At 42.0% G+C, this 72,089-nt stretch overlaps 3 protein-coding genes across 3 annotated transcripts; all 3 read right to left on the reverse strand.

Annotated features, from left to right (window-relative positions):
- Nucleotides 1-4,464: 4,464 nt before the first annotated feature.
- Nucleotides 4,465-11,388, reverse strand: LOC306748109 (C-type Lectin CRL-like). The gene is made up of 6 exons (XM_079231235.1): nucleotides 11,350-11,388; nucleotides 11,104-11,219; nucleotides 10,881-11,020; nucleotides 9,007-9,135; nucleotides 6,202-6,319; nucleotides 4,465-4,749 (listed from the first exon to the last, which is right to left on the reverse strand). Exons 2-6 carry the CDS (start codon nucleotides 11,171-11,173, stop codon nucleotides 4,682-4,684), a joined length of 525 nt encoding a protein of 174 aa, XP_079087361.1. The 5' UTR covers nucleotides 11,174-11,219; nucleotides 11,350-11,388; the 3' UTR covers nucleotides 4,465-4,681.
- A 16,329-nt stretch (nucleotides 11,389-27,717) lies between these two features.
- Nucleotides 27,718-34,637, reverse strand: LOC306747660 (C-type Lectin CRL-like). The gene is made up of 6 exons (XM_079230729.1): nucleotides 34,599-34,637; nucleotides 34,353-34,468; nucleotides 34,130-34,269; nucleotides 32,256-32,384; nucleotides 29,434-29,551; nucleotides 27,718-27,981 (listed from the first exon to the last, which is right to left on the reverse strand). Exons 2-6 carry the CDS (start codon nucleotides 34,420-34,422, stop codon nucleotides 27,914-27,916), a joined length of 525 nt encoding a protein of 174 aa, XP_079086855.1. The 5' UTR covers nucleotides 34,423-34,468; nucleotides 34,599-34,637; the 3' UTR covers nucleotides 27,718-27,913.
- Nucleotides 34,638-51,669: 17,032 nt separating this feature from the next.
- Nucleotides 51,670-58,589, reverse strand: LOC306747911 (C-type Lectin CRL-like). The gene is made up of 6 exons (XM_079231013.1): nucleotides 58,551-58,589; nucleotides 58,305-58,420; nucleotides 58,082-58,221; nucleotides 56,208-56,336; nucleotides 53,386-53,503; nucleotides 51,670-51,933 (listed from the first exon to the last, which is right to left on the reverse strand). Exons 2-6 carry the CDS (start codon nucleotides 58,372-58,374, stop codon nucleotides 51,866-51,868), a joined length of 525 nt encoding a protein of 174 aa, XP_079087139.1. The 5' UTR covers nucleotides 58,375-58,420; nucleotides 58,551-58,589; the 3' UTR covers nucleotides 51,670-51,865.
- Between the last annotated feature and the right edge of the window lie 13,500 nt (nucleotides 58,590-72,089).

The following is a 72,089-nucleotide window of genomic DNA, read 5'->3' on the forward strand; positions in this document are numbered from 1 at the left end:
TTGAAAACATGTAAATAGATATATCCCCTTTAAGCCGGTCAAAAGCTGAATCTGCGTCCATTGAGAAGACCGTCAATGGATACAATTTAAAGGCCGATGGATGTTTGTACATATTTGCCTTGTGTCTTCCACTAGAAAGGAACGAGCTTTGGCTTTGAAGATAAGTGGTAATGTGCACATAGAGGTCAGCCTCTTATCCTGCCTTCTGCACACCAACATTCAACCAGAAATGATCAAATAAAAACAAAACTAAGTCTTTTTTTTAATTGCTATTTGATGTCATCTTGGATTTCTACAACCAAGGATTACCATTTCAAAAAGCTGCGGTGAGCTCAACAGCTGCCCAAATATAGACAGCTGATCAAATATTGAGGGAATTTGATTTGAGATGTGAGTTGATTTGTATGTTTCACTTTTAAATACCTGCTTATGGAATAGACATTTGTTTACACAAGCACAAATGACTACCTACTGAATAAATATTGAAAATACTCACACAGTTGTGTCAAAGGAGCCGTGTGACTGACCTATGTGGTGTTGGAGCGCCACCTTGTGGGTGCTGAGTAGATGCACAGTTGAGGACGTAATCTTTGCATCTGTCTGCACTTCATCCTCTGGAGATTAAAATGTGCTACGACAGAAACGCCTGTAATGGAAATTTGATATTCTTAGTTGTCGTTTTTTTTCAACAGACTTTTAATGCAAGTCATCTTCTTCCTGCAGCTGTCAAATGCAAATGTTATACCATTCCCGTAGCTGTTCTCAAGTAATCAATCACTTCTGTGGACAGGTCATAAATTAAGGAAGAAGATATTTTAAAACCACAGGTGGTCTAGTCTTTTGTTCGAGCATCCACCTGAAACAGCGTGCTCCTTTGGAAACCCTTACCTTTGATCTCTGTGTATAAATGTGAGATGTCACTCTTCAGTGCAACAGACTCACAGGGATTCTCTGTAACGGTGCTTCTTCTCTGTGCAGGGAATACATGATTTCATCCACAAGTATTTAGAAAAAGAGCTTGTATTTCTTGTTTTTGGTTCCTGTGTTTTAAAGGCCTGTCTATGGACAGAGATCACAAACCAGCATGGGCAGTAAATACTTGGTATGTGGCGTTGGTTCATACTTCATACTCGTGCCCATAAAAATAATAGGAAATAAGTAAATACAATCTAAAGATTTGATTTGATATGTTATACATTTTGTAACTTCTTGGATAGAAAACAACTATAAAATAGTTCCTGTAACTCTCCTGATTCAATACAGTTTGGGCTGCTGAACTCAATTCAAATGAGAAAGAAAGAGCACAATTCTACAAGTATTTGACAAGTGCACAGGATGAAACTACCCACCACCAGGTGGCAGCAGTGCACACATCAACAATTGTTTTCCTGTTTGGTGACAGAGAGATTGGATCTCCTTCGTTCATGTTAAAGTGTCAGCAGCACGTCATCTAGTCACAGAACACTTGATATCAATATAATGCTTCGTCAGACTGCTGAACACATCAAATAAAGTGAAATGTGTTCCATTGAACTTATTCCATGAACTTTCCTCAGTGAAACACTTGACATCACATTATCCAAGAGAGGCCTGCAGACTCTTAAAGTTACCCTGGGGGTCTTTGTGACCTCCTGGAGGATCAACTGTCTTGCTTTTGGCGTGATTTTTGTTGTAAATCCACTCCTACAGAGAGTTACAAGGCTGTTGGATTTCTTCCATTTATTACCAAGCCACCATCTGCCTAACAGTGGATAGTGTAGTGTTTTAAAAGTTGAGAATCAGAATCAGAAACCGTTTATTGCCAGGAATGTTTGCACAAACGAAGAATTTAGTTAGGCGGAAGGTGCATACATTAGACATTAGACGAGACAAACAACAATCAGCGACAGCAACAGTGCAATGATGTCTAAATCAGATAAGGATAAAGTGCTAAGACAACAGATAACATTTATGTAAGTGTATGTTAAAGTGACGTGTGTGTTTAAGTTAAAGTTAAAGTTAAGTGTATGTGGCATGAGTGTTTAAATATGAATTGTGCAGTGGAGTGACAGGTAGGAGGAGAGAAAGGAATACAAATTAAAGTAAATGGTCCGAAAGAATGGTCCGAGAATAGTCCTGTGATAGTCAGTCAGTGGGGAACCCGGGCTCTATTGATGAGCCCGACTGCCGACGGGAAGAAACTGTTAGTGTGGCGTGAGGTCTTAGTCCTGATGGACCTCAACCTCCTGCCAGAGGGGAGGGACACAAACAGGTTGTGTCCAGGGTGAGAGGGGTCAGCTGCGATCTTTCTTGCCCGCTTCAGTGTCCTGGAAGTGGACAGGACCTGGAGGGATGGCAAATTGCAGCCAATCACCCTCTCCGCAGAGCGGATGATGCGCTGCAGCCTGGCCTTGTCCTTGGCAGTGGCTGCAGCGTGCCAGACGGTGATGGAGGAGCAGAGGATGGACTCAACGATGGCAGTGTAGAACTGCACCATCATTTTCTTTGGCAGGTTGAATTTCCTCAGCTGCCTCAGGAAGAACATCCTCTGCTGGGCCTTTTGAGGTCCTGGGAAATGATGGAGCCCAGGAAGCGGAAGGACTCCACAGCGTTGACGGGGGAGTCACATAGGATGAGAGGGGCAGGTGGGGCAGCATTCTTTCTGAAGTCCATAACCATCTCCACTGTCTTCAGAGCGTTGAGCTCCAGGTTGTTCTGGCTGCACCAGGTCACCAGGTGGTCAGTCTTCCACCTGTAGGCGGACTCGTCCCCACCAGAGATGAGTCCGATGAGGGTGGTGTCATCCATGAACTTCAGGAGCTTGACGGACTGGTGACTGGAGGTGCAGCTGTTGGTGTACAGGGAGAAGAGCAGCGGGGAAAGAACGCAGCCTTGGGGGGAACCGGTGCTGATGGACCGAGAGCCTGAGACGTGTTTCCCCAGCTTCACGTGCTGCTTCCTGTCAGCCAGGAAGTCTGTGATCCAGCTGCAGGTGGAGTCTGACACCTGCAGCTGGGAGAGCTTGTCCTGCAGCAGAGACAGGTGATGGTGTTGAAGGCAGAGCTGAAGTCCACGAACAGGATCCTGGCGTAGGTTCCTGGGGAGTCCAGATGCTGGAGGATGTGGTGGAGGGCCATGTTAACAGCATCGTCTACAGACCTGTTGACCCTGTAGAGTTGGTCAAATTTAGACTTGCACATGTAAGAAATAAATTGTTTATGTGTACATTACAATGCACAACAGATATGGTAATTAATAAAGAATATTATTATGGATAAGTAATTGTATGCATATGAACGAGAAGAAGAAGAAGAAGAAGAAGAAGAAGAAGAAGAAGAAGAAGAAGAAGAAGAAGAAGAAGAAGAAGAGCTCCGCCCCTGAAGCTGCGGGCCCAATGAACAAAGAGATTGTGACAGAGGTGATATGATAGGTGATACTAACCAATGGAAGGGCCTAAAGCTCTGTGGCTGAGGTAGAAACTAATGTACGCGAGAGGAAGCGGCCCCCTCTCTCCTGTGACGCCAGCTAAACGGACGTGTGGTCGGTAGAGTTCGCTGAGGAAGGAGGGAGCCCGATCGGGACTGCATAAACTGTCTGCTATCATCTCCAATTAAATTATTTTTTATTTTAACTCATTTTGGACTCTGGACCTTATTCCCCACACCAGCTCCCAGGACCTTTTGACCACATTTCTTCAATAGGTGAGGACTACACTTTACACAAAGGGTTTGGGAGCCTTTTCAGTACTGGTGACCATCAACAGCTTTTCGTGTGATCTCCACAAAATGCTCCGAGGCATGAGACACTTCCACAAGTGGAGAAGACCAGACTTTGATATGGAAGACCAGGGTTATATTCTGTCAGAGGAAGAGGACCTTTTCAACTCACACCTGCTTGTCATCCATGTCATGAAACACCTGAATCCAATTATCTCTTCAAATGAACTGATAGGTCCACATTCTGTTCCCAACCAAGACGTGTTAAATAAATAAATAATTCAATGAATACAAATTACTTTAAAAATATATATTTGTTTCCTCTCCATCTAGTTTTAAGACGTGATGTTGTTCTGATGACATTTTAGGTCTCATTCATGCAGAACATTCAGAAATGATTCAGAAACCCTAGGTTGAAATTGGTGTGTTTTCTACATAATGAATCGTTTCCCTCACAGACTGACAGTGTGCAGAGTGCCAAAGAGATTACATAATCAAGTCTTTACAATCTTAAAATGATGGGGAGAATTTAGCTTTTTCATGTCTATGAGTTGTGACCACTTCAATCCCAACATTTCCTTTTGAGATGGTTTCATATGAATATTTTTAGAGATAAAACTGTACAGTATGAAATATCTCAAACCATCATTTCAAGTCAGATTATCCCATCGGTTTCCAAAAATAGAACTTGAACAATTAAAATAACCTGAAACTACCAAAATGAGGTTATTAACATGAAGCAATCTAAAAAGATGCACAGACACAGGGCTCCTGTATACATCACAAAATCTCATATTTATTGCAGTAAATGTGAAAGCTTGCAGTGGTTACAGTTGATGAAGACGAGTCCAACAGCAGCTCTTCATGTTCACTCTGAACTACTAGAGTCTCACTCTGAACTACTAGAGTCTCACTCTGAACTACTAGAGTCTCACTCTGAACTACTAGAGTCTCACTCTGAACTACTAGAGTCTCACTCTGAACTACTAGAGTTTCGCTTGACACACAAAGGGCCTCCTCCTATAACAGTGCTCATCGTTCCAGAGTCCCCAGCCTGTAAAACAGAAAACAGGACAGTCATGTGATTAATGAGATTTCAGGGTTTGTGGTACTGAAGTGTCTTATTGTCATGTTGTCTTTACACAGTGTGAACTTGCTATGAATGTGTGTACTTACTGCATTATACTATAATAATGTATGCTCCTGATATGCCTCGTCCTTCACTTAAACCCTCTCTTCATGTTGAGGAAACCCAGGACTCTGAATATATTCATGTATTGTGTGAAACAGTTGTGTTAACGTCTGTATGAAGTCAACAACTGACTGTCAAATCAAATGAAGTTCAATTAAATAATATCTCAACAATATTGATAGTTAGTTTTCAAATTGAATTAGATGAATCATAAAATAAAAGTTATCTCGTTTCAAGTAAAATATGGGATGTATTTATGAATGAAAGAAAGAGTGAAAGAACAGAATGATTTTGAAAAACGTGACTCTTAAAATAAAGTACATAAAGTACTGAATTCCGCTGAATTGCCTGAATTCACTGAAAACTTGTTATATTGATCTCATAATCTAAAAAGGGACTTCATCTGTGGTTATTAAACCACTTGTTTCAGCTCTAGTCCTCTCTGTTTACATCATTATTGGACAGTAAATGAATGTTAGCATTCTGATCATATTGAGCTCTCAGGTTTATTTCCTGTACTTCATCTCAGATGTGAGTGGGTACGTTTGATCAAAGGTTCTGTGCTTTGTCTCGTAGTGGAGCTTCACATTGCTGCTTTTAATAATCATCTCGGTCTCTGAACATATGAGACATTCTGGTTTTGAACTGTCCATTGGAAGAATGAAGACAGAAGAGTCCATTCTTGGTTCAAGACTCTGGTCTCTGACCACTTTCCTCTTTTACGAGAACGACATGTGAAATAACTTCTCTGACTCACGTATTATTCTCAGACTCTCCTGTGTGTGTGAATCTCACTTGAGTAGGAAGTTGATCAGAATACATATTTGGTTATCTGAGTAGCGTCACGTGAGATGATTTACATGCATGTAGTTGGTGGTGTGTTTCTTGGACCGCTGAACGAGTGCCCTGAAGGCTGGAAAAGCTGCACCGGTTGAAAAAGAAGCGCTCCATCAAAATGTAATAATCAATGATCTCTGGGTTCAGGGTTCAGATACAACGCGTCTTTTATACTCTTAGCCAGCAACAAATATACTAATATTTACACATCTGACCAAAAGCTCACAAGGGTTGCCTTTATTATAACACCCGAATTATTTAAATAGCCCTTGTGGTTGCAGAGATACACCCTTTTTAGTTTGGGTATGCTATTTCGAGCTAAATCCTAAAAAATGCCTTGGGGCTTAACGGGGCTTATGGTGGATGGTTAATAATCATCCACCAGGGGTCATGAAAGTGTCTTTTCTTGAGGTTCAGAAGTCTACGTTCATCTCTATGAAGTTATAACCTCTCCTCCTGAGTCTTTAGTTTACTTACCCCCGTAGTTCATCTCAATGCAACCCTCTGGTTTAAGCCAATGACTGTCGGGTTGACCCCGAGCCCAATTGGAGTAGTCAAATTTAGACCCATCATCCCAAGCATAGCTGTTGCCATTCTGAAAAGAAACAAACAAAGAATGATGACCTGAGCATGACGACTGCACTAACATTCATGCGGTCTGTGTTTTTCACAGACCGCACAAGACCGCACAAGACCGCACAAGACCAGCACAAGCCTGCTGCTAATACAGTATTACATTATGTTTTCTTTGTATTTCATGCCATGTGATTTGTACTTTTCTACTCCACTAGATCTCAGACATAACTAGAAATTGCGTTTCCTGCTGAAAATGCATTGGAATGCTAAAAGCTGAAGCTTAAAGCTAAAATATTTGAAAAGATAGCTGAATATAGCTGAATATAAACATATTAAATTATATAATAGTAGCTGAAGGTTTTGTCAACATTTGAACGTTTAAAAGGTGTCTCTAGCTGAACGTATGAAGAACCTGTAAGCTTTTGAAGTTGAAGAGGATTTGAAGAATTGATCCCATTCATTTTAATTTTCATAAAAAGCTTAATAATTAAAACATTGGAAAAGTCAGAAATATGAAAAGGTCATTGCCATCGTGTCCTTAAGGAGCTGAACGTTTTAATAGCTGAACGGTTTCTGTAGCTGAATATATGAAGGAGGAGAAGAGATTAAAAATATGTACAGAAGAAATAGAATAAGATATATAAGTTGAACGAGAGAGGTAGAGAAAGAGAGCGGGAAAGAGTGAAACTGAAGAGAGAGAAAGAAAGAAAGAAAAAAAATTAGAGGGAGAGAGAGAGGTAGAGAGAGGGGTATAGAGAGAGAGAGAGAGTGAGAGAGATGTGTAGAGAGAGGTAGAGAGAGAGAGGTAGAGAGTTCATGTGTGTGTGGGTGTGTCTTCCCTCTCTCTGTCTCTCTGTCTCTCTGTGTCTATCAAACTGCACTAATGAAAACACCTGTGTGTGACGTGAAGGTTGCCATAGTGATGACTTCAAAGGGACTACGGTTCTGTAGAGATTAACAAGGAGTTAATGCTGGTGAACACCTATCAAACTATCTAAAAACTGAGTCTCTAAAAGCTCCTTTTGCTTCGATAGCAGATATTGAGAGTAAGGACGACTTGATGAACAGATTCTGTGACTGGTGGGTCTTTAATGTAAAACATGTGTCTCTAAGAGCGATTTCAAAATCAGGTACGATTGTCTGTGGGAGACATTTTTTAAATGATATTTAACATGGGAGGGAATGGAAGAGGAGGTTGACTTCCTCTCACATATAGTCAGATTTAAACACGTCGGAATCTGTTGGATTCAAATCGACCCAATGTTACGAAGTAAGGCAAGATTTTTGACGTTGGCAAAAAGCAAATACCTTTTTTACGAAATCTGGAAATCTCTCAGGACTCAAGCTGTGACATCACCACTCTGAGCTGCGCAATACACACCCATGTTAAAGCCAGAAAAGGTCGGAAAAAAGCATAAAACGAAAACGCTGACAGATCAAAAAGTATAAAAGATATAAAAAATCTGAAATGATAGAATAATAGCTGAAGGTTTTGTCGACATTTTAAGTTTAAATTTAAATGTTGTCTTTAGCTGAACGTATGCAGAATGTGTAAGCTTTGAAAGTTGAAGATGATTTCAGGATATTCTCCATCCGATCCCATTCATTTTCATTTTCATAAAAAGCTTAATAATTCTAAAATTGGAATAGTTAAGAATATGAAGATATTTAGCCGGAGTGTCCTTAAGTAGCTGAATATTTTAATAGTTGAACGGTTTCTGTAGCTGAATATATGAAGACGTTTAAGAGGTTCAAAATATGTACAGAAGAAGCGGAAGTTGAATAAGTTTAATAAAGAAGAGAATAACAATAGTTGGAATGCTTCAATGCTGAAGCATTCCAACTAAATATTGTTCTTTTTACTACATCTCAGAGGTATTCTGGGTGGCAGGTTTTGGTTATCACTGTTGTAAGCTAGTATATTAGTTATTATAAAATGGATGAAACATCATAATAATACAACAGTGCAGTGAGAGATATCTATAACACTGCAGACAACTATTTATATAGTTATTATGCATCAAATTGAATTATTGCATTGTTTGAGTCAAATCTGAATCTGCAACATAACATCAACATGTGTCAGCAGGTTAATGCAGTACTACAACATGGTACTCTGAGGTAGAAGTACACACTAAGTAGTATTCAGCTCAGTAGGATGTTTCTATGTGCTTCTGAGGCCTTTTGGTGAATGTATTTGATGGACGATTAGTGAGAGTAGATAGATAGATAGAACACTTGTATTAATCCACAGTGGGGGAACTCTTTTGTCACCAAAGTTAAACAGTCAAACAGACACACAGACAACAACAGACAAGGTGCACAGTGCACAGCAGACAAGAGACACATTACAAAGAACAAACACCAGAAAATGCCATATGGAACAAGATACATGACCGACATCAGAAAGATGCAAAATATAAATCTAAAAACCACAACTAAAGAGAAACAATAATTTTTAACTTGGCCCTTGATCCCTTTTCCAAAGTGACCTCTAGTGAGTCGGGGGAAGGCCAATCACTGAGTCTTTCTGATCATCTTATTGATCCTGTTTGTATCATCCGCAGTAATGCCCCCCCCCCCAGCAGAGCACAGCATAGAAGAGGACAATCTTAGTAACATCATTCAATAACACGTGTTTACCTCTGTGATTTCATTGTAAACACATTAGAGGCACAAACTGAACAGAAACATTTCACTTCTTACCCAATACAGTCCGATCCAGTAATGATCTTTTCCAGTTGTAGCCCTGTACATGGCACATTCCAGTTGTTCCAGTTCTTTAAAGCTGTGGATTGATACCAGCGCTCCATTTGTGAAGGTCCGACAGTGTTTCTGTAATCAAAAGAGATAATGAGGATTATTCTTCATCCTAATTCCCTGATTTGAACTTTCTTCTCCTGACCTGAAGTCATGAAGGCTGTTCAGTTCCCTTCTGCTCTGAGGAGAATACACCCTGAACCCTAGAACACTACGTTACAAACAGTAACACCATCACTAACGTCGGATATACTTTACCCGATATAATATACTTCTCATCAAAATATATTATAATACAACAATACAAGGGAAGTTAAAGTACTCTTCTTGTATTTAACCCTATGTAGCTTCTCATAAAACAATAAACAGGTATCATAGGGGATCCTAAAAAAAGACTCAAAATCGGGTGAAAAATTAGGGAATCATCAATAAAACATTATTCAAAATATAAATAAGGGAGAAATGAACTTGTTCTTTGGTCCACATGTTCCTGGGACATGTGTGTCTTGTCCTGTGAAGGAAAAGTCTCCCTTCAATGTTAAAACCCATTAAAAAAATGTCTCCCTCTATCACTAACATAATAGAAAGACATGTCTACGTTCAAGAAGACACGTCTACCTTCAATAAGACACGCCTACGTTCAAGAAGACACGTCTACCTTCAATAAGACACGTCCACCTTCAATAAGACACGCCTACCTTCAATAAGACACGTCCACCTTCAATAAGACACGCCTACCTTCAATAAGACACGTCTACCTTCAATAAGACACGTCCACCTTCAATAAGACACGTCCACCTTCAATAAGACACGCCTACGTTCAAGAAGACACGTCTACCTTCAATAAGACACGCCTACGTTCAAGAAGACACGTCTACCTTCAATAAGACACGCCTACGTTCAAGAAGACACGTCTACCTTCAAAAAGACACGCCTACGTTCAATAAGACACGTCTACCTTCAATAAGACAGGCCTACCTTCAATAAGACACGTCTACCTTCAATAAGACACGCCTACCTTCAATAAGACACGTCTACCTTCAATAAGACACGTCTACCTTCAATAAGACACGCCTACGTTCAAGAAGACACGTCTACCTTCAATAAGACACGTCCACCTTCAATAAGACACGTCTACCTTCAATAAGACACGCCTACCTTCAATAAGACACGCCTACGTTCAAGAAGACACGTCTACCTTCAATAAGACACGTCCACCTCCAATAAGACACGTCTACCTTCAATAAGACACGCCTACGTTCAAGAAGACACGTCGACCTTCAATAAGACACGTCTACCTTCAATAAGACACACCCTCCTTCAATAAGACACGCCTACCTTCAATAAGACACGCCTACCTTCAATAAGACACGCCTACCTTCAATAAGACACACCCTCCTTCAATAACGCCAGTGAGCAGCATGAAGCTACACAAGGACCCACATAAAATAAAATTATGAATATGACAATGCTTTATGATTAATTTTGTCTTCAAATCTTCTCCAAATTTAATTTTCTATTGCAGTTTTACATTTGAATTTAAATGTTTGAATTCAAGTTTTTAATGTGAGAAATTACCAATAAGATCACCAAAATTATTGAATTCATTTGCCAATTTTTGCTCTGGGTAAATGGCCCTCCATAGCTGAACCTGCTTTATTAAAACACTTTGATTACACTTGAGAGTAAATGGACTTCTCCTTTCCATAAATACAGCTTCCTCCTCTTTCCTCACTTCTTCTAATGAAGTGATGAGACTGTGTGAACAGGAAGAGGTCAAATGTACTGTCTGTAGTCTGGTGTGTGTTTGTTTTTATTACCCTCGCATCTCCATAAAACAAATGTGGTGTAAGGATCGCCTTCACACAGCGGTTTGGTCCGAACTGGAACCAGCCTGGACCGAGATCCTTTCTACAATAATTGGCCGGATATTTGGTCCGACACATTTCTCCAGGATTCCCTGTTTCACAGAAAAAAAGTGCTGTTAGTTTAGTGTTCCTGGTGTCTGTGTAGAAAGTGATTTAGTGACAGTTTGGTTCTTACATGCTGCAGAGGCTGACATGGACATCAGCACCACCAGAAGAAGGACGGCAGTCACCACAACAGGACGCATGGCTCAGGATTCACTGACTCTCAGAACTCTACAACTGGAATATCACCTGGAAATGCCACACCGTTCAACCCCATTACAACAAGACACTTCAGTTGTTACCAGTTTTCTAACCCACAGATCAGATCAGAGTTATTTCTGTTCTCTAAAACCTCCACCAAGAGACAAAGAGGACTCACCACAAGTGTCTTCTCCCTCGTTGCATCTCATACTGAAGGTCTGTTTAAATACCTTTCACAGCCATGCTTAAGGGTCTGAATGTTAAAACATGAACTACTTCAATAACACGCCTGTTTAACTTCCACGTCATCCCAGAAGTAGGATCCACCTCTATTCAGTTACAACATTATAATATGAAGCATCCATGAACAAACAAAGCACTTCTTCAATACTAGGTTGAGTGTTGGCCAGTTCATGAGTTGCAGCTCTATGAATGTTTTCTAAATGTTGATATGTGGAACGGCCTGTCTAGGACTCACTAAAACAATTCTCAAAGTCCACATTTCTGAGCATTAAACAACCAACAGAACAGGAAATATGTTCTCATCAGAGGAGCTGATATTACAGAATATCTCTCCTAAAAAGATGTGTTTGGGATCCACCAGCTGGACACTATGGTCCCCACAGCCCACCCTCATTATAGTTCTTATCATTATAGCTCATCTTGATGCAGGATGCAGGGCTTCTATTGCTGTACTCCAGGGGCCACATTCACTAACTACTGGGGTTTGTTTGCATCCAATTCCATCAGTTTCCCTCTAAGTCACACATACTATTTTAAACAATGTATTTTTATTCTTCAAGTGATAATTCAACTTGAACTTTGATGAACTGACAGCAGGTTGGTGAGTGTGTGTCCTTGTATGAATTGCATTGTGGGGTCAAAGATCTTTACACAATGTCCATCATTCAATATTAGGTTAAAACTTGACTTTTTAGGGTTCAGTACGTTCCTGTCTGCAGTTTGTGATCACTCTAATAATATTAATGTATTCATGATCCGCCTCCCAAAATGAAGGGTAACTTCCTTGCGTGGAAGATGAATGTGATCAAACATCCACGGGGCATTGCCAGAGCTCAGGGAGGAACCGGTTGACTTCAGGTCTTTTTATTGATGTTGGCAGAGCAGACAGTCTTTAGAGAAACACGGTGGTGAAACAGGACAGAAAGAAAGAGCCTGATCTCACAGAAATATGTGAAAAGACAAAACCCTCTTAGCTCATAACATGGTGGTCGTCCGTAGTGGGTTTGGATCACGTGTCCGCACCACCAAACAGGAACGCAGGCTGGAATTAGTCCATCATGTGAGCTTCAATGTAAGTTAATGCCACCAATGAAAGCACAAATATTCAGAGGACTGAAGTGTGCAGACATTATTAGCAAATGTCTGTATGGATGGTAAAATATTAAATACATTCAAAATATATCTGTCAGTCACAACCTGGCTCAAGGTTGGACCGCTGACTGACCAATAAATAAAGCTAAAAGCCCAAAAGGTGAAAGTCAGGAGACAGAAAGATCCCAGAGTCAGTCCAGGTGAGCGGACCAGCTGACTCCACCCTCCAACCCCATGCAGGTAGAGGACAAAGAGTCGTGTTCAGAGGAGCTGATACTGTTTCAAACCGCTGAACGGCCATTATTATTATTCATTTCTTCATCTAAGGATGATTCAAGTTCATCATGTAGATCTCTGTTTGCTGTGAAAGCCCTTCAGGGTGAGGAGTAGTCCTGCAGAAAACTAGTTTAATGATAAACGCAACAGAAAGATCAACTGTCTATTCTAATGAGTAAAGTACAACACGGTGCTGCTGTGTTTGATAAGAAGGTTTTATTCTTCTTTTTTTACCATCCAACTGCCAACAATGATGAGCAACTGGTGCCACTCAGCAGTCCATGTGATGTCAAGCTGACATCAGCTGACCACCACTGTACAGACAATGACAGACATGTTGACTTGCCATAAGCCAGCAGGTTTTCATCCGAACCGCTCTGATTGGTTCAATCTGTGGGGAGATGGACTCTCAACCACCTGAGTGCTGAATGTGTTTTTGTGTACCTTCTCAAGGATCTTAGAGAGGAAGGTTAGAGATAGGTGTTGAGATCCAGAGTGGGCTTTTTAAGAAGAGGTTTAATTACAGCTACTTTAAAAGAATGTGGTACATGACCTGTTAGTAAAGGCACATTGATAATATCTAGTAGAGAGGCGCTAATTAAAGGTAAAACTGCTTTAAGCGGCCTCGTCGGGATGGGGTCTAGGAGAGAGGTAGAAGGTTTAGAAGTAGAAACTGTTGAAGACCATTGGTCAAGGTTGATGGGAGAAAATCCATCCAGACACACATTAGGGCCCACAGCCGCTTCCAAGGGTACTCCACCTGAGGATGGGCCGACAAACTAAAAAGGGTGTATCTCTGCAACCACAAGGGCTATTTGAATAATTCTGGTGTTATAATAAAGGCAACCCTTGTGAGCTTTTGGTCAGATGTGTAAATATTAGTATATATGTTGCTGGCTAAGAGTAAATAAAGATTGAAACACAAAACAAATAGAAGTTCCAGGTCCGCCTATAGAAAAAAGCACTTTCAGGATGATTATCTCCTTGAAATGATGCTTCACTAAGAAGAAGAAGAAGAAGAAGAAGAAGAAGAAGAAGAAGAAGAAGAAGAAGAAGAAGAAGGAGAAGGAGAAGAAGAAGAAGAAGAAGAAGTCCTGAAGCTCTCCCAAATCATAGCACAATCTGTGAACAGTCTCTCTGCACTGTTTTCACTTGAAAAAGTGAAGCAGAACAAAGTCAGATTGGGTAAAGTACAGAGAGAATTCAGGAGAGGTTTCCAAAATTTGCATTTCGGCACATTTGCGCATATTTTCGAGCATCTGTGACATTTGAATGTTTTCATGTAGCAAACCTTATATTTCACTTTCATATGACTTATGGTGTTCAATAAACGTGTATCAGTGTGGATTTACTGGGGGAAATGCATTTTTTCAACAAAAAAAAAAAACATTTCTAAATGTGCTGACTCAGCGATTTATGTTGCTGTGTTCTTTGGTTCATATCTCAGTGATGCTTTACAGCAGAGGGATTTGGTGAATATATTTGGAATCTGTGTGGAATTGTCTTGCTTTTTGCTATTTGTCTTTTTCTGATAGCACCAAGCTACAGGCTGCTAGTTCCGGAAACATGCAGAGTGGGCTGACTCGTGACAAAATTATAACTATTTTATTTTAATAATTATTTTAGTTGGTGTTTGAGTTGTGTTGAAATGGCTGACTAATTATTGTAGCCCAGGTTCTCTTGTTTAATTTGATGTGTAGCATCAATATATTTGTTCATGATTATTGTAATGTTTTACACAGTTTAATTAACATTTTAAAAAAGGACCTATATAGGTCCATTCGGGGCTTAAAAGGTTGGTCCGCTGGCTCAAAGATGAGAAGAGAAGAGATGCTGTCAAAAGCCTGCTAATTTCTGAGTGTCGTGCCCGGATTCCTGATGAGTCACAGATGGGACCAGCAGTTCAGAGCCCAACCACCTCCAGTCACACTGACTTTTTTGATTTTGAAGAGGAGTTTTCCTACACGGCAGAAACAGAAGTCATGGAGTACTTAAAAATGCTCGGATCCAACTGGGAGGTTCTCTCCAGGTTCCCTAGGATTACGGATATTGCAAAGCAATACAACACTCCAATACCATCAAGTGCACCTGTGGAAAGGCTTTCAGCCTGGGCAGTATTGTTCTGACCCCAAGGAGGAACAGGCTGTCGGAGAAAAGATTCCAGAGACTTTTACTCATGCGATACAATCGCTATTTTGAAGAATAGAGAAAAATGATAAACTTCATAGGATATAGTGCACTTTCTGTTTATTTAGGCAATGATGGAGTGGATTTTCTGTTTATTTAATTGCATTTCCTGTTTCTATTTTTTGGGTTAAGTGCATTTCTGTTTCTATTTTATGGGAAAAAGTGCCATTTATTTTTCTATTTTTCTTAAACCACTACAATGATTCCTATAACAAGCTGGTTTTGTTCTTAGGAGTCGGCCCCCGTTTGGTTTAGTGGGGTCTCATGTTTCCAAAAGCCTGTTTTCTATGTGTTGTGCTGTTTGACCTGAATGTCCCCACCATGCACAGCCTCTTGGATCCTGTTGGTTGTGGATTTTAAAGTGAGGCATATTTCTTTGGTCAGACAGTGTGAACAGGGTTAATGTTCCTTCAAGTTAATGGCTGAGTTTTATGTGCCATTTAGTTTTACATGTTTACAATACACTATGTGGAAAGGCTAAGAGATGCCCTTTATTGAACATAAAGTGATGAAAGGGCCATGATGTTTGTCCAGGTATCTTTACGGTTAATGTGTACATTTGCTTAAGAAAAAGGAAAGTAAAGTAACTAGTAGTGAAGGTACTTTTCAAATGCAGTAACTAGTAAAGTAATCTAGTTACAATTCTCAGAAGTAACTAGTAACTTGTAACTAGTTACTTTTTCTGAGTAACTACCCCAACACTGTGTACACACGAGACAAGGACTTACAAAATAAAACAGGAAACAAAGGTGAAGAGACGGCTCCACAACAGTCAATATTTCATGAACAGATAAGGGGTTGATTCTCAGGACAAAGGAAATGTAAGTTCTGTTGACGAGAACTGTGGGGGTTCATGTTTCTCGAACAGACTCAGCTGCTCTGGCCTCCTCCGTTGGGGGTTTGGAGGCGGAGACCTGATTGTGTTATAAGTGGGGTGATGACTGTTGCTTCTTGAATTCTGTGTCACAGGCTGCGCCAGTAGCAGTGACAGACTGTTCATTCCTGCAGGAATAAACAGACTTCAGACAACTTTGATTCAGAGACTTCATTCCTTTTTAACACTCTGGGGTCTGGGGTCATTTTCTTGATTTTACATCATTTTTAAATTTCCCTTTTTAAAGTCACTTGCATATGATAAATACATGTGTTGTATATCAAAAATTACAGAAGAATCTCAGCTATCTATATAATGAGGCACCATTGTCCCAAAGCACAAGTGTAAAGAGAAAATATGACTAAAGCTGAAAAATTGAATCTTGATTTTAGAAATGTTTCATATTTGTTGTGAAAACATAACTTTACTCATGTGGTATATCGGTTTTGGTGATGGAAATTGGTTTACCAAAGGTCTTATCTACCAAATGTATTATTATATGGTGGGGGTGATGAGCTGTGGCTGGCTTTGAGGCCTGCTAGGTGATGTGTTGGCAGGCAGACGGACTGGAGGCTGCTGCAGCTGCATGTTGTCCTCTGGACCCTCGCAGCTTTGAATCCACTCTGTACAATACATTAATACAAGTCAGGATGAGTTCACTGAAATAAAGTTAACGGTGATAGAGACAACAGTTGATGACCCACCGTTCATAGCTGTAGTCAGCTATCTCCGTTAGCTCTCGTTAGGTTCAGAGGAGCTGCTGAACATGTAGTCCTCAGGCTGTTGAAGACAAGCACAAGTTCAAAAAAGGACATCTCCTCTGTTTGCTGTGAAAGCGCTTCAGGGTGAGGAGGAGACCTGCAGAAAACTACTTTCATGAGAGATAAGATCCTGTACAACTGGAGCCCTGTTAGTAATGCAAATAAAGCATTTGGAAACTGATCAAGCGTCTATTCTAATAAGTAGTCGGAGGCGAGGTGCTGCTGTGTTTCGAAGGCGGGTGGGCCAACAAGGATGAGAAAACTGTTTCCTTTTGTTTGCTCGGATATGTGGAGTTCGCGGCGTGGTCTTCGTTGTTAATCTTTCTTCTGGCCCTCATCAATAAATGAGTTCAATGAAGGTATCCTCCTCACTCTGAAGGGCTTTCACAGCAAACAGAGAGACACCTTTTTAAACTGTGCTTGTCTTCAGCAGCTCTCAAACACCCTGAGGAAGAACTTAATAATACCGGTTCAACAATTTTAAACATTAACAGCTCCCCTGAACTCCTTGCCCTCTCCTTGCAGGTGGGTGGAGTCAGCATGTCAGCTCACCTGGACTGACTCTGATCTTTCTCAGTCATATGCCGTTCACCATTTGAGGTGATATCACAGACGCAGCCCCCTCCACCATTCTTCGGGGGGCACGAACGCTCCAAGACCTTCGCAATCTATTCAGACAACAGCTTCGTCGAAGACATCCTGAACGCAGGACGGTCCCATCCAATGTTCCCTCTAATTTTTTTCAGCACTGAGCAAAAACATTTTTTTCTGAGCGCACATTTCAGCACTGTGAGCCATTCGCAACCACGGGACCTGCCGAAAATGACCACAAGCCTGGTCAGCCATAGGGGACTCAAAGAGATGACAGCATGTATACAAGGTTGATATTTATTTAATGTCCTTTATAATGGCTGGACTTTGGGAACATTTTAATGATGGTGTTTTACCAGTCAGTTTAGTTGAACTTAAAGGATCTTTGTTGAACTTCAATAAGGGGAGGTTATGACTGGTTCACTGGTTATGACTGATAATGATATATATAACAAATAAAAGTATCAAAGGTGTTTAGTCATTTCTCAGCAGGTACAACATTAAAGTGGAACTTCATTGAAAGAAAAATGCTAATGCAGTGCTTAACAATAATTATAGGCCTATTAAATTGACATGGTGTCATTTTTTCCTAAAGGTAGCCTATATAAACAATTTAATAACTTCATATTTAAATATGTCTGAAAGTTTCATCCTACCTGTGTCAGTTTGGACTATTTCATCTAGCCCCTCATGTTGAATGTTAGGCAGACCTTTTTCTGGGGCGCCTGCTCTGCTTTCTTTTCGCCATGGTAGCCTATAGCTGCTGGAGCAGGGCCCGCCAGGAGGAGCCTAAACAGCGCCGGCCCGAGCTCATGTGGCGCTCTGGGCGAGCTTCACTCCTGGCGCCCGGAGGAGGACAGCGGGGTGGGGGGTGCTAACGGAGGCAGAGCGCTAGCAGAGGTACAGAGAGCGCATGTCGAGAAACGGGACGCTGATTGGCCAAGAAGACTCGACACGTCACATCAAAGATCTTATTATTGTGGAGATGGCTCACTCCTATCTCACAAACACTGGCGCAAAAAAGATTTTTAACCCCTGAAAAAAAATCGTTTGTGCGGACAGAAAAATGTGCGCGGTCTGAAAAATCTATTACGCGGCCACTTCGACTGGCCTGCGCGGCCGTGCACGCACACAGCTTAGAGGGAACACTGGTCCCATCGTCTCGACATAACACAGTTCACGTGGAGCCCACTTGGGTTTCAGCTGAGCACCAGTTCAGCATTCGAGCCTCCCATCCTACGTCACAAAACTTGACCACCTTGTTCCTCGTGCAAGACATTTCAGCCCTAGGGCACCAGCCTCCGACCCCTGTCATATGAGGTCCACGGCCTTCAGTAAACCACGATCACATCATCGGGGTTTCTCGGTCTGCCGGTCTTCCGCCGCATACCTCACGTACATCCATTTCAACCCTGACAATTTCGGGAAATGTCGACTCACACCCGACTTCATGAAGCATGAGTCCCCACTCTCACAGGCCCGACCGGACGTCAGCGGTCCATCACTGCTCCTCTACCCTTCATCCTTCAACCCCATACCTTACCCTTCATCCCTTAATCCCTTGACCCCACTTAATTTCTTCACTCCTTGACCCCCCCATCTCATTTCTTCATTCCTCGACCCTAATCGCCTCTCACCCCATATCCCACCTGTAATTAATTAATTACACTAATGCACACTACTAACTTTGCTTGATCCTGTCTTCGTCCAATACAGGCCGTTCCACAAATCAACATTTAGAAAACATTCATTGAGCTGCAATTCATGAACTGGCCAACACTCAACCTGTAAATCATACTACAATAATCATTGTAGTATGTATGTATTGTTTTTAGTTCCTGTGTTTTAAATGCCTGTCTATGGGCAGAGATCACAAACCAGCATGGGCAGTAATACTTAGTATGTGGCGTTGGTTCATGAAAATAACAGGAAATAAGTCAATGAAATCTAAATATTTGATTTGATATGTTTATACATTTTGTAACTGCTTGGATAGAAAACAACTATAAAAGAGTTCCTGTAACTCTCCTGATTTAATACAGTTTGGGCTGCTGAACTCAATTTAAAGGAGACATAAGGAGCACAATTCAACAAGTATTTGCCAAGTGTGTAGGATGAAACTACCCACCACCAGGTGGCAGCAGTGCACAAATGAAAACGTGTTTTCTCTCTATTTGATGAAATCTTGGATTCCTACAAACAATGATGAACATTTCCAAAGCTGTGGTGAGGTCCACAGCCATCCAAATATAGACAGCTGATACATACATTGAGGGAATTTTATTTGAGATTTGAGTTATTTGATATGTTTTACTATTAAATAGCTGCTTACTGAGCCGTATAAAGCGACCCCTCGAAAACCACACTGATCAAGATCCAAACAGACAACGGCTCGAAATTGTTTCCAGTCTTTTCCTATTTAAGCCCCTGAGTTCTATCTCTAAGACAGGGGTCTTCTCAGTAGTGTAACTGACCCTGAAGAGGTTCTTTTGATAGGGTGATTATTCTCTGCAAGCTTTTATTTTGGAAGTGTCTTTGTATGTTTTGGGTCCTTTTATTTTGAAGGACTTCCGGCGAGATCGGAAGTATATGTCAATTTAGTAGCTTGACTCCGTTTTAGAAGCAGGTCAAAATGACGGTGTATAATGAAGGTAACGTGTAGAAAAGACAATGTAGGAACGGCCAAGCACCTCGCTGGAACGGGAACAAGGTACTTTGTGTTTTATTGTGTTTTATTATTTGTTTTGTGACTTTGTTTTAGTTAACCTGTCTATGTGTAACTGCATGTATGTAATAAGGTGCTAATGATAGCTAACTTTTCATACTCATAAGAGCTCATTTTTATTTGATGTGTTCCATAGCTCTTACGTTGATTTTGGGACATATGGATTGAGAATAAAGGAGGAAGGAATAAACGTATGTTCATCAATCAAGCTGACTACAAGTAGTGAGACCCTCAGTCTTGCGTTTCTTGGGTTGGGGCGCATCCACAGCTGTATCGTTAGATATACTGTCTGCCGACATACCTATAACACGGCCGGAGGGTCCTATCCAGATAACAGGAAGACTGCATCTTGCTTTGAATCCAAGTGAGCTCCAACTGCACCAACAGCAGTAACTGTACCAACAGCAGTAACTGTACCAACAGCAGCAACTGTACCAACAGCAGCAACTGCATCAACAGCAGCAGCAGCAACAGCAGCAACTGTACCAACAGCAGTAACTGTACCAACAGCAGTAACTGCATCAACAGCAGTAACTGTACCAACAGCAGTAACTGTACCAACAGCAGCAACTGTACCAACAGCAGCAACTGCATCAACAGCAGCAGCAGCAACAGCAGTAACTGTACCAACAGCAGTAACTGTACCAACAGCAGCAACTGTACCAACAGCAGCAACTGCATCAACAGCAGCAGCAGCAACAGCAGCAACTGTACCAACAGCAGCAACTGTACCAACAGCAGTAACTGTACCAACAGCAGCAACTGCATCAACAGCAGCAGCAGCAACAGCGGCAACTGTACCAACAGCAGCAACTGTACCAACAGCAGCAACTGCATCAACAGCAGTAACTGCACCAACAGCAGTAACTGCATCAACAGCAGCAGCATCAACAGCAGCAGCATCAACAGCAGTAACTGCATCAACAGCAGCAGCATCAACAGCAGCAGCATCAACAGCAGTAACTGTACCAACAGCAGCAACTGCATCAACAGCAGTAACTGTACCAACAGCAGCAACTGTACCAACAGCAGTAACTGTACCAACAGCAGCAACTGCATCAACAGCAGCAGCAGCAACAGCAGCAACTGTACCAACAGCAGCAACTGTACCAACAGCAGTAACTGTACCAACAGCAGCAACTGCATCAACAGCAGCAGCAGCAACAGCGGCAACTGTACCAACAGCAGCAACTGTACCAACAGCAGCAACTGCATCAACAGCAGTAACTGCACCAACAGCAGTAACTGCATCAACAGCAGCAGCATCAACAGCAGCAGCATCAACAGCAGTAACTGCATCAACAGCAGCAGCATCAACAGCAGCAGCATCAACAGCAGCAGCATCAACAGCAGTAACTGCACCAACAGCAGTAACTGCACCAACAGCAGTAACTGCACCAACAGCAGTAACTGCATCAACAGCAGTAACTGCACCAACAGCAGTAACTGTACCAACAGCAGTAACTGCACCAACAGCAGTAACTGTACCAACAGCAGTAACAGCATCAACAGCAGCAGCATCAACAGCAGTAACTGCATCAACAGCAGTAACTGCACCAACAGCAGTAACTGCACCAACAGCAGTAACTGCACCAACAGCAGTAACTGCATCAACAGCAGTAACTGCATCAACAGCAGTAACTGCACCAACAGCAGTAACTGCATCAACAGCAGTAACTGCATCAACAGCAGCAGCATCAACAGCAGTAACTGCATCAACAGCAGTAACTGAATCAACAGCAGCAGCATCAACAGCAGCAGCATCAACAGCAGTAACTGCACCAACAGCAGTAACTGCATCAACAGCAGCAGCACCAACAGCAGTAACTGCATCAACAGCAGCAGCATCAACAGCAGCAGCATCAACAGCAGTAACTGCACCAACAGCAGTAACTGCATCAACAGCAGCAGCACCAACAGCAGTAACTGCATCAACAGCAGTAACTGCACCAACAGCAGTAACTGCATCAACAGCAGCAGCACCAACAGCAGTAACTGCATCAACAGCAGTAACTGCATCAACAGCAGTAACTGCATCAACAGCAGCAGCATCAACAGCAGTAACTGCATCAACAGCAGTAACTGCATCAACAGCAGCAGCATCAACAGCAGTAACTGCATCAACAGCAGCAGCATCAACAGCAGTAACTGCATCAACAGCAGCAGCATCAACAGCAGTAACTGCATCAACAGCAGCAGCATCAACAGCAGTAACTGCATCAACAGCAGTAACTGCATCAACAGCAGCAGCACCAACAGCAGTAACTGCATCAACAGCAGTAACTGCACCAACAGCAGTAACTGCATCAACAGCAGCAGCACCAACAGCAGTAACTGCATCAACAGCAGTAACAGCATCAACAGCAGTAACTGCACCAACAGCAGTAACTGCACCAACAGCAGTAACTGCATCAACAGCAGTAACTGCATCAACAGCAGTAACTGCATCAACAGCAGTAACTGCATCAACAGCAGTAGCATCAACAGCAGTAACTGCATCAACAGCAGTAACTGCATCAACAGCAGCAGCACCAACAGCAGTAACTGCACCAACAGCAGTAACTGCATCAACAGCAGCAGCACCAACAGCAGTAACTGCACCAACAGCAGTAACTGCATCAACAGCAGTAACTGCATCAACAGCAGCAGCACCAACAGCAGTAACTGCATCAACAGCAGTAACTGCACCAACAGCAGTAACTGCATCAACAGCAGCAGCACCAACAGCAGTAACTGCATCAACAGCAGTAACAGCATCAACAGCAGTAACTGCACCAACAGCAGTAACTGCACCAACAGCAGTAACTGCACCAACAGCAGTAACTGCATCAACAGCAGTAACTGCATCAACAGCAGTAACTGCATCAACAGCAGTAACTGCATCAACAGCAGTAGCATCAACAGCAGTAACTGCATCAACAGCAGTAACTGCATCAACAGCAGTCCCGGTAGATAAAAATGGTCGAGAAGTGAAATAATTAACAAAGCCTAACAGACCTGTATACCTATTTAATCAAACCACCTTACTGGCACGCCCCCACCACACCTCTCAAAATGGCTGGTGAACATGCCCACAGTAAAAATAGCCGCTGGACACGCTGACAATCAACATGACGGATCATGAATATGAAAACATGCACGCGCAAAGGCGCCACTCATATACTACTTCCACTTATTGATCGATAGCAAGTAACAGTGGACTGATTGGGCATCCCTGACCCCCATTCACAGATATGAATACTGTGATTGCTAACTTTTAGTGACCCCAGACAATTTGGGTGATGTGTCAACAAGTTTAATCTGGAAAATATAATTAGAACCAAACCCAATTCATTGAAAACATGTAAATAGATATATCCCCTTTAAGCCGGTCAAAAGCTGAATCTGCGTCCATTGAGAAGACCGTCAATGGATACAATTTAAAGGCCGATGGATGTTTGTACATATTTGCCTTGTGTCTTCCACTAGAAAGGAACGAGCTTTGGCTTTGAAGATAAGTGGTAATGTGCACATAGAGGTCAGCCTCTTATCCTGCCTTCTGCACACCAACATTCAACCAGAAATGATCAAATAAAAACAAAACTAAGTCTTTTTTTTAATTGCTATTTGATGTCATCTTGGATTTCTACAAACAACGATGACCATTTCAAAAAGCTGCGGTGAGCTCAACAGCTGCCCAAATATAGACAGCTGATCAAATATTGAGGGAATTTGATTTGAGATGTGAGTTGATTTGTATGTTTCACTTTTAAATACCTGCTTATGGAATAGACATTTGTTTACACAAGCACAAATGACTACCTACTGAATAAATATTGAAAATACTCACACAGTTGTGTCAAAGGAGCCGTGTGACTGACCTATGTGGTGTTGGAGCGCCACCTTGTGGGTGCTGAGTAGATGCACAGTTGAGGACGTAATCTTTGCATCTGTCTGCACTTCATCCTCTGGAGATTAAAATGTGCTACGACAGAAACGCCTGTAATGGAAATTTGATATTCTTAGTTGTCGTTTTTTTTCAACAGACTTTTAATGCAAGTCATCTTCTTCCTGCAGCTGTCAAATGCAAATGTTATACCATTCCCGTAGCTGTTCTCAAGTAATCAATCACTTCTGTGGACAGGTCATAAATTAAGGAAGAAGATATTTTAAAACCACAGGTGGTCTAGTCTTTTGTTCGAGCATCCACCTGAAACAGCGTGCTCCTTTGGAAACCCTTACCTTTGATCTCTGTGTATAAATGTGAGATGTCACTCTTCAGTGCAACAGACTCACAGGGATTCTCTGTAACGGTGCTTCTTCTCTGTGCAGGGAATACATGATTTCATCCACAAGTATTTAGAAAAAGAGCTTGTATTTCTTGTTTTTGGTTCCTGTGTTTTAAAGGCCTGTCTATGGACAGAGATCACAAACCAGCATGGGCAGTAAATACTTGGTATGTGGCGTTGGTTCATACTTCATACTCGTGCCCATGAAAATAATAGGAAATAAGTAAATACAATCTAAAGATTTGATTTGATATGTTATACATTTTGTAACTTCTTGGATAGAAAACAACTATAAAATAGTTCCTGTAACTCTCCTGATTCAATACAGTTTGGGCTGCTGAACTCAATTCAAATGAGAAAGAAAGAGCACAATTCTACAAGTATTTGACAAGTGCACAGGATGAAACTACCCACCACCAGGTGGCAGCAGTGCACACATCAACAATTGTTTTCCTGTTTGGTGACAGAGAGATTGGATCTCCTTCGTTCATGTTAAAGTGTCAGCAGCACGTCATCTAGTCACAGAACACTTGATATCAATATAATGCTTCGTCAGACTGCTGAACACATCAAATAAAGTGAAATGTGTTCCATTGAACTTATTCCATGAACTTTCCTCAGTGAAACACTTGACATCACATTATCCAAGAGAGGCCTGCAGACTCTTAAAGTTACCCTGGGGGTCTTTGTGACCTCCTGGAGGATCAACTGTCTTGCTCTTGGCGTGATTTTTGTTGTAAATCCACTCCTACAGAGAGTTACAAGGCTGTTGGATTTCTTCCATTTATTACCAAGCCACCATCTGCCTAACAGTTTTAGTGTTTTAAAAGTTGAGAATCAGAATCAGAAACCGTTTATTGCCAGGAATGTTTGCACAAACGAAGAATTTAGTTAGGCGGAAGGTGCATACATTAGACATTAGACGAGACAAACAACAATCAGCGACAGCAACAGTGCAATGATGTCTAAATCAGATAAGGATAAAGTGCTAAGACAACAGATAACATTTATGTAAGTGTATGTTAAAGTGACGCGTGTGTTTAAGTTAAAGTTAAAGTTAAGTGTATGTGGCATGAGTGTTTAAATATGAATTGTGCAGTGGAGTGACCGGTAGGAGGAGAGAAAGGAATACAAATAAAAGTAAATGGTCCGAAAGAATGGTCCGAGAATAGTCCTGTGATAGTCAGTCAGTGGGGAACCCGGGCTCTATTGATGAGCCCGACTGCCGACGGGAAGAAACTGTTAGTGTGGCGTGAGGTCTTAGTCCTGATGGACCTCAATCTCCTGCCAGAGGGGAGGGACACAAACAGGTTGTGTCCAGGGTGAGAGGGGTCAGCTGCGATCTTTCTTGCCCGCTTCAGTGTCCTGGAAGTGGACAGGACCTGGAGGGATGGCAAATTGCAGCCAATCACCCTCTCCGCAGAGCGGATGATGCGCTGCAGCCTGGCCTTGTCCTTGGCAGTGGCTGCAGCGTGCCAGACGGTGATGGAGGAGCAGAGGATGGACTCAACGATGGCAGTGTAGAACTGCACCATCATTTTCTTTGGCAGGTTGAATTTCCTCAGCTGCCTCAGGAAGAACATCCTCTGCTGGGCCTTTTGAGGTCCTGGGAAATGATGGAGCCCAGGAAGCGGAAGGACTCCACAGCGTTGACGGGGGAGTCACATAGGATGAGAGGGGCAGGTGGGGCAGCATTCTTTCTGAAGTCCATAACCATCTCCACTGTCTTCAGAGCGTTGAGCTCCAGGTTGTTCTGGCTGCACCAGGTCACCAGGTGGTCAGTCTTCCACCTGTAGGCGGACTCGTCCCCACCAGAGATGAGTCCGATGAGGGTGGTGTCATCCATGAACTTCAGGAGCTTGACGGACTGGTGACTGGAGGTGCAGCTGTTGGTGTACAGGGAGAAGAGCAGCGGGGAAAGAACGCAGCCTTGGGGGGAACCGGTGCTGATGGACCGAGAGCCTGAGACGTGTTTCCCCAGCTTCACGTGCTGCTTCCTGTCAGCCAGGAAGTCTGTGATCCAGCTGCAGGTGGAGTCTGACACCTGCAGCTGGGAGAGCTTGTCCTGCAGCAGAGACAGGTGATGGTGTTGAAGGCAGAGCTGAAGTCCACGAACAGGATCCTGGCGTAGGTTCCTGGGGAGTCCAGATGCTGGAGGATGTGGTGGAGGGCCATGTTAACAGCATCGTCTACAGACCTGTTGACCCTGTAGAGTTGGTCAAATTTAGACTTGCACATGTAAGAAATAAATTGTTTATGTGTACATTACAATGCACAACAGATATGGTAATTAATAAAGAATATTATTATGGATAAGTAATTGTATGCATATGAACGAGAAGAAGAAGAAGAAGAAGAAGAAGAAGAAGAAGAAGAAGAAGAAGAAGAAGAAGAAGAAGAAGAAGAAGAAGAGCTCCGCCCCTGAAGCTGCGGGCCCAATGAACAAAGAGATTGTGACAGAGGTGATATGATAGGTGATACTAACCAATGGAAGGGCCTAAAGCTCTGTGGCTGAGGTAGAAACTAATGTACGCGAGAGGAAGCGGCCCCCTCTCTCCTGTGACGCCAGCTAAACGGACGTGTGGTCGGTAGAGTTCGCTGAGGAAGGAGGGAGCCCGATCGGGACTGCATAAACTGTCTGCTATCATCTCCAATTAAATTATTTTTTATTTTAACTCATTTTGGACTCTGGACCTTATTCCCCACACCAGCTCCCAGGACCTTTTGACCACATTTCTTCAATAGGTGAGGACTACACTTTACACAAAGGGTTTGGGAGCCTTTTCAGTACTGGTGACCATCAACAGCTTTTCGTGTGATCTCCACAAAATGCTCCGAGGCATGAGACACTTCCACAAGTGGAGAAGACCAGACTTTGATATGGAAGACCAGGGTTATATTCTGTCAGAGGAAGAGGACCTTTTCAACTCACACCTGCTTGTCATCCATGTCATGAAACACCTGAATCCAATTATCTCTTCAAATGAACTGATAGGTCCACATTCTGTTCCCAACCAAGACGTGTTAAATAAATAAATAATTCAATGAATACAAATTACTTTAAAAATATATATTTGTTTCCTCTCCATCTAGTTTTAAGACGTGATGTTGTTCTGATGACATTTTAGGTCTCATTCATGCAGAACATTCAGAAATGATTCAGAAACCCTAGGTTGAAATTGGTGTGTTTTCTACATAATGAATCGTTTCCCTCACAGACTGACAGTGTGCAGAGTGCCAAAGAGATTACATAATCAAGTCTTTACAATCTTAAAATGATGGGGAGAATTTAGCTTTTTCATGTCTATGAGTTGTGACCACTTCAATCCCAACATTTCCTTTTGAGATGGTTTCATATGAATATTTTTAGAGATAAAACTGTACAGTATGAAATATCTCAAACCATCATTTCAAGTCAGATTATCCCATCGGTTTCCAAAAATAGAACTTGAACAATTAAAATAACCTGAAACTACCAAAATGAGGTTATTAACATGAAGCAATCTAAAAAGATGCACAGACACAGGGCTCCTGTATACATCACAAAATCTCATATTTATTGCAGTAAATGTGAAAGCTTGCAGTGGTTACAGTTGATGAAGACGAGTCCAACAGCAGCTCTTCATGTTCACTCTGAACTACTAGAGTCTCACTCTGAACTACTAGAGTCTCACTCTGAACTACTAGAGTCTCACTCTGAACTACTAGAGTCTCACTCTGAACTACTAGAGTTTCGCTTGACACACAAAGGGCCTCCTCCTATAACAGTGCTCATCGTTCCAGAGTCCCCAGCCTGTAAAACAGAAAACAGGACAGTCATGTGATTAATGAGATTTCAGGGTTTGTGGTACTGAAGTGTCTTATTGTCATGTTGTCTTTACACAGTGTGAACTTGCTATGAATGTGTGTACTTACTGCATTATACTATAATAATGTATGCTCCTGATATGCCTCGTCCTTCACTTAAACCCTCTCTTCATGTTGAGGAAACCCAGGACTCTGAATATATTCATGTATTGTGTGAAACAGTTGTGTTAACGTCTGTATGAAGTCAACAACTGACTGTCAAATCAAATGAAGTTCAATTAAATAATATCTCAACAATATTGATAGTTAGTTTTCAAATTGAATTAGATGAATCATAAAATAAAAGTTATCTCGTTTCAAGTAAAATATGGGATGTATTTATGAATGAAAGAAAGAGTGAAAGAACAGAATGATTTTGAAAAACGTGACTCTTAAAATAAAGTACATAAAGTACTGAATTCCGCTGAATTGCCTGAATTCACTGAAAACTTGTTATATTGATCTCATAATCTAAAAAGGGACTTCATCTGTGGTTATTAAACCACTTGTTTCAGCTCTAGTCCTCTCTGTTTACATCATTATTGGACAGTAAATGAATGTTAGCATTCTGATCATATTGAGCTCTCAGGTTTATTTCCTGTACTTCATCTCAGATGTGAGTGGGTACGTTTGATCAAAGGTTCTGTGCTTTGTCTCGTAGTGGAGCTTCACATTGCTGCTTTTAATAATCATCTCGGTCTCTGAACATATGAGACATTCTGGTTTTGAACTGTCCATTGGAAGAATGAAGACAGAAGAGTCCATTCTTGGTTCAAGACTCTGGTCTCTGACCACTTTCCTCTTTTACGAGAACGACATGTGAAATAACTTCTCTGACTCACGTATTATTCTCAGACTCTCCTGTGTGTGTGAATCTCACTTGAGTAGGAAGTTGATCAGAATACATATTTGGTTATCTGAGTAGCGTCACGTGAGATGATTTACATGCATGTAGTTGGTGGTGTGTTTCTTGGACCGCTGAACGAGTGCCCTGAAGGCTGGAAAAGCTGCACCGGTTGAAAAAGAAGCGCTCCATCAAAATGTAATAATCAATGATCTCTGGGTTCAGGGTTCAGATACAACGCGTCTTTTATACTCTTAGCCAGCAACAAATATACTAATATTTACACATCTGACCAAAAGCTCACAAGGGTTGCCTTTATTATAACACCCGAATTATTTAAATAGCCCTTGTGGTTGCAGAGATACACCCTTTTTAGTTTGGGTATGCTATTTCGAGCTAAATCCTAAAAAATGCCTTGGGGCTTAACGGGGCTTATGGTGGATGGTTAATAATCATCCACCAGGGGTCATGAAAGTGTCTTTTCTTGAGGTTCAGAAGTCTACGTTCATCTCTATGAAGTTATAACCTCTCCTCCTGAGTCTTTAGTTTACTTACCCCCGTAGTTCATCTCAATGCAACCCTCTGGTTTAAGCCAATGACTGTCGGGTTGACCCCGAGCCCAATTGGAGTAGTCAAATTTAGACCCATCATCCCAAGCATAGCTGTTGCCATTCTGAAAAGAAACAAACAAAGAATGATGACCTGAGCATGACGACTGCACTAACATTCATGCGGTCTGTGTTTTTCACAGACCGCACAAGACCGCACAAGACCGCACAAGACCAGCACAAGCCTGCTGCTAATACAGTATTACATTATGTTTTCTTTGTATTTCATGCCATGTGATTTGTACTTTTCTACTCCACTAGATCTCAGACATAACTAGAAATTGCGTTTCCTGCTGAAAATGCATTGGAATGCTAAAAGCTGAAGCTTAAAGCTAAAATATTTGAAAAGATAGCTGAATATAGCTGAATATAAACATATTAAATTATATAATAGTAGCTGAAGGTTTTGTCAACATTTGAACGTTTAAAAGGTGTCTCTAGCTGAACGTATGAAGAACCTGTAAGCTTTTGAAGTTGAAGAGGATTTGAAGAATTGATCCCATTCATTTTAATTTTCATAAAAAGCTTAATAATTAAAACATTGGAAAAGTCAGAAATATGAAAAGGTCATTGCCATCGTGTCCTTAAGGAGCTGAACGTTTTAATAGCTGAACGGTTTCTGTAGCTGAATATATGAAGGAGGAGAAGAGATTAAAAATATGTACAGAAGAAATAGAATAAGATATATAAGTTGAACGAGAGAGGTAGAGAAAGAGAGCGGGAAAGAGTGAAACTGAAGAGAGAGAAAGAAAGAAAGAAAAAAAATTAGAGGGAGAGAGAGAGGGAGAGAGAGGGGTATAGAGAGAGAGAGAGAGTGAGAGAGATGTGTAGAGAGAGGTAGAGAGAGAGAGGTAGAGAGTTCATGTGTGTGTGGGTGTGTCTTCCCTCTCTCTGTCTCTCTGTCTCTCTGTGTCTATCAAACTGCACTAATGAAAACACCTGTGTGTGACGTGAAGGTTGCCATAGTGATGACTTCAAAGGGACTACGGTTCTGTAGAGATTAACAAGGAGTTAATGCTGGTGAACACCTATCAAACTATCTAAAAACTGAGTCTCTAAAAGCTCCTTTTGCTTCGATAGCAGATATTGAGAGTAAGGACGACTTGATGAACAGATTCTGTGACTGGTGGGTCTTTAATGTAAAACATGTGTCTCTAAGAGCGATTTCAAAATCAGGTACGATTGTCTGTGGGAGACATTTTTTAAATGATATTTAACATGGGAGGGAATGGAAGAGGAGGTTGACTTCCTCTCACATATAGTCAGATTTAAACACGTCGGAATCTGTTGGATTCAAATCGACCCAATGTTACGAAGTAAGGCAAGATTTTTGACGTTGGCAAAAAGCAAATACCTTTTTTACGAAATCTGGAAATCTCTCAGGACTCAAGCTGTGACATCACCACTCTGAGCTGCGCAATACACACCCATGTTAAAGCCAGAAAAGGTCGGAAAAAAGCATAAAACGAAAACGCTGACAGATCAAAAAGTATAAAAGATATAAAAAATCTGAAATGATAGAATAATAGCTGAAGGTTTTGTCGACATTTTAAGTTTAAATTTAAATGTTGTCTTTAGCTGAACGTATGCAGAATGTGTAAGCTTTGAAAGTTGAAGATGATTTCAGGATATTCTCCATCCGATCCCATTCATTTTCATTTTCATAAAAAGCTTAATAATTCTAAAATTGGAATAGTTAAGAATATGAAGATATTTAGCCGGAGTGTCCTTAAGTAGCTGAATATTTTAATAGTTGAACGGTTTCTGTAGCTGAATATATGAAGACGTTTAAGAGGTTCAAAATATGTACAGAAGAAGCGGAAGTTGAATAAGTTTAATAAAGAAGAGAATAACAATAGTTGGAATGCTTCAATGCTGAAGCATTCCAACTAAATATTGTTCTTTTTACTACATCTCAGAGGTATTCTGGGTGACGGGTTTTGGTTATCACTGTTGTAAGCTAGTATATTAGTTATTATAAAATGGATGAAACATCATAATAATACAACAGTGCAGTGAGAGATATCTATAACACTGCAGACAACTATTTATATAGTTATTATGCATCAAATTGAATTATTGCATTGTTTGAGTCAAATCTGAATCTGCAACATAACATCAACATGTGTCAGCAGGTTAATGCAGTACTACAACATGGTACTCTGAGGTAGAAGTACACACTAAGTAGTATTCAGCTCAGTAGGATGTTTCTATGTGCTTCTGAGGCCTTTTGGTGAATGTATTTGATGGACGATTAGTGAGAGTAGATAGATAGATAGAACACTTGTATTAATCCACAGTGGGGGAACTCTTTTGTCACCAAAGTTAAACAGTCAAACAGACACACAGACAACAACAGACAAGGTGCACAGTGCACAGCAGACAAGAGACACATTACAAAGAACAAACACCAGAAAATGCCATATGGAACAAGATACATGACCGACATCAGAAAGATGCAAAATATAAATCTAAAAACCACAACTAAAGAGAAACAATAATTTTTAACTTGGCCCTTGATCCCTTTTCCAAAGTGACCTCTAGTGAGTCGGGGGAAGGCCAATCACTGAGTCTTTCTGATCATCTTATTGATCCTGTTTGTATCATCCGCAGTAATGTCCCCCCTCCCCCCTCCTCCCCCCCCCCAGCAGAGCACAGCATAGAAGAGGACAATCTTAGTAACATCATTCAATAACACGTGTTTACCTCTGTGATTTCATTGTAAACACATTAGAGGCACAAACTGAACAGAAACATTTCACTTCTTACCCAATACAGTCCGATCCAGTAATGATCTTTTCCAGTTGTAGCCCTGTACATGGCACATTCCAGTTGTTCCAGTTCTTTAAAGCTGTGGATTGATACCAGCGCTCCATTTGTGAAGGTCCGACAGTGTTTCTGTAATCAAAAGAGATAATGAGGATTATTCTTCATCCTAATTCCCTGATTTGAACTTTCTTCTCCTGACCTGAAGTCATGAAGGCTGTTCAGTTCCCTTCTGCTCTGAGGAGAATACACCCTGAACCCTAGAACACTACGTTACAAACAGTAACACCATCACTAACGTCGGATATACTTTACCCGATATAATATACTTCTCATCAAAATATATTATAATACAACAATACAAGGGAAGTTAAAGTACTCTTCTTGTATTTAACCCTATGTAGCTTCTCATAAAACAATAAACAGGTATCATAGGGGATCCTAAAAAAAGACTCAAAATCGGGTGAAAAATTAGGGAATCATCAATAAAACATTATTCAAAATATAAATAAGGGAGAAATGAACTTGTTCTTTGGTCCACATGTTCCTGGGACATGTGTGTCTTGTCCTGTGAAGGAAAAGTCTCCCTTCAATGTTAAAACCCATTAAAAAAATGTCACCCTCTATCACTAACATAATAGAAAGACATGTCTACGTTCAAGAAGACACGTCTACCTTCAATAAGACACGCCTACGTTCAAGAAGACACGTCTACCTTCAATAAGACACGTCCACCTTCAATAAGACACGCCTACCTTCAATAAGACACGTCCACCTTCAATAAGACACGCCTACCTTCAATAAGACACGTCTACCTTCAATAAGACACGTCCACCTTCAATAAGACACGTCCACCTTCAATAAGACACGCCTACGTTCAAGAAGACACGTCTACCTTCAATAAGACACGCCTACGTTCAAGAAGACACGTCTACCTTCAATAAGACACGCCTACGTTCAAGAAGACACGTCTACCTTCAATAAGACACGCCTACGTTCAATAAGACACGTCTACCTTCAATAAGACAGGCCTACCTTCAATAAGACACGTCTACCTTCAATAAGACACGCCTACCTTCAATAAGACACGTCTACCTTCAATAAGACACGTCTACCTTCAATAAGACACGCCTACGTTCAAGAAGACACGTCTACCTTCAATAAGACACGTCCACCTTCAATAAGACACGTCTACCTTCAATAAGACACGCCTACCTTCAATAAGACACGCCTACGTTCAAGAAGACACGTCTACCTTCAATAAGACACGTCCACCTCCAATAAGACACGTCTACCTTCAATAAGACACGCCTACGTTCAAGAAGACACGTCGACCTTCAATAAGACACGCCTACCTTCAATAAGACACACCCTCCTTCAATAAGACACGCCTACCTTCAATAAGACACGCCTACCTTCAATAAGACACGCCTACCTTCAATAAGACACACCCTCCTTCAATAACGCCAGTGAGCAGCATGAAGCTACACAAGGACCCACATAAAATAAAATTATGAATATGACAATGCTTTATGATTAATTTTGTCTTCAAATCTTCTCCAAATTTAATTTTCTATTGCAGTTTTACATTTGAATTTAAATGTTTGAATTCAAGTTTTTAATGTGAGAAATTACCAATAAGATCACCAAAATTATTGAATTCATTTGCCAATTTTTGCTCTGGGTAAATGGCCCTCCATAGCTGAACCTGCTTTATTAAAACACTTTGATTACACTTGAGAGTAAATGGACTTCTCCTTTCCATAAATACAGCTTCCTCCTCTTTCCTCACTTCTTCTAATGAAGTGATGAGACTGTGTGAACAGGAAGAGGTCAAATGTACTGTCTGTAGTCTGGTGTGTGTTTGTTTTTATTACCCTCGCATCTCCATAAAACAAATGTGGTGTAAGGATCGCCTTCACACAGCGGTTTGGTCCGAACTGGAACCAGCCTGGACCGAGATCCTTTCTACAATAATTGGCCGGATATTTGGTCCGACACATTTCTCCAGGATTCCCTGTTTCACAGAAAAAAAGTGCTGTTAGTTTAGTGTTCCTGGTGTCTGTGTAGAAAGTGATTTAGTGACAGTTTGGTTCTTACATGCTGCAGAGGCTGACATGGACATCAGCACCACCAGAAGAAGGACGGCAGTCACCACAACAGGACGCATGGCTCAGGATTCACTGACTCTCAGAACTCTACAACTGGAATATCACCTGGAAATGCCACACCGTTCAACCCCATTACAACAAGACACTTCAGTTGTTACCAGTTTTCTAACCCACAGATCAGATCAGAGTTATTTCTGTTCTCTAAAACCTCCACCAAGAGACAAAGAGGACTCACCACAAGTGTCTTCTCCCTCGTTGCATCTCATACTGAAGGTCTGTTTAAATACCTTTCACAGCCATGCTTAAGGGTCTGAATGTTAAAACATGAACTACTTCAATAACACGCCTGTTTAACTTCCACGTCATCCCAGAAGTAGGATCCACCTCTATTCAGTTACAACATTATAATATGAAGCATCCATGAACAAACAAAGCACTTCTTCAATACTAGGTTGAGTGTTGGCCAGTTCATGAGTTGCAGCTCTATGAATGTTTTCTAAATGTTGATATGTGGAACGGCCTGTCTAGGACTCACTAAAACAATTCTCAAAGTCCACATTTCTGAGCATTAAACAACCAACAGAACAGGAAATATGTTCTCATCAGAGGAGCTGATATTACAGAATATCTCTCCTAAAAAGATGTGTTTGGGATCCACCAGCTGGACACTATGGTCCCCACAGCCCACCCTCATTATAGTTCTTATCATTATAGCTCATCTTGATGCAGGATGCAGGGCTTCTATTGCTGTACTCCAGGGGCCACATTCACTAACTACTGGGGTTTGTTTGCATCCAATTCCATCAGTTTCCCTCTAAGTCACACATACTATTTTAAACAATGTATTTTTATTCTTCAAGTGATGATTCAACTTGAACTTTGATGAACTGACAGCAGGTTGGTGAGTGTGTGTCCTTGTATGAATTGCATTGTGGGGTCAAAGATCTTTACACAATGTCCATCATTCAATATTAGGTTAAAACTTGACTTTTTAGGGTTCAGTACGTTCCTGTCTGCAGTTTGTGATCACTCTAATAATATTAATGTATTCATGATCCGCCTCCCAAAATGAAGGGTAACTTCCTTGCGTGGAAGATGAATGTGATCAAACATCCACGGGGCATTGCCAGAGCTCAGGGAGGAACCGGTTGACTTCAGGTCTTTTTCATTGATGTTGGCAGAGCAGACAGTCTTTAGAGAAACACGGTGGTGAAACAGGACAGAAAGAAAGAGCCTGATCTCACAGAAATATGTGAAAAGACAAAACCCTCTTAGCTCATAACATGGTGGTCGTCCGTAGTGGGTTTGGATCACGTGTCCGCACCACCAAACAGGAACGCAGGCTGGAATTAGTCCATCATGTGAGCTTCAATGTAAGTTAATGCCACCAATGAAAGCACAAATATTCAGAGGACTGAAGTGTGCAGACATTATTAGCAAATGTCTGTATGGATGGTAAAATATTAAATACATTCAAAATATATCTGTCAGTCACAACCTGGCTCAAGGTTGGACCGCTGACTGACCAATAAATAAAGCTAAAAGCCCAAAAGGTGAAAGTCAGGAGACAGAAAGATCCCAGAGTCAGTCCAGGTGAGCGGACCAGCTGACTCCACCCTCCAACCCCATGCAGGTAGAGGACAAAGAGTCGTGTTCAGAGGAGCTGATACTGTTTCAAACCGCTGAACGGCCATTATTATTATTCATTTCTTCATCTAAGGATGATTCAAGTTCATCATGTAGATCTCTGTTTGCTGTGAAAGCCCTTCAGGGTGAGGAGTAGTCCTGCAGAAAACTAGTTTAATGATAAACGCAACAGAAAGATCAACTGTCTATTCTAATGAGTAAAGTACAACACGGTGCTGCTGTGTTTGATAAGAAGGTTTTATTCTTCTTTTTTTACCATCCAACTGCCAACAATGATGAGCAACTGGTGCCACTCAGCAGTCCATGTGATGTCAAGCTGACATCAGCTGACCACCACTGTACAGACAATGACAGACATGTTGACTTGCCCTAAGCCAGCAGGTTTTCATCCGAACCGCTCTGATTGGTTCAATCTGTGGGGAGATGGACTCTCAACCACCTGAGTGCTGAATGTGTTTTTGTGTACCTTCTCAAGGATCTTAGAGAGGAAGGTTAGAGATAGGTGTCGAGATCCAGAGTGGGCTTTTTAAGAAGAGGTTTAATTACAGCTACTTTAAAAGAATGTGGTACATGACCTGTTAGTAAAGGCACATTGATAATATCTAGTAGAGAGGCGCTAATTAAAGGTAAAACTGCTTTAAGCGGCCTCGTCGGGATGGGGTCTAGGAGAGAGGTAGAAGGTTTAGAAGTAGAAACTGTTGAAGACCATTGGTCAAGGTTGATGGGAGAAAATCCATCCAGACACACATTAGGGCCCACAGCCGCTTCCAAGGGTACTCCACCTGAGGATGGGCCGACAAACTAAAAAGGGTGTATCTCTGCAACCACAAGGGCTATTTGAATAATTCTGGTGTTATAATAAAGGCAACCCTTGTGAGCTTTTGGTCAGATGTGTAAATATTAGTATATATGTTGCTGGCTAAGAGTAAACAAAGATTGAAACACAGAACAAATAGAAGTTCCAGGTCCGCCTATAGAAAAAAGCACTTTCAGGATGATTATCTCCTTGAAATGATGCTTCACTAAGAAGAAGAAGAAGAAGAAGAAGAAGAAGAAGAAGAAGAAGAAGGAGAAGGAGAAGAAGAAGAAGAAGAAGAAGTCCTGAAGCTCTCCCAAATCATAGCACAATCTGTGAACAGTCTCTCTGCACTGTTTTCACTTGAAAAAGTGAAGCAGAACAAAGTCAGATTGGGTAAAGTACAGAGAGAATTCAGGAGAGGTTTCCAAAATTTGCATTTCGGCACATTTGCGCATATTTTCGAGCATCTGTGACATTTGAATGTTTTCATGTAGCAAACCTTATATTTCACTTTCATATGACTTATGGTGTTCAATAAACGTGTATCAGTGTGGATTTACTGGGGGAAATGCATTTTTTCAACAAAAAAAAAAAACATTTCAAAATGTGCTGACTCAGCGATTTATGTTGCTGTGTTCTTTGGTTCATATCTCAGTGATGCTTTACAGCAGAGGGATTTGGTGAATATATTTGGAATCTGTGTGGAATTGTCTTGCTTTTTGCTATTTGTCTTTTTCTGATAGCACCAAGCTACAGGCTGCTAGTTCCGGAAACATGCAGAGTGGGCTGACTCGTGACAAAATTATAACTATTTTATTTTAATAATTATTTTAGTTGGTGTTTGAGTTGTGTTGAAATGGCTGACTAATTATTGTAGCCCAGGTTCTCTTGTTTAATTTGATGTGTAGCATCAATATATTTGTTCATGATTATTGTAATGTTTTACACAGTTTAATTAACATTTTAAAAAAGGACCTATATAGGTCCATTCGGGGCTTAAAAGGTTGGTCCGCTGGCTCAAAGATGAGAAGAGAAGAGATGCTGTCAAAAGCCTGCTAATTTCTGAGTGTCGTGCCCGGATTCCTGATGAGTCACAGATGGGACCAGCAGTTCAGAGCCCAACCACCTCCAGTCACACTGACTTTTTTGATTTTGAAGAGGAGTTTTCCTACACGGCAGAAACAGAAGTCATGGAGTACTTAAAAATGCTCGGATCCAACTGGGAGGTTCTCTCCAGGTTCCCTAGGATTACGGATATTGCAAAGCAATACAACACTCCAATACCATCAAGTGCACCTGTGGAAAGGCTTTCAGCCTGGGCAGTATTGTTCTGACCCCAAGGAGGAACAGGCTGTCGGAGAAAAGATTCCAGAGACTTTTACTCATGCGATACAATCGCTATTTTGAAGAATAGAGAAAAATGATAAACTTCATAGGATATAGTGCACTTTCTGTTTATTTAGGCAATGATGGAGTGGATTTTCTGTTTATTTAATTGCATTTCCTGTTTCTATTTTTTGGGTTAAGTGCATTTCTGTTTCTATTTTATGGGAAAAAGTGCCATTTATTTTTCTATTTTTCTTAAACCACTACAATGATTCCTATAACAAGCTGGTTTTGTTCTTAGGAGTCGGCCCCCGTTTGGTTTAGTGGGGTCTCATGTTTCCAAAAGCCTGTTTTCAATGTGTTGTGCTGTTTGACCTGAATGTCCCCACCATACACAGCCTCTTGGATCCTGTTGGTTGTGGATTTTAAAGTGAGGCATATTTCTTTGGTCAGACAGTGTGAACAGGGTTAATGTTCCTTCAAGTTAATGGCTGAGTTTTATGTGCCATTTAGTTTTACATGTTTACAATACACTATGTGGAAAGGCTAAGAGATGCCCTTTATTGAACATAAAGTGATGAAAGGGCCATGATGTTTGTCCAGGTATCTTTACGGTTAATGTGTACATTTGCTTAAGAAAAAGGAAAGTAAAGTAACTAGTAGTGAAGGTACTTTTCAAATGCAGTAACTAGTAAAGTAATCTAGTTACAATTCTCAGAAGTAACTAGTAACTTGTAACTAGTTACTTTTTCTGAGTAACTACCCCAACACTGTGTACACACGAGACAAGGACTTACAAAATAAAACAGGAAACAAAGGTGAAGAGACGGCTCCACAACAGTCAATATTTCATGACCAGATAAGGGGTTGATTCTCAGGACAAAGGAAATGTAAGTTCTGTTGACGAGAACTGTGGGGGTTCATGTTTCTCGAACAGACTCAGCTGCTCTGGCCTCCTCCGTTGGGGGTTTGGAGGCGGAGACCTGATTGTGTTATAAGTGGGGTGATGACTGTTGCTTCTTGAATTCTGTGTCACAGGCTGCGCCAGTAGCAGTGACAGACTGTTCATTCCTGCAGGAATAAACAGACTTCAGACAACTTTGATTCAGAGACTTCATTCCTTTTTAACACTCTGGGGTCTGGGGTCATTTTCTTGATTTTACATCATTTTTAAATTTCCCTTTTTAAAGTCACTTGCATATGATAAATACATGTGTTGTATATCAAAAATTACAGAAGAATCTCAGCTATCTATATAATGAGGCACCATTGTCCCAAAGCACAAGTGTAAAGAGAAAATATGACTAAAGCTGAAAAATTGAATCTTGATTTTAGAAATGTTTCATATTTGTTGTGAAAACATAACTTTACTCATGTGGTATATCGGTTTTGGTGATGGAAATTGGTTTACCAAAGGTCTTATCTACCAAATGTATTATTATATGGTGGGGGTGATGAGCTGTGGCTGGCTTTGAGGCCTGCTAGGTGATGTGTTGGCAGGCAGACGGACTGGAGGCTGCTGCAGCTGCATGTTGTCCTCTGGACCCTCGCAGCTTTGAATCCACTCTGTACAATACATTAATACAAGTCAGGATGAGTTCACTGAAATAAAGTTAACGGTGATAGAGACAACAGTTGATGACCCACCGTTCATAGCTGTAGTCAGCTATCTCCGTTAGCTCTCGTTAGGTTCAGAGGAGCTGCTGAACATGTAGTCCTCAGGCTGTTGAAGACAAGCACAAGTTCAAAAAAGGACATCTCCTCTGTTTGCTGTGAAAGCGCTTCAGGGTGAGGAGGAGACCTGCAGAAAACTACTTTCATGAGAGATAAGATCCTGTACAACTGGAGCCCTGTTAGTAATGCAAATAAAGCATTTGGAAACTGATCAAGCGTCTATTCTAATAAGTAGTCGGAGGCGAGGTGCTGCTGTGTTTCGAAGGCGGGTGGGCCAACAAGGATGAGAAAACTGTTTCCTTTTGTTTGCTCGGATATGTGGAGTTCGCGGCGTGGTCTTCGTTGTTAATCTTTCTTCTGGCCCTCATCAATAAATGAGTTCAATGAAGGTATCCTCCTCACCCTGAAGGGCTTTCACAGCAAACAGAGAGACACCTTTTTAAACTGTGCTTGTCTTCAGCAGCTCTCAAACACCCTGAGGAAGAACTTAATAATACCGGTTCAACAATTTTAAACATTAACAGCTCCCCTGAACTCCTTGCCCTCTCCTTGCAGGTGGGTGGAGTCAGCATGTCAGCTCACCTGGACTGACTCTGATCTTTCTCAGTCATATGCCGTTCACCATTTGAGGTGATATCACAGACGCAGCCCCCTCCACCATTCTTCGGGGGGCACGAACGCTCCAAGACCTTCGCAATCTATTCAGACAACAGCTTCGTCGAAGACATCCTGAACGCAGGACGGTCCCATCCAATGTTCCCTCTAATTTTTTTCAGCACTGAGCAAAAACATTTTTTTCTGAGCGCACATTTCAGCACTGTGAGCCATTCGCAACCACGGGACCTGCCGAAAATGACCACAAGCCTGGTCAGCCATAGGGGACTCAAAGAGATGACAGCATGTATACAAGGTTGATATTTATTTAATGTCCTTTATAATGGCTGGACTTTGGGAACATTTTAATGATGGTGTTTTACCAGTCAGTTTAGTTGAACTTAAAGGATCTTTGTTGAACTTCAATAAGGGGAGGTTATGACTGGTTCACTGGTTATGACTGATAATGATATATATAACAAATAAAAGTATCAAAGGTGTTTAGTCATTTCTCAGCAGGTACAACATTAAAGTGGAACTTCATTGAAAGAAAAATGCTAATGCAGTGCTTAACAATAATTATAGGCCTATTAAATTGACATGGTGTCATTTTTTCCTAAAGGTAGCCTATATAAACAATTTAATAACTTCATATTTAAATATGTCTGAAAGTTTCATCCTACCTGTGTCAGTTTGGACTATTTCATCTAGCCCCTCATGTTGAATGTTAGGCAGACCTTTTTCTGGGGCGCCTGCTCTGCTTTCTTTTCGCCATGGTAGCCTATAGCTGCTGGAGCAGGGCCCGCCAGGAGGAGCCTAAACAGCGCCGGCCCGAGCTCATGTGGCGCTCTGGGCGAGCTTCACTCCTGGCGCCCGGAGGAGGACAGCGGGGTGGGGGGTGCTAACGGAGGCAGAGCGCTAGCAGAGGTACAGAGAGCGCATGTCGAGAAACGGGACGCTGATTGGCCAAGAAGACTCGACACGTCACATCAAAGATCTTATTATTGTGGAGATGGCTCACTCCTATCTCACAAACACTGGCGCAAAAAAGATTTTTAACCCCTGAAAAAAAATCGTTTGTGCGGACAGAAAAATGTGCGCGGTCTGAAAAATCTATTACGCGGCCACTTCGACTGGCCTGCGCGGCCGTGCACGCACACAGCTTAGAGGGAACACTGGTCCCATCGTCTCGACATAACACAGTTCACGTGGAGCCCACTTGGGTTTCAGCTGAGCACCAGTTCAGCATTCGAGCCTCCCATCCTACGTCACAAAACTTGACCACCTTGTTCCTCGTGCAAGACATTTCAGCCCTAGGGCACCAGCCTCCGACCCCTGTCATATGAGGTCCACGGCCTTCAGTAAACCACGATCACATCATCGGGGTTTCTCGGTCTGCCGGTCTTCCGCCGCATACCTCACGTACATCCATTTCAACCCTGACAATTTCGGGAAATGTCGACTCACACCCGACTTCATGAAGCATGAGTCCCCACTCTCACAGGCCCGACCGGACGTCAGCGGTCCATCACTGCTCCTCTACCCTTCATCCTTCAACCCCATACCTTACCCTTCATCCCTTAATCCCTTGACCCCACTTAATTTCTTCACTCCTTGACCCCCCCATCTCATTTCTTCATTCCTCGACCCTAATCGCCTCTCACCCCATATCCCACCTGTAATTAATTAATTACACTAATGCACACTACTAACTTTGCTTGATCCTGTCTTCGTCCAATACAGGCCGTTCCACAAATCAACATTTAGAAAACATTCATTGAGCTGCAATTCATGAACTGGCCAACACTCAACCTGTAAATCATACTACAATAATCATTGTAGTATGTATGTATTGTTTTTAGTTCCTGTGTTTTAAATGCCTGTCTATGGGCAGAGATCACAAACCAGCATGGGCAGTAATACTTAGTATGTGGCGTTGGTTCATGAAAATAACAGGAAATAAGTCAATGAAATCTAAATATTTGATTTGATATGTTTATACATTTTGTAACTGCTTGGATAGAAAACAACTATAAAAGAGTTCCTGTAACTCTCCTGATTTAATACAGTTTGGGCTGCTGAACTCAATTTAAAGGAGACATAAGGAGCACAATTCAACAAGTATTTGCCAAGTGTGTAGGATGAAACTACCCACCACCAGGTGGCAGCAGTGCACAAATGAAAACGTGTTTTCTCTCTATTTGATGAAATCTTGGATTCCTACAAACAATGATGAACATTTCCAAAGCTGTGGTGAGGTCCACAGCCATCCAAATATAGACAGCTGATACATACATTGAGGGAATTTTATTTGAGATTTGAGTTATTTGATATGTTTTACTATTAAATAGCTGCTTACTGAGCCGTATAAAGCGACCCCTCGAAAACCACACTGATCAAGATCCAAACAGACAACGGCTCGAAATTGTTTCCAGTCTTTTCCTATTTAAGCCCCTGAGTTCTATCTCTAAGACAGGGGTCTTCTCAGTAGTGTAACTGACCCTGAAGAGGTTCTTTTGATAGGGTGATTATTCTCTGCAAGCTTTTATTTTGGAAGTGTCTTTGTATGTTTTGGGTCCTTTTATTTTGAAGGACTTCCGGCGAGATCGGAAGTATATGTCAATTTAGTAGCTTGACTCCGTTTTAGAAGCAGGTCAAAATGACGGTGTATAATGAAGGTAACGTGTAGAAAAGACAATGTAGGAACGGCCAAGCACCTCGCTGGAACGGGAACAAGGTACTTTGTGTTTTATTGTGTTTTATTATTTGTTTTGTGACTTTGTTTTAGTTAACCTGTCTATGTGTAACTGCATGTATGTAATAAGGTGCTAATGATAGCTAACTTTTCATACTCATAAGAGCTCATTTTTATTTGATGTGTTCCATAGCTCTTACGTTGATTTTGGGACATATGGATTGAGAATAAAGGAGGAAGGAATAAACGTATGTTCATCAATCAAGCTGACTACAAGTAGTGAGACCCTCAGTCTTGCGTTTCTTGGGTTGGGGCGCATCCACAGCTGTATCGTTAGATATACTGTCTGCCGACATACCTATAACACGGCCGGAGGGTCCTATCCAGATAACAGGAAGACTGCATCTTGCTTTGAATCCAAGTGAGCTCCAACTGCACCAACAGCAGTAACTGCACCAACAGCTCCAACTGTACCAACAGCAGTAACTGTACCAACAGCAGTAACTGTACCAACAGCAGTAACTGTACCAACAGCAGCAACTGCATCAACAGCAGCAGCAGCAACAGCAGCAACTGTACCAACAGCAGCAACTGTACCAACAGCAGTAACTGTACCAACAGCAGCAACTGCATCAACAGCAGCAGCAGCAACAGCGGCAACTGTACCAACAGCAGCAACTGTACCAACAGCAGCAACTGCATCAACAGCAGTAACTGCACCAACAGCAGTAACTGCATCAACAGCAGCAGCATCAACAGCAGCAGCATCAACAGCAGTAACTGCATCAACAGCAGCAGCATCAACAGCAGCAGCATCAACAGCAGCAGCATCAACAGCAGTAACTGCACCAACAGCAGTAACTGCACCAACAGCAGTAACTGCACCAACAGCAGTAACTGCATCAACAGCAGTAACTGCACCAACAGCAGTAACTGTACCAACAGCAGTAACTGCACCAACAGCAGTAACTGTACCAACAGCAGTAACAGCATCAACAGCAGCAGCAGCAACAGCGGCAACTGTACCAACAGCAGCAACTGTACCAACAGCAGCAACTGCATCAACAGCAGTAACTGCACCAACAGCAGTAACTGCATCAACAGCAGCAGCATCAACAGCAGCAGCATCAACAGCAGTAACTGCATCAACAGCAGCAGCATCAACAGCAGCAGCATCAACAGCAGTAACTGCACCAACAGCAGTAACTGCACCAACAGCAGTAACTGCACCAACAGCAGTAACTGCATCAACAGCAGTAACTGCACCAACAGCAGTAACTGTACCAACAGCAGTAACAGCATCAACAGCAGCAGCATCAACAGCAGTAACTGCACCAACAGCAGTAACTGCACCAACAGCAGTAACTGCATCAACAGCAGTAACTGCATCAACAGCAGTAACTGCACCAACAGCAGTAACTGCATCAACAGCAGTAACTGCACCAACAGCAGTAACTGCATCAACAGCAGTAACTGCATCAACAGCAGCAGCATCAACAGCAGTAACTGCATCAACAGCAGTAACTGAATCAACAGCAGCAGCATCAACAGCAGTAACTGCATCAACAGCAGCAGCATCAACAGCAGCAGCATCAACAGCAGTAACTGCATCAACAGCAGTAACTGCATCAACAGCAGCAGCATCAACAGCAGCAGCATCAACAGCAGTAACTGCACCAACAGCAGTAACTGCATCAACAGCAGCAGCACCAACAGCAGTAACTGCATCAACAGCAGTAACTGCATCAACAGCAGTAACTGCACCAACAGCAGTAACTGCATCAACAGCAGTAACTGCATCAACAGCAGTAACTGCACCAACAGCAGTAACTGCATCAACAGCAGTAACTGCATCAACAGCAGTAACTGCATCAACAGCAGTAACTGCACCAACAGCAGTAACTGCATCAACAGCAGTAACTGCATCAACAGCAGTAACTGCACCAACAGCAGTAACTGCATCAACAGCAGTAACTGCATCAACAGCAGTAACTGCACCAACAGCAGTAACTGTACCAACAGCAGTAACAGCATCAACAGCAGCAGCAGCAACAGCGGCAACTGTACCAACAGCAGCAACTGTACCAACAGCAGCAACTGCATCAACAGCAGTAACTGCACCAACAGCAGTAACTGCATCAACAGCAGCAGCATCAACAGCAGCAGCATCAACAGCAGTAACTGCATCAACAGCAGCAGCATCAACAGCAGCAGCATCAACAGCAGCAGCATCAACAGCAGTAACTGCACCAACAGCAGTAACTGCACCAACAGCAGTAACTGCACCAACAGCAGTAACTGCACCAACAGCAGTAACTGCATCAACAGCAGTAACTGCACCAACAGCAGTAACTGTACCAACAGCAGTAACAGCATCAACAGCAGCAGCATCAACAGCAGTAACTGCATCAACAGCAGTAACTGCACCAACAGCAGTAACTGCACCAACAGCAGTAACTGCACCAACAGCAGTAACTGCATCAACAGCAGTAACTGCATCAACAGCAGTAACTGCACCAACAGCAGTAACTGCATCAACAGCAGTAACTGCACCAACAGCAGTAACTGCATCAACAGCAGTAACTGCATCAACAGCAGCAGCATCAACAGCAGTAACTGCATCAACAGCAGTAACTGAATCAACAGCAGCAGCATCAACAGCAGTAACTGCATCAACAGCAGCAGCATCAACAGCAGCAGCATCAACAGCAGTAACTGCATCAACAGCAGTAACTGCATCAACAGCAGCAGCATCAACAGCAGCAGCATCAACAGCAGTAACTGCACCAACAGCAGTAACTGCATCAACAGCAGCAGCACCAACAGCAGTAACTGCATCAACAGCAGTAACTGCATCAACAGCAGTAACTGCACCAACAGCAGTAACTGCATCAACAGCAGCAGCACCAACAGCAGTAACTGCACCAACAGCAGTAACTGCATCAACAGCAGCAGCACCAACAGCAGTAACTGCACCAACAGCAGTAACTGCATCAACAGCAGTAACTGCATCAACAGCAGCAGCACCAACAGCAGTAACTGCATCAACAGCAGTAACTGCACCAACAGCAGTAACTGCATCAACAGCAGCAGCACCAACAGCAGTAACTGCATCAACAGCAGTAACAGCATCAACAGCAGTAACTGCACCAACAGCAGTAACTGCACCAACAGCAGTAACTGCATCAACAGCAGTAACTGCATCAACAGCAGTAACTGCATCAACAGCAGTAACTGCATCAACAGCAGTAGCATCAACAGCAGTAACTGCATCAACAGCAGTAACTGCATCAACAGCAGCAGCACCAACAGCAGTAACTGCACCAACAGCAGTAACTGCATCAACAGCAGCAGCACCAACAGCAGTAACTGCACCAACAGCAGTAACTGCATCAACAGCAGTAACTGCATCAACAGCAGCAGCACCAACAGCAGTAACTGCATCAACAGCAGTAACTGCACCAACAGCAGTAACTGCATCAACAGCAGCAGCACCAACAGCAGTAACTGCATCAACAGCAGTAACAGCATCAACAGCAGTAACTGCACCAACAGCAGTAACTGCACCAACAGCAGTAACTGCACCAACAGCAGTAACTGCATCAACAGCAGTAACTGCATCAACAGCAGTAACTGCATCAACAGCAGTAACTGCATCAACAGCAGTAGCATCAACAGCAGTAACTGCATCAACAGCAGTAACTGCATCAACAGCAGTCCCGGTAGATAAAAATGGTCGAGAAGTGAAATAATTAACAAAGCCTAACAGACCTGTATACCTATTTAATCAAACCACCTTACTGGCACGCCCCCACCACACCTCTCAAAATGGCTGGTGAACATGCCCACAGTAAAAATAGCCGCTGGACACGCTGACAATCAACATGACGGATCATGAATATGAAAACATGCACGCGCAAAGGCGCCACTCATATACTACTTCCACTTATTGATCGATAGCAAGTAACAGTGGACTGATTGGGCATCCCTGACCCCCATTCACAGATATGAATACTGTGATTGCTAACTTTTAGTGACCCCAGACAATTTGGGTGATGTGTCAACAAGTTTAATCTGGAAAATATAATTAGAACCAAACCCAATTCATTGAAAACATGTAAATAGATATATCCCCTTTAAGCCGGTCAAAAGCTGAATCTGCGTCCATTGAGAAGACCGTCAATGGATACAATTTAAAGGCCGATGGATGTTTGTACATATTTGCCTTGTGTCTTCCACTAGAAAGGAACGAGCTTTGGCTTTGAAGATAAGTGGTAATGTGCACATAGAGGTCAGCCTCTTATCCTGCCTTCTGCACACCAACATTCAACCAGAAATGATCAAATAAAAACAAAACTAAGTCTTTTTTTTAATTGCTATTTGATGTCATCTTGGATTTCTACAAACAACGATGACCATTTCAAAAAGCTGCGGTGAGCTCAACAGCTGCCCAAATATAGACAGCTGATCAAATATTGAGGGAATTTGATTTGAGATGTGAGTTGATTTGTATGTTTCACTTTTAAATACCTGCTTATGGAATAGACATTTGTTTACACAAGCACAAATGACTACCTACTGAATAAATATTGAAAATACTCACACAGTTGTGTCAAAGGAGCCGTGTGACTGACCTATGTGGTGTTGGAGCGCCACCTTGTGGGTGCTGAGTAGATGCACAGTTGAGGACGTAATCTTTGCATCTGTCTGCACTTCATCCTCTGGAGATTAAAATGTGCTACGACAGAAACGCCTGTAATGGAAATTTGATATTCTTAGTTGTCGTTTTTTTTCAACACACTTTTAATGCAAGTCATCTTCTTCCTGCAGCTGTCAAATGCAAATGTTATACCATTCCCGTAGCTGTTCTCAAGTAATCAATCACTTCTGTGGACAGGTCATAAATTAAGGAAGAAGATATTTTAAAACCACAGGTGGTCTAGTCTTTTGTTCGAGCATCCACCTGAAACAGCGTGCTCCTTTGGAAACCCTTACCTTTGATCTCTGTGTATAAATGTGAGATGTCACTCTTCAGTGCAACAGACTCACAGGGATTCTCTGTAACGGTGCTTCTTCTCTGTGCAGGGAATACATGATTTCATCCACAAGTATTTAGAAAAAGAGCTTGTATTTCTTGTTTTTGGTTCCTGTGTTTTAAAGGCCTGTCTATGGACAGAGATCACAAACCAGCATGGGCAGTAAATACTTGGTATGTGGCGTTGGTTCATACTTCATACTCGTGCCCATAAAAATAATAGGAAATAAGTAAATACAATCTAAAGATTTGATTTGATATGTTATACATTTTGTAACTTCTTGGATAGAAAACAACTATAAAATAGTTCCTGTAACTCTCCTGATTCAATACAGTTTGGGCTGCTGAACTCAATTCAAATGAGAAAGAAAGAGCACAATTCTACAAGTATTTGACAAGTGCACAGGATGAAACTACCCACCACCAGGTGGCAGCAGTGCACACATCAACAATTGTTTTCCTGTTTGGTGACAGAGAGATTGGATCTCCTTCGTTCATGTTAAAGTGTCAGCAGCACGTCATCTAGTCACAGAACACTTGATATCAATATAATGCTTCGTCAGACTGCTGAACACATCAAATAAAGTGAAATGTGTTCCATTGAACTTATTCCATGAACTTTCCTCAGTGAAACACTTGACATCACATTATCCAAGAGAGGCCTGCAGACTCTTAAAGTTACCCTGGGGGTCTTTGTGACCTCCTGGAGGATCAACTGTCTTGCTCTTGGCGTGATTTTTGTTGTAAATCCACTCCTACAGAGAGTTACAAGGCTGTTGGATTTCTTCCATTTATTACCAAGCCACCATCTGCCTAACAGTTTTAGTGTTTTAAAAGTTGAGAATCAGAATCAGAAACCGTTTATTGCCAGGAATGTTTGCACAAACGAAGAATTTAGTTAGGCGGAAGGTGCATACATTAGACATTAGACGAGACAAACAACAATCAGCGACAGCAACAGTGCAATGATGTCTAAATCAGATAAGGATAAAGTGCTAAGACAACAGATAACATTTATGTAAGTGTATGTTAAAGTGACGCGTGTGTTTAAGTTAAAGTTAAAGTTAAGTGTATGTGGCATGAGTGTTTAAATATGAATTGTGCAGTGGAGTGACCGGTAGGAGGAGAGAAAGGAATACAAATAAAAGTAAATGGTCCGAAAGAATGGTCCGAGAATAGTCCTGTGATAGTCAGTCAGTGGGGAACCCGGGCTCTATTGATGAGCCCGACTGCCGACGGGAAGAAACTGTTAGTGTGGCGTGAGGTCTTAGTCCTGATGGACCTCAACCTCCTGCCAGAGGGGAGGGACACAAACAGGTTGTGTCCAGGGTGAGAGGGGTCAGCTGCGATCTTTCTTGCCCGCTTCAGTGTCCTGGAAGTGGACAGGACCTGGAGGGATGGCAAATTGCAGCCAATCACCCTCTCCGCAGAGCGGATGATGCGCTGCAGCCTGGCCTTGTCCTTGGCAGTGGCTGCAGCGTGCCAGACGGTGATGGAGGAGCAGAGGATGGACTCAACGATGGCAGTGTAGAACTGCACCATCATTTTCTTTGGCAGGTTGAATTTCCTCAGCTGCCTCAGGAAGAACATCCTCTGCTGGGCCTTTTGAGGTCCTGGGAAATGATGGAGCCCAGGAAGCGGAAGGACTCCACAGCGTTGACGGGGGAGTCACATAGGATGAGAGGGGCAGGTGGGGCAGCATTCTTTCTGAAGTCCATAACCATCTCCACTGTCTTCAGAGCGTTGAGCTCCAGGTTGTTCTGGCTGCACCAGGTCACCAGGTGGTCAGTCTTCCACCTGTAGGCGGACTCGTCCCCACCAGAGATGAGTCCGATGAGGGTGGTGTCATCCATGAACTTCAGGAGCTTGACGGACTGGTGACTGGAGGTGCAGCTGTTGGTGTACAGGGAGAAGAGCAGCGGGGAAAGAACGCAGCCTTGGGGGGAACCGGTGCTGATGGACCGAGAGCCTGAGACGTGTTTCCCCAGCTTCACGTGCTGCTTCCTGTCAGCCAGGAAGTCTGTGATCCAGCTGCAGGTGGAGTCTGACACCTGCAGCTGGGAGAGCTTGTCCTGCAGCAGAGACAGGTGATGGTGTTGAAGGCAGAGCTGAAGTCCACGAACAGGATCCTGGCGTAGGTTCCTGGGGAGTCCAGATGCTGGAGGATGTGGTGGAGGGCCATGTTAACAGCATCGTCTACAGACCTGTTGACCCTGTAGAGTTGGTCAAATTTAGACTTGCACATGTAAGAAATAAATTGTTTATGTGTACATTACAATGCACAACAGATATGGTAATTAATAAAGAATATTATTATGGATAAGTAATTGTATGCATATGAACGAGAAGAAGAAGAAGAAGAAGAAGAAGAAGAAGAAGAAGAAGAAGAAGAAGAAGAAGAAGAAGAAGAAGAAGAAGAGCTCCGCCCCTGAAGCTGCGGGCCCAATGAACAAAGAGATTGTGACAGAGGTGATATGATAGGTGATACTAACCAATGGAAGGGCCTAAAGCTCTGTGGCTGAGGTAGAAACTAATGTACGCGAGAGGAAGCGGCCCCCTCTCTCCTGTGACGCCAGCTAAACGGACGTGTGGTCGGTAGAGTTCGCTGAGGAAGGAGGGAGCCCGATCGGGACTGCATAAACTGTCTGCTATCATCTCCAATTAAATTATTTTTTATTTTAACTCATTTTGGACTCTGGACCTTATTCCCCACACCAGCTCCCAGGACCTTTTGACCACATTTCTTCAATAGGTGAGGACTACACTTTACACAAAGGGTTTGGGAGCCTTTTCAGTACTGGTGACCATCAACAGCTTTTCGTGTGATCTCCACAAAATGCTCCGAGGCATGAGACACTTCCACAAGTGGAGAAGACCAGACTTTGATATGGAAGACCAGGGTTATATTCTGTCAGAGGAAGAGGACCTTTTCAACTCACACCTGCTTGTCATCCATGTCATGAAACACCTGAATCCAATTATCTCTTCAAATGAACTGATAGGTCCACATTCTGTTCCCAACCAAGACGTGTTAAATAAATAAATAATTCAATGAATACAAATTACTTTAAAAATATATATTTGTTTCCTCTCCATCTAGTTTTAAGACGTGATGTTGTTCTGATGACATTTTAGGTCTCATTCATGCAGAACATTCAGAAATGATTCAGAAACCCTAGGTTGAAATTGGTGTGTTTTCTACATAATGAATCGTTTCCCTCACAGACTGACAGTGTGCAGAGTGCCAAAGAGATTACATAATCAAGTCTTTACAATCTTAAAATGATGGGGAGAATTTAGCTTTTTCATGTCTATGAGTTGTGACCACTTCAATCCCAACATTTCCTTTTGAGATGGTTTCATATGAATATTTTTAGAGATAAAACTGTACAGTATGAAATATCTCAAACCATCATTTCAAGTCAGATTATCCCATCGGTTTCCAAAAATAGAACTTGAACAATTAAAATAACCTGAAACTACCAAAATGAGGTTATTAACATGAAGCAATCTAAAAAGATGCACAGACACAGGGCTCCTGTATACATCACAAAATCTCATATTTATTGCAGTAAATGTGAAAGCTTGCAGTGGTTACAGTTGATGAAGACGAGTCCAACAGCAGCTCTTCATGTTCACTCTGAACTACTAGAGTCTCACTCTGAACTACTAGAGTCTCACTCTGAACTACTAGAGTCTCACTCTGAACTACTAGAGTCTCACTCTGAACTACTAGAGTTTCGCTTGACACACAAAGGGCCTCCTCCTATAACAGTGCTCATCGTTCCAGAGTCCCCAGCCTGTAAAACAGAAAACAGGACAGTCATGTGATTAATGAGATTTCAGGGTTTGTGGTACTGAAGTGTCTTATTGTCATGTTGTCTTTACACAGTGTGAACTTGCTATGAATGTGTGTACTTACTGCATTATACTATAATAATGTATGCTCCTGATATGCCTCGTCCTTCACTTAAACCCTCTCTTCATGTTGAGGAAACCCAGGACTCTGAATATATTCATGTATTGTGTGAAACAGTTGTGTTAACGTCTGTATGAAGTCAACAACTGACTGTCAAATCAAATGAAGTTCAATTAAATAATATCTCAACAATATTGATAGTTAGTTTTCAAATTGAATTAGATGAATCATAAAATAAAAGTTATCTCGTTTCAAGTAAAATATGGGATGTATTTATGAATGAAAGAAAGAGTGAAAGAACAGAATGATTTTGAAAAACGTGACTCTTAAAATAAAGTACATAAAGTACTGAATTCCGCTGAATTGCCTGAATTCACTGAAAACTTGTTATATTGATCTCATAATCTAAAAAGGGACTTCATCTGTGGTTATTAAACCACTTGTTTCAGCTCTAGTCCTCTCTGTTTACATCATTATTGGACAGTAAATGAATGTTAGCATTCTGATCATATTGAGCTCTCAGGTTTATTTCCTGTACTTCATCTCAGATGTGAGTGGGTACGTTTGATCAAAGGTTCTGTGCTTTGTCTCGTAGTGGAGCTTCACATTGCTGCTTTTAATAATCATCTCGGTCTCTGAACATATGAGACATTCTGGTTTTGAACTGTCCATTGGAAGAATGAAGACAGAAGAGTCCATTCTTGGTTCAAGACTCTGGTCTCTGACCACTTTCCTCTTTTACGAGAACGACATGTGAAATAACTTCTCTGACTCACGTATTATTCTCAGACTCTCCTGTGTGTGTGAATCTCACTTGAGTAGGAAGTTGATCAGAATACATATTTGGTTATCTGAGTAGCGTCACGTGAGATGATTTACATGCATGTAGTTGGTGGTGTGTTTCTTGGACCGCTGAACGAGTGCCCTGAAGGCTGGAAAAGCTGCACCGGTTGAAAAAGAAGCGCTCCATCAAAATGTAATAATCAATGATCTCTGGGTTCAGGGTTCAGATACAACGCGTCTTTTATACTCTTAGCCAGCAACAAATATACTAATATTTACACATCTGACCAAAAGCTCACAAGGGTTGCCTTTATTATAACACCCGAATTATTTAAATAGCCCTTGTGGTTGCAGAGATACACCCTTTTTAGTTTGGGTATGCTATTTCGAGCTAAATCCTAAAAAATGCCTTGGGGCTTAACGGGGCTTATGGTGGATGGTTAATAATCATCCACCAGGGGTCATGAAAGTGTCTTTTCTTGAGGTTCAGAAGTCTACGTTCATCTCTATGAAGTTATAACCTCTCCTCCTGAGTCTTTAGTTTACTTACCCCCGTAGTTCATCTCAATGCAACCCTCTGGTTTAAGCCAATGACTGTCGGGTTGACCCCGAGCCCAATTGGAGTAGTCAAATTTAGACCCATCATCCCAAGCATAGCTGTTGCCATTCTGAAAAGAAACAAACAAAGAATGATGACCTGAGCATGACGACTGCACTAACATTCATGCGGTCTGTGTTTTTCACAGACCGCACAAGACCGCACAAGACCGCACAAGACCAGCACAAGCCTGCTGCTAATACAGTATTACATTATGTTTTCTTTGTATTTCATGCCATGTGATTTGTACTTTTCTACTCCACTAGATCTCAGACATAACTAGAAATTGCGTTTCCTGCTGAAAATGCATTGGAATGCTAAAAGCTGAAGCTTAAAGCTAAAATATTTGAAAAGATAGCTGAATATAGCTGAATATAAACATATTAAATTATATAATAGTAGCTGAAGGTTTTGTCAACATTTGAACGTTTAAAAGGTGTCTCTAGCTGAACGTATGAAGAACCTGTAAGCTTTTGAAGTTGAAGAGGATTTGAAGAATTGATCCCATTCATTTTAATTTTCATAAAAAGCTTAATAATTAAAACATTGGAAAAGTCAGAAATATGAAAAGGTCATTGCCATCGTGTCCTTAAGGAGCTGAACGTTTTAATAGCTGAACGGTTTCTGTAGCTGAATATATGAAGGAGGAGAAGAGATTAAAAATATGTACAGAAGAAATAGAATAAGATATATAAGTTGAACGAGAGAGGTAGAGAAAGAGAGCGGGAAAGAGTGAAACTGAAGAGAGAGAAAGAAAGAAAGAAAAAAAATTAGAGGGAGAGAGAGAGGTAGAGAGAGGGGTATAGAGAGAGAGAGAGAGTGAGAGAGATGTGTAGAGAGAGGTAGAGAGAGAGAGGTAGAGAGTTCATGTGTGTGTGGGTGTGTCTTCCCTCTCTCTGTCTCTCTGTCTCTCTGTGTCTATCAAACTGCACTAATGAAAACACCTGTGTGTGACGTGAAGGTTGCCATAGTGATGACTTCAAAGGGACTACGGTTCTGTAGAGATTAACAAGGAGTTAATGCTGGTGAACACCTATCAAACTATCTAAAAACTGAGTCTCTAAAAGCTCCTTTTGCTTCGATAGCAGATATTGAGAGTAAGGACGACTTGATGAACAGATTCTGTGACTGGTGGGTCTTTAATGTAAAACATGTGTCTCTAAGAGCGATTTCAAAATCAGGTACGATTGTCTGTGGGAGACATTTTTTAAATGATATTTAACATGGGAGGGAATGGAAGAGGAGGTTGACTTCCTCTCACATATAGTCAGATTTAAACACGTCGGAATCTGTTGGATTCAAATCGACCCAATGTTACGAAGTAAGGCAAGATTTTTGACGTTGGCAAAAAGCAAATACCTTTTTTACGAAATCTGGAAATCTCTCAGGACTCAAGCTGTGACATCACCACTCTGAGCTGCGCAATACACACCCATGTTAAAGCCAGAAAAGGTCGGAAAAAAGCATAAAACGAAAACGCTGACAGATCAAAAAGTATAAAAGATATAAAAAATCTGAAATGATAGAATAATAGCTGAAGGTTTTGTCGACATTTTAAGTTTAAATTTAAATGTTGTCTTTAGCTGAACGTATGCAGAATGTGTAAGCTTTGAAAGTTGAAGATGATTTCAGGATATTCTCCATCCGATCCCATTCATTTTCATTTTCATAAAAAGCTTAATAATTCTAAAATTGGAATAGTTAAGAATATGAAGATATTTAGCCGGAGTGTCCTTAAGTAGCTGAATATTTTAATAGTTGAACGGTTTCTGTAGCTGAATATATGAAGACGTTTAAGAGGTTCAAAATATGTACAGAAGAAGCGGAAGTTGAATAAGTTTAATAAAGAAGAGAATAACAATAGTTGGAATGCTTCAATGCTGAAGCATTCCAACTAAATATTGTTCTTTTTACTACATCTCAGAGGTATTCTGGGTGACGGGTTTTGGTTATCACTGTTGTAAGCTAGTATATTAGTTATTATAAAATGGATGAAACATCATAATAATACAACAGTGCAGTGAGAGATATCTATAACACTGCAGACAACTATTTATATAGTTATTATGCATCAAATTGAATTATTGCATTGTTTGAGTCAAATCTGAATCTGCAACATAACATCAACATGTGTCAGCAGGTTAATGCAGTACTACAACATGGTACTCTGAGGTAGAAGTACACACTAAGTAGTATTCAGCTCAGTAGGATGTTTCTATGTGCTTCTGAGGCCTTTTGGTGAATGTATTTGATGGACGATTAGTGAGAGTAGATAGATAGATAGAACACTTGTATTAATCCACAGTGGGGGAACTCTTTTGTCACCAAAGTTAAACAGTCAAACAGACACACAGACAACAACAGACAAGGTGCACAGTGCACAGCAGACAAGAGACACATTACAAAGAACAAACACCAGAAAATGCCATATGGAACAAGATACATGACCGACATCAGAAAGATGCAAAATATAAATCTAAAAACCACAACTAAAGAGAAACAATAATTTTTAACTTGGCCCTTGATCCCTTTTCCAAAGTGACCTCTAGTGAGTCGGGGGAAGGCCAATCACTGAGTCTTTCTGATCATCTTATTGATCCTGTTTGTATCATCCGCAGTAATGTCCCCCCTCCCCCCTCCTCCCCCCCCCCAGCAGAGCACAGCATAGAAGAGGACAATCTTAGTAACATCATTCAATAACACGTGTTTACCTCTGTGATTTCATTGTAAACACATTAGAGGCACAAACTGAACAGAAACATTTCACTTCTTACCCAATACAGTCCGATCCAGTAATGATCTTTTCCAGTTGTAGCCCTGTACATGGCACATTCCAGTTGTTCCAGTTCTTTAAAGCTGTGGATTGATACCAGCGCTCCATTTGTGAAGGTCCGACAGTGTTTCTGTAATCAAAAGAGATAATGAGGATTATTCTTCATCCTAATTCCCTGATTTGAACTTTCTTCTCCTGACCTGAAGTCATGAAGGCTGTTCAGTTCCCTTCTGCTCTGAGGAGAATACACCCTGAACCCTAGAACACTACGTTACAAACAGTAACACCATCACTAACGTCGGATATACTTTACCCGATATAATATACTTCTCATCAAAATATATTATAATACAACAATACAAGGGAAGTTAAAGTACTCTTCTTGTATTTAACCCTATGTAGCTTCTCATAAAACAATAAACAGGTATCATAGGGGATCCTAAAAAAAGACTCAAAATCGGGTGAAAAATTAGGGAATCATCAATAAAACATTATTCAAAATATAAATAAGGGAGAAATGAACTTGTTCTTTGGTCCACATGTTCCTGGGACATGTGTGTCTTGTCCTGTGAAGGAAAAGTCTCCCTTCAATGTTAAAACCCATTAAAAAAATGTCACCCTCTATCACTAACATAATAGAAAGACATGTCTACGTTCAAGAAGACACGTCTACCTTCAATAAGACACGCCTACGTTCAAGAAGACACGTCTACCTTCAATAAGACACGTCCACCTTCAATAAGACACGCCTACCTTCAATAAGACACGTCCACCTTCAATAAGACACGCCTACCTTCAATAAGACACGTCTACCTTCAATAAGACACGTCCACCTTCAATAAGACACGTCCACCTTCAATAAGACACGCCTACGTTCAAGAAGACACGTCTACCTTCAATAAGACACGCCTACGTTCAAGAAGACACGTCTACCTTCAATAAGACACGCCTACGTTCAAGAAGACACGTCTACCTTCAATAAGACACGCCTACGTTCAATAAGACACGTCTACCTTCAATAAGACAGGCCTACCTTCAATAAGACACGTCTACCTTCAATAAGACACGCCTACCTTCAATAAGACACGTCTACCTTCAATAAGACACGTCTACCTTCAATAAGACACGCCTACGTTCAAGAAGACACGTCTACCTTCAATAAGACACGTCCACCTTCAATAAGACACGTCTACCTTCAATAAGACACGCCTACCTTCAATAAGACACGCCTACGTTCAAGAAGACACGTCTACCTTCAATAAGACACGTCCACCTCCAATAAGACACGTCTACCTTCAATAAGACACGCCTACGTTCAAGAAGACACGTCGACCTTCAATAAGACACGCCTACCTTCAATAAGACACACCCTCCTTCAATAAGACACGCCTACCTTCAATAAGACACGCCTACCTTCAATAAGACACGCCTACCTTCAATAAGACACACCCTCCTTCAATAACGCCAGTGAGCAGCATGAAGCTACACAAGGACCCACATAAAATAAAATTATGAATATGACAATGCTTTATGATTAATTTTGTCTTCAAATCTTCTCCAAATTTAATTTTCTATTGCAGTTTTACATTTGAATTTAAATGTTTGAATTCAAGTTTTTAATGTGAGAAATTACCAATAAGATCACCAAAATTATTGAATTCATTTGCCAATTTTTGCTCTGGGTAAATGGCCCTCCATAGCTGAACCTGCTTTATTAAAACACTTTGATTACACTTGAGAGTAAATGGACTTCTCCTTTCCATAAATACAGCTTCCTCCTCTTTCCTCACTTCTTCTAATGAAGTGATGAGACTGTGTGAACAGGAAGAGGTCAAATGTACTGTCTGTAGTCTGGTGTGTGTTTGTTTTTATTACCCTCGCATCTCCATAAAACAAATGTGGTGTAAGGATCGCCTTCACACAGCGGTTTGGTCCGAACTGGAACCAGCCTGGACCGAGATCCTTTCTACAATAATTGGCCGGATATTTGGTCCGACACATTTCTCCAGGATTCCCTGTTTCACAGAAAAAAAGTGCTGTTAGTTTAGTGTTCCTGGTGTCTGTGTAGAAAGTGATTTAGTGACAGTTTGGTTCTTACATGCTGCAGAGGCTGACATGGACATCAGCACCACCAGAAGAAGGACGGCAGTCACCACAACAGGACGCATGGCTCAGGATTCACTGACTCTCAGAACTCTACAACTGGAATATCACCTGGAAATGCCACACCGTTCAACCCCATTACAACAAGACACTTCAGTTGTTACCAGTTTTCTAACCCACAGATCAGATCAGAGTTATTTCTGTTCTCTAAAACCTCCACCAAGAGACAAAGAGGACTCACCACAAGTGTCTTCTCCCTCGTTGCATCTCATACTGAAGGTCTGTTTAAATACCTTTCACAGCCATGCTTAAGGGTCTGAATGTTAAAACATGAACTACTTCAATAACACGCCTGTTTAACTTCCACGTCATCCCAGAAGTAGGATCCACCTCTATTCAGTTACAACATTATAATATGAAGCATCCATGAACAAACAAAGCACTTCTTCAATACTAGGTTGAGTGTTGGCCAGTTCATGAGTTGCAGCTCTATGAATGTTTTCTAAATGTTGATATGTGGAACGGCCTGTCTAGGACTCACTAAAACAATTCTCAAAGTCCACATTTCTGAGCATTAAACAACCAACAGAACAGGAAATATGTTCTCATCAGAGGAGCTGATATTACAGAATATCTCTCCTAAAAAGATGTGTTTGGGATCCACCAGCTGGACACTATGGTCCCCACAGCCCACCCTCATTATAGTTCTTATCATTATAGCTCATCTTGATGCAGGATGCAGGGCTTCTATTGCTGTACTCCAGGGGCCACATTCACTAACTACTGGGGTTTGTTTGCATCCAATTCCATCAGTTTCCCTCTAAGTCACACATACTATTTTAAACAATGTATTTTTATTCTTCAAGTGATGATTCAACTTGAACTTTGATGAACTGACAGCAGGTTGGTGAGTGTGTGTCCTTGTATGAATTGCATTGTGGGGTCAAAGATCTTTACACAATGTCCATCATTCAATATTAGGTTAAAACTTGACTTTTTAGGGTTCAGTACGTTCCTGTCTGCAGTTTGTGATCACTCTAATAATATTAATGTATTCATGATCCGCCTCCCAAAATGAAGGGTAACTTCCTTGCGTGGAAGATGAATGTGATCAAACATCCACGGGGCATTGCCAGAGCTCAGGGAGGAACCGGTTGACTTCAGGTCTTTTTCATTGATGTTGGCAGAGCAGACAGTCTTTAGAGAAACACGGTGGTGAAACAGGACAGAAAGAAAGAGCCTGATCTCACAGAAATATGTGAAAAGACAAAACCCTCTTAGCTCATAACATGGTGGTCGTCCGTAGTGGGTTTGGATCACGTGTCCGCACCACCAAACAGGAACGCAGGCTGGAATTAGTCCATCATGTGAGCTTCAATGTAAGTTAATGCCACCAATGAAAGCACAAATATTCAGAGGACTGAAGTGTGCAGACATTATTAGCAAATGTCTGTATGGATGGTAAAATATTAAATACATTCAAAATATATCTGTCAGTCACAACCTGGCTCAAGGTTGGACCGCTGACTGACCAATAAATAAAGCTAAAAGCCCAAAAGGTGAAAGTCAGGAGACAGAAAGATCCCAGAGTCAGTCCAGGTGAGCGGACCAGCTGACTCCACCCTCCAACCCCATGCAGGTAGAGGACAAAGAGTCGTGTTCAGAGGAGCTGATACTGTTTCAAACCGCTGAACGGCCATTATTATTATTCATTTCTTCATCTAAGGATGATTCAAGTTCATCATGTAGATCTCTGTTTGCTGTGAAAGCCCTTCAGGGTGAGGAGTAGTCCTGCAGAAAACTAGTTTAATGATAAACGCAACAGAAAGATCAACTGTCTATTCTAATGAGTAAAGTACAACACGGTGCTGCTGTGTTTGATAAGAAGGTTTTATTCTTCTTTTTTTACCATCCAACTGCCAACAATGATGAGCAACTGGTGCCACTCAGCAGTCCATGTGATGTCAAGCTGACATCAGCTGACCACCACTGTACAGACAATGACAGACATGTTGACTTGCCCTAAGCCAGCAGGTTTTCATCCGAACCGCTCTGATTGGTTCAATCTGTGGGGAGATGGACTCTCAACCACCTGAGTGCTGAATGTGTTTTTGTGTACCTTCTCAAGGATCTTAGAGAGGAAGGTTAGAGATAGGTGTCGAGATCCAGAGTGGGCTTTTTAAGAAGAGGTTTAATTACAGCTACTTTAAAAGAATGTGGTACATGACCTGTTAGTAAAGGCACATTGATAATATCTAGTAGAGAGGCGCTAATTAAAGGTAAAACTGCTTTAAGCGGCCTCGTCGGGATGGGGTCTAGGAGAGAGGTAGAAGGTTTAGAAGTAGAAACTGTTGAAGACCATTGGTCAAGGTTGATGGGAGAAAATCCATCCAGACACACATTAGGGCCCACAGCCGCTTCCAAGGGTACTCCACCTGAGGATGGGCCGACAAACTAAAAAGGGTGTATCTCTGCAACCACAAGGGCTATTTGAATAATTCTGGTGTTATAATAAAGGCAACCCTTGTGAGCTTTTGGTCAGATGTGTAAATATTAGTATATATGTTGCTGGCTAAGAGTAAACAAAGATTGAAACACAGAACAAATAGAAGTTCCAGGTCCGCCTATAGAAAAAAGCACTTTCAGGATGATTATCTCCTTGAAATGATGCTTCACTAAGAAGAAGAAGAAGAAGAAGAAGAAGAAGAAGAAGAAGAAGAAGGAGAAGGAGAAGAAGAAGAAGAAGAAGAAGTCCTGAAGCTCTCCCAAATCATAGCACAATCTGTGAACAGTCTCTCTGCACTGTTTTCACTTGAAAAAGTGAAGCAGAACAAAGTCAGATTGGGTAAAGTACAGAGAGAATTCAGGAGAGGTTTCCAAAATTTGCATTTCGGCACATTTGCGCATATTTTCGAGCATCTGTGACATTTGAATGTTTTCATGTAGCAAACCTTATATTTCACTTTCATATGACTTATGGTGTTCAATAAACGTGTATCAGTGTGGATTTACTGGGGGAAATGCATTTTTTCAACAAAAAAAAAAAACATTTCAAAATGTGCTGACTCAGCGATTTATGTTGCTGTGTTCTTTGGTTCATATCTCAGTGATGCTTTACAGCAGAGGGATTTGGTGAATATATTTGGAATCTGTGTGGAATTGTCTTGCTTTTTGCTATTTGTCTTTTTCTGATAGCACCAAGCTACAGGCTGCTAGTTCCGGAAACATGCAGAGTGGGCTGACTCGTGACAAAATTATAACTATTTTATTTTAATAATTATTTTAGTTGGTGTTTGAGTTGTGTTGAAATGGCTGACTAATTATTGTAGCCCAGGTTCTCTTGTTTAATTTGATGTGTAGCATCAATATATTTGTTCATGATTATTGTAATGTTTTACACAGTTTAATTAACATTTTAAAAAAGGACCTATATAGGTCCATTCGGGGCTTAAAAGGTTGGTCCGCTGGCTCAAAGATGAGAAGAGAAGAGATGCTGTCAAAAGCCTGCTAATTTCTGAGTGTCGTGCCCGGATTCCTGATGAGTCACAGATGGGACCAGCAGTTCAGAGCCCAACCACCTCCAGTCACACTGACTTTTTTGATTTTGAAGAGGAGTTTTCCTACACGGCAGAAACAGAAGTCATGGAGTACTTAAAAATGCTCGGATCCAACTGGGAGGTTCTCTCCAGGTTCCCTAGGATTACGGATATTGCAAAGCAATACAACACTCCAATACCATCAAGTGCACCTGTGGAAAGGCTTTCAGCCTGGGCAGTATTGTTCTGACCCCAAGGAGGAACAGGCTGTCGGAGAAAAGATTCCAGAGACTTTTACTCATGCGATACAATCGCTATTTTGAAGAATAGAGAAAAATGATAAACTTCATAGGATATAGTGCACTTTCTGTTTATTTAGGCAATGATGGAGTGGATTTTCTGTTTATTTAATTGCATTTCCTGTTTCTATTTTTTGGGTTAAGTGCATTTCTGTTTCTATTTTATGGGAAAAAGTGCCATTTATTTTTCTATTTTTCTTAAACCACTACAATGATTCCTATAACAAGCTGGTTTTGTTCTTAGGAGTCGGCCCCCGTTTGGTTTAGTGGGGTCTCATGTTTCCAAAAGCCTGTTTTCAATGTGTTGTGCTGTTTGACCTGAATGTCCCCACCATACACAGCCTCTTGGATCCTGTTGGTTGTGGATTTTAAAGTGAGGCATATTTCTTTGGTCAGACAGTGTGAACAGGGTTAATGTTCCTTCAAGTTAATGGCTGAGTTTTATGTGCCATTTAGTTTTACATGTTTACAATACACTATGTGGAAAGGCTAAGAGATGCCCTTTATTGAACATAAAGTGATGAAAGGGCCATGATGTTTGTCCAGGTATCTTTACGGTTAATGTGTACATTTGCTTAAGAAAAAGGAAAGTAAAGTAACTAGTAGTGAAGGTACTTTTCAAATGCAGTAACTAGTAAAGTAATCTAGTTACAATTCTCAGAAGTAACTAGTAACTTGTAACTAGTTACTTTTTCTGAGTAACTACCCCAACACTGTGTACACACGAGACAAGGACTTACAAAATAAAACAGGAAACAAAGGTGAAGAGACGGCTCCACAACAGTCAATATTTCATGACCAGATAAGGGGTTGATTCTCAGGACAAAGGAAATGTAAGTTCTGTTGACGAGAACTGTGGGGGTTCATGTTTCTCGAACAGACTCAGCTGCTCTGGCCTCCTCCGTTGGGGGTTTGGAGGCGGAGACCTGATTGTGTTATAAGTGGGGTGATGACTGTTGCTTCTTGAATTCTGTGTCACAGGCTGCGCCAGTAGCAGTGACAGACTGTTCATTCCTGCAGGAATAAACAGACTTCAGACAACTTTGATTCAGAGACTTCATTCCTTTTTAACACTCTGGGGTCTGGGGTCATTTTCTTGATTTTACATCATTTTTAAATTTCCCTTTTTAAAGTCACTTGCATATGATAAATACATGTGTTGTATATCAAAAATTACAGAAGAATCTCAGCTATCTATATAATGAGGCACCATTGTCCCAAAGCACAAGTGTAAAGAGAAAATATGACTAAAGCTGAAAAATTGAATCTTGATTTTAGAAATGTTTCATATTTGTTGTGAAAACATAACTTTACTCATGTGGTATATCGGTTTTGGTGATGGAAATTGGTTTACCAAAGGTCTTATCTACCAAATGTATTATTATATGGTGGGGGTGATGAGCTGTGGCTGGCTTTGAGGCCTGCTAGGTGATGTGTTGGCAGGCAGACGGACTGGAGGCTGCTGCAGCTGCATGTTGTCCTCTGGACCCTCGCAGCTTTGAATCCACTCTGTACAATACATTAATACAAGTCAGGATGAGTTCACTGAAATAAAGTTAACGGTGATAGAGACAACAGTTGATGACCCACCGTTCATAGCTGTAGTCAGCTATCTCCGTTAGCTCTCGTTAGGTTCAGAGGAGCTGCTGAACATGTAGTCCTCAGGCTGTTGAAGACAAGCACAAGTTCAAAAAAGGACATCTCCTCTGTTTGCTGTGAAAGCGCTTCAGGGTGAGGAGGAGACCTGCAGAAAACTACTTTCATGAGAGATAAGATCCTGTACAACTGGAGCCCTGTTAGTAATGCAAATAAAGCATTTGGAAACTGATCAAGCGTCTATTCTAATAAGTAGTCGGAGGCGAGGTGCTGCTGTGTTTCGAAGGCGGGTGGGCCAACAAGGATGAGAAAACTGTTTCCTTTTGTTTGCTCGGATATGTGGAGTTCGCGGCGTGGTCTTCGTTGTTAATCTTTCTTCTGGCCCTCATCAATAAATGAGTTCAATGAAGGTATCCTCCTCACCCTGAAGGGCTTTCACAGCAAACAGAGAGACACCTTTTTAAACTGTGCTTGTCTTCAGCAGCTCTCAAACACCCTGAGGAAGAACTTAATAATACCGGTTCAACAATTTTAAACATTAACAGCTCCCCTGAACTCCTTGCCCTCTCCTTGCAGGTGGGTGGAGTCAGCATGTCAGCTCACCTGGACTGACTCTGATCTTTCTCAGTCATATGCCGTTCACCATTTGAGGTGATATCACAGACGCAGCCCCCTCCACCATTCTTCGGGGGGCACGAACGCTCCAAGACCTTCGCAATCTATTCAGACAACAGCTTCGTCGAAGACATCCTGAACGCAGGACGGTCCCATCCAATGTTCCCTCTAATTTTTTTCAGCACTGAGCAAAAACATTTTTTTCTGAGCGCACATTTCAGCACTGTGAGCCATTCGCAACCACGGGACCTGCCGAAAATGACCACAAGCCTGGTCAGCCATAGGGGACTCAAAGAGATGACAGCATGTATACAAGGTTGATATTTATTTAATGTCCTTTATAATGGCTGGACTTTGGGAACATTTTAATGATGGTGTTTTACCAGTCAGTTTAGTTGAACTTAAAGGATCTTTGTTGAACTTCAATAAGGGGAGGTTATGACTGGTTCACTGGTTATGACTGATAATGATATATATAACAAATAAAAGTATCAAAGGTGTTTAGTCATTTCTCAGCAGGTACAACATTAAAGTGGAACTTCATTGAAAGAAAAATGCTAATGCAGTGCTTAACAATAATTATAGGCCTATTAAATTGACATGGTGTCATTTTTTCCTAAAGGTAGCCTATATAAACAATTTAATAACTTCATATTTAAATATGTCTGAAAGTTTCATCCTACCTGTGTCAGTTTGGACTATTTCATCTAGCCCCTCATGTTGAATGTTAGGCAGACCTTTTTCTGGGGCGCCTGCTCTGCTTTCTTTTCGCCATGGTAGCCTATAGCTGCTGGAGCAGGGCCCGCCAGGAGGAGCCTAAACAGCGCCGGCCCGAGCTCATGTGGCGCTCTGGGCGAGCTTCACTCCTGGCGCCCGGAGGAGGACAGCGGGGTGGGGGGTGCTAACGGAGGCAGAGCGCTAGCAGAGGTACAGAGAGCGCATGTCGAGAAACGGGACGCTGATTGGCCAAGAAGACTCGACACGTCACATCAAAGATCTTATTATTGTGGAGATGGCTCACTCCTATCTCACAAACACTGGCGCAAAAAAGATTTTTAACCCCTGAAAAAAAATCGTTTGTGCGGACAGAAAAATGTGCGCGGTCTGAAAAATCTATTACGCGGCCACTTCGACTGGCCTGCGCGGCCGTGCACGCACACAGCTTAGAGGGAACACTGGTCCCATCGTCTCGACATAACACAGTTCACGTGGAGCCCACTTGGGTTTCAGCTGAGCACCAGTTCAGCATTCGAGCCTCCCATCCTACGTCACAAAACTTGACCACCTTGTTCCTCGTGCAAGACATTTCAGCCCTAGGGCACCAGCCTCCGACCCCTGTCATATGAGGTCCACGGCCTTCAGTAAACCACGATCACATCATCGGGGTTTCTCGGTCTGCCGGTCTTCCGCCGCATACCTCACGTACATCCATTTCAACCCTGACAATTTCGGGAAATGTCGACTCACACCCGACTTCATGAAGCATGAGTCCCCACTCTCACAGGCCCGACCGGACGTCAGCGGTCCATCACTGCTCCTCTACCCTTCATCCTTCAACCCCATACCTTACCCTTCATCCCTTAATCCCTTGACCCCACTTAATTTCTTCACTCCTTGACCCCCCCATCTCATTTCTTCATTCCTCGACCCTAATCGCCTCTCACCCCATATCCCACCTGTAATTAATTAATTACACTAATGCACACTACTAACTTTGCTTGATCCTGTCTTCGTCCAATACAGGCCGTTCCACAAATCAACATTTAGAAAACATTCATTGAGCTGCAATTCATGAACTGGCCAACACTCAACCTGTAAATCATACTACAATAATCATTGTAGTATGTATGTATTGTTTTTAGTTCCTGTGTTTTAAATGCCTGTCTATGGGCAGAGATCACAAACCAGCATGGGCAGTAATACTTAGTATGTGGCGTTGGTTCATGAAAATAACAGGAAATAAGTCAATGAAATCTAAATATTTGATTTGATATGTTTATACATTTTGTAACTGCTTGGATAGAAAACAACTATAAAAGAGTTCCTGTAACTCTCCTGATTTAATACAGTTTGGGCTGCTGAACTCAATTTAAAGGAGACATAAGGAGCACAATTCAACAAGTATTTGCCAAGTGTGTAGGATGAAACTACCCACCACCAGGTGGCAGCAGTGCACAAATGAAAACGTGTTTTCTCTCTATTTGATGAAATCTTGGATTCCTACAAACAATGATGAACATTTCCAAAGCTGTGGTGAGGTCCACAGCCATCCAAATATAGACAGCTGATACATACATTGAGGGAATTTTATTTGAGATTTGAGTTATTTGATATGTTTTACTATTAAATAGCTGCTTACTGAGCCGTATAAAGCGACCCCTCGAAAACCACACTGATCAAGATCCAAACAGACAACGGCTCGAAATTGTTTCCAGTCTTTTCCTATTTAAGCCCCTGAGTTCTATCTCTAAGACAGGGGTCTTCTCAGTAGTGTAACTGACCCTGAAGAGGTTCTTTTGATAGGGTGATTATTCTCTGCAAGCTTTTATTTTGGAAGTGTCTTTGTATGTTTTGGGTCCTTTTATTTTGAAGGACTTCCGGCGAGATCGGAAGTATATGTCAATTTAGTAGCTTGACTCCGTTTTAGAAGCAGGTCAAAATGACGGTGTATAATGAAGGTAACGTGTAGAAAAGACAATGTAGGAACGGCCAAGCACCTCGCTGGAACGGGAACAAGGTACTTTGTGTTTTATTGTGTTTTATTATTTGTTTTGTGACTTTGTTTTAGTTAACCTGTCTATGTGTAACTGCATGTATGTAATAAGGTGCTAATGATAGCTAACTTTTCATACTCATAAGAGCTCATTTTTATTTGATGTGTTCCATAGCTCTTACGTTGATTTTGGGACATATGGATTGAGAATAAAGGAGGAAGGAATAAACGTATGTTCATCAATCAAGCTGACTACAAGTAGTGAGACCCTCAGTCTTGCGTTTCTTGGGTTGGGGCGCATCCACAGCTGTATCGTTAGATATACTGTCTGCCGACATACCTATAACACGGCCGGAGGGTCCTATCCAGATAACAGGAAGACTGCATCTTGCTTTGAATCCAAGTGAGCTCCAACTGCACCAACAGCAGTAACTGCACCAACAGCTCCAACTGTACCAACAGCAGTAACTGTACCAACAGCAGTAACTGTACCAACAGCAGTAACTGTACCAACAGCAGCAACTGCATCAACAGCAGCAGCAGCAACAGCAGCAACTGTACCAACAGCAGCAACTGTACCAACAGCAGTAACTGTACCAACAGCAGCAACTGCATCAACAGCAGCAGCAGCAACAGCGGCAACTGTACCAACAGCAGCAACTGTACCAACAGCAGCAACTGCATCAACAGCAGTAACTGCACCAACAGCAGTAACTGCATCAACAGCAGCAGCATCAACAGCAGCAGCATCAACAGCAGTAACTGCATCAACAGCAGCAGCATCAACAGCAGCAGCATCAACAGCAGCAGCATCAACAGCAGTAACTGCACCAACAGCAGTAACTGCACCAACAGCAGTAACTGCACCAACAGCAGTAACTGCATCAACAGCAGTAACTGCACCAACAGCAGTAACTGTACCAACAGCAGTAACTGCACCAACAGCAGTAACTGTACCAACAGCAGTAACAGCATCAACAGCAGCAGCAGCAACAGCGGCAACTGTACCAACAGCAGCAACTGTACCAACAGCAGCAACTGCATCAACAGCAGTAACTGCACCAACAGCAGTAACTGCATCAACAGCAGCAGCATCAACAGCAGCAGCATCAACAGCAGTAACTGCATCAACAGCAGCAGCATCAACAGCAGCAGCATCAACAGCAGTAACTGCACCAACAGCAGTAACTGCACCAACAGCAGTAACTGCACCAACAGCAGTAACTGCATCAACAGCAGTAACTGCACCAACAGCAGTAACTGTACCAACAGCAGTAACAGCATCAACAGCAGCAGCATCAACAGCAGTAACTGCACCAACAGCAGTAACTGCACCAACAGCAGTAACTGCATCAACAGCAGTAACTGCATCAACAGCAGTAACTGCACCAACAGCAGTAACTGCATCAACAGCAGTAACTGCACCAACAGCAGTAACTGCATCAACAGCAGTAACTGCATCAACAGCAGCAGCATCAACAGCAGTAACTGCATCAACAGCAGTAACTGAATCAACAGCAGCAGCATCAACAGCAGTAACTGCATCAACAGCAGCAGCATCAACAGCAGCAGCATCAACAGCAGTAACTGCATCAACAGCAGTAACTGCATCAACAGCAGCAGCATCAACAGCAGCAGCATCAACAGCAGTAACTGCACCAACAGCAGTAACTGCATCAACAGCAGCAGCACCAACAGCAGTAACTGCATCAACAGCAGTAACTGCATCAACAGCAGTAACTGCACCAACAGCAGTAACTGCATCAACAGCAGTAACTGCATCAACAGCAGTAACTGCACCAACAGCAGTAACTGCATCAACAGCAGTAACTGCATCAACAGCAGTAACTGCATCAACAGCAGTAACTGCACCAACAGCAGTAACTGCATCAACAGCAGTAACTGCATCAACAGCAGTAACTGCACCAACAGCAGTAACTGCATCAACAGCAGTAACTGCATCAACAGCAGTAACTGCACCAACAGCAGTAACTGTACCAACAGCAGTAACAGCATCAACAGCAGCAGCAGCAACAGCGGCAACTGTACCAACAGCAGCAACTGTACCAACAGCAGCAACTGCATCAACAGCAGTAACTGCACCAACAGCAGTAACTGCATCAACAGCAGCAGCATCAACAGCAGCAGCATCAACAGCAGTAACTGCATCAACAGCAGCAGCATCAACAGCAGCAGCATCAACAGCAGCAGCATCAACAGCAGTAACTGCACCAACAGCAGTAACTGCACCAACAGCAGTAACTGCACCAACAGCAGTAACTGCACCAACAGCAGTAACTGCATCAACAGCAGTAACTGCACCAACAGCAGTAACTGTACCAACAGCAGTAACAGCATCAACAGCAGCAGCATCAACAGCAGTAACTGCATCAACAGCAGTAACTGCACCAACAGCAGTAACTGCACCAACAGCAGTAACTGCACCAACAGCAGTAACTGCATCAACAGCAGTAACTGCATCAACAGCAGTAACTGCACCAACAGCAGTAACTGCATCAACAGCAGTAACTGCACCAACAGCAGTAACTGCATCAACAGCAGTAACTGCATCAACAGCAGCAGCATCAACAGCAGTAACTGCATCAACAGCAGTAACTGAATCAACAGCAGCAGCATCAACAGCAGTAACTGCATCAACAGCAGCAGCATCAACAGCAGCAGCATCAACAGCAGTAACTGCATCAACAGCAGTAACTGCATCAACAGCAGCAGCATCAACAGCAGCAGCATCAACAGCAGTAACTGCACCAACAGCAGTAACTGCATCAACAGCAGCAGCACCAACAGCAGTAACTGCATCAACAGCAGTAACTGCATCAACAGCAGTAACTGCACCAACAGCAGTAACTGCATCAACAGCAGCAGCACCAACAGCAGTAACTGCACCAACAGCAGTAACTGCATCAACAGCAGCAGCACCAACAGCAGTAACTGCACCAACAGCAGTAACTGCATCAACAGCAGTAACTGCATCAACAGCAGCAGCACCAACAGCAGTAACTGCATCAACAGCAGTAACTGCACCAACAGCAGTAACTGCATCAACAGCAGCAGCACCAACAGCAGTAACTGCATCAACAGCAGTAACAGCATCAACAGCAGTAACTGCACCAACAGCAGTAACTGCACCAACAGCAGTAACTGCATCAACAGCAGTAACTGCATCAACAGCAGTAACTGCATCAACAGCAGTAACTGCATCAACAGCAGTAGCATCAACAGCAGTAACTGCATCAACAGCAGTAACTGCATCAACAGCAGCAGCACCAACAGCAGTAACTGCACCAACAGCAGTAACTGCATCAACAGCAGCAGCACCAACAGCAGTAACTGCACCAACAGCAGTAACTGCATCAACAGCAGTAACTGCATCAACAGCAGCAGCACCAACAGCAGTAACTGCATCAACAGCAGTAACTGCACCAACAGCAGTAACTGCATCAACAGCAGCAGCACCAACAGCAGTAACTGCATCAACAGCAGTAACAGCATCAACAGCAGTAACTGCACCAACAGCAGTAACTGCACCAACAGCAGTAACTGCACCAACAGCAGTAACTGCATCAACAGCAGTAACTGCATCAACAGCAGTAACTGCATCAACAGCAGTAACTGCATCAACAGCAGTAGCATCAACAGCAGTAACTGCATCAACAGCAGTAACTGCATCAACAGCAGTCCCGGTAGATAAAAATGGTCGAGAAGTGAAATAATTAACAAAGCCTAACAGACCTGTATACCTATTTAATCAAACCACCTTACTGGCACGCCCCCACCACACCTCTCAAAATGGCTGGTGAACATGCCCACAGTAAAAATAGCCGCTGGACACGCTGACAATCAACATGACGGATCATGAATATGAAAACATGCACGCGCAAAGGCGCCACTCATATACTACTTCCACTTATTGATCGATAGCAAGTAACAGTGGACTGATTGGGCATCCCTGACCCCCATTCACAGATATGAATACTGTGATTGCTAACTTTTAGTGACCCCAGACAATTTGGGTGATGTGTCAACAAGTTTAATCTGGAAAATATAATTAGAACCAAACCCAATTCATTGAAAACATGTAAATAGATATATCCCCTTTAAGCCGGTCAAAAGCTGAATCTGCGTCCATTGAGAAGACCGTCAATGGATACAATTTAAAGGCCGATGGATGTTTGTACATATTTGCCTTGTGTCTTCCACTAGAAAGGAACGAGCTTTGGCTTTGAAGATAAGTGGTAATGTGCACATAGAGGTCAGCCTCTTATCCTGCCTTCTGCACACCAACATTCAACCAGAAATGATCAAATAAAAACAAAACTAAGTCTTTTTTTTAATTGCTATTTGATGTCATCTTGGATTTCTACAAACAACGATGACCATTTCAAAAAGCTGCGGTGAGCTCAACAGCTGCCCAAATATAGACAGCTGATCAAATATTGAGGGAATTTGATTTGAGATGTGAGTTGATTTGTATGTTTCACTTTTAAATACCTGCTTATGGAATAGACATTTGTTTACACAAGCACAAATGACTACCTACTGAATAAATATTGAAAATACTCACACAGTTGTGTCAAAGGAGCCGTGTGACTGACCTATGTGGTGTTGGAGCGCCACCTTGTGGGTGCTGAGTAGATGCACAGTTGAGGACGTAATCTTTGCATCTGTCTGCACTTCATCCTCTGGAGATTAAAATGTGCTACGACAGAAACGCCTGTAATGGAAATTTGATATTCTTAGTTGTCGTTTTTTTTCAACACACTTTTAATGCAAGTCATCTTCTTCCTGCAGCTGTCAAATGCAAATGTTATACCATTCCCGTAGCTGTTCTCAAGTAATCAATCACTTCTGTGGACAGGTCATAAATTAAGGAAGAAGATATTTTAAAACCACAGGTGGTCTAGTCTTTTGTTCGAGCATCCACCTGAAACAGCGTGCTCCTTTGGAAACCCTTACCTTTGATCTCTGTGTATAAATGTGAGATGTCACTCTTCAGTGCA

This window comes from Taurulus bubalis, assembly GCF_910589615.1.
Source record: "Taurulus bubalis genome assembly, chromosome: 15".
NCBI lineage: Eukaryota > Metazoa > Chordata > Actinopteri > Perciformes > Cottidae > Taurulus > Taurulus bubalis.

Excerpts from the sequence above, each read along its gene's own strand:
- LOC306747660 (XM_079230729.1), bottom strand. The coding sequence starts at position 34,422 with ATGCGTCCTGTTGTGGTGACTGCCGTCCTTCTTCTGGTGGTGCTGATG. Across the intron at positions 29,552-32,255 it reads ACTGGATCGGACTGTATTGG|AATGGCAACAGCTATGCTTG; the intron begins GTAAGAAGTGAA and ends GTTTCTTTTCAG. Across the intron at positions 27,982-29,433 it reads CATTGAGATGAACTACGGGG|GCTGGGGACTCTGGAACGAT; the intron begins GTAAGTAAACTA and ends TCTGTTTTACAG.
- LOC306748109 (XM_079231235.1), bottom strand. The coding sequence starts at position 11,173 with ATGCGTCCTGTTGTGGTGACTGCCGTCCTTCTTCTGGTGGTGCTGATG. Across the intron at positions 9,136-10,880 it reads TGTTTTATGGAGATGCGAGG|AAACACTGTCGGACCTTCAC; the intron begins GTAATAAAAACA and ends TTTTGATTACAG. Across the intron at positions 4,750-6,201 it reads CATTGAGATGAACTACGGGG|GCTGGGGACTCTGGAACGAT; the intron begins GTAAGTAAACTA and ends TCTGTTTTACAG.
- LOC306747911 (XM_079231013.1), bottom strand. The coding sequence starts at position 58,374 with ATGCGTCCTGTTGTGGTGACTGCCGTCCTTCTTCTGGTGGTGCTGATG. Across the intron at positions 56,337-58,081 it reads TGTTTTATGGAGATGCGAGG|AAACACTGTCGGACCTTCAC; the intron begins GTAATAAAAACA and ends TTTTGATTACAG. Across the intron at positions 53,504-56,207 it reads ACTGGATCGGACTGTATTGG|AATGGCAACAGCTATGCTTG; the intron begins GTAAGAAGTGAA and ends GTTTCTTTTCAG.